The following is a 57,933-nucleotide window of genomic DNA, read 5'->3' on the forward strand; positions in this document are numbered from 1 at the left end:
TATTTTGACAGTGTTAAGAGTGTGAGTGGTGGCCAGCCCCTACCCTGCTTCCCCATCTTTGACTTTGGTGTTAGCCTTCACTCAGATAATTCTGCCCTCCTGTTGTTGCCTCCTTTTTCTTTTGTTCTTTTTGTTTTTTCGAGACAGGGTTTCTCTGTATTGTTTTGGAGGCTGTTCTGGAACTCGCTCTGTAGACCAGGCTGGCCTCGAACTCACAGAGATCCGCCCGCCTCTGCCTCCCAAGTGCTGGGATTAAAGGCATGCGCCACCAACGCCTGGCTGTTGCCTCCTTTTCCATCTGCCCAGGATCTTCTCAACAGGGAAGGAAGGCAGAGACCTGTACAGACCAGGACGAGTACCTCACTCCTACATGGGGTGTCTCCTTCAGGCCTTTTTCAGTCCCACACCTCAGCACGGGTGCCCTTTGGTAGCTAGAACATGGGAACTCCACTTTTTATTTGGAAGCAAGAGAGCGGCTACCCGGAGTGCCTCATAGTCTTGGTGGGCCTTGGCAAAGAAACTGAGAGAAAAGAGAACAAGATTGGGTTCAAACGGGGTGTTGGGGACACAGTGGAAACATCCAGAACTCGGAACAACGGGCTTGGTTTGGGTGGGCAGGTGCTTACGAGTGGGTTGATCTACAGACTCACCTTGCTGTCTCCGAAGTCCCAGAAACAACAGTGCGAGAAGGAAGAGGATGCTGGCACAGACAACTCCAAAGGCTGTTCTCTGCTCTGTGGGGTGAGGAGCACAGTACCACGTGCTGAGCCCTCCCCCTAGAGCACCCCTCCCCCTAGGGCACCCCTCCCCTAGAGCACCCCTCCCCTAGAGCACCCCTCTCCCTAGAGCACCCCTCCCCTAGAGCACCCCTCCCCCTAGAGCACCCTCCCCCTAGAGCACCCCTCCCCTAGAGCACCCTCCCCCTAGGGCACCCCTCCCCCTAGAGCACCCCTCCCCATAGGAGGTGAGTTCTGGTGTGGGTGCTTATGAAGCTTCAGGAGGCCCTGGGTCCCTGCACACAGCGGCACCTGCACTTGTTCAAGACTGTCGCATTTATGTGTTACTGTCTGGCTCTTCTCACATCAGGACTTCGTAGTTCTCAGGCAGGGTCTCCCTGGTCATCCCTGGCTTTGAACTTAGACCCTGCTGCAGCCTTCTAGTGCTTCGACTATGGGCACACACCACTATCCCTCCCCACTCTACCTTAGACATTTGAAAGTGTTTCACAGAAGAGACCGAGGCTACATAGCAAGTAACAGCTGGGAATAGTGTGAGTTAAAACAAAACTTTAGTTTTGGGGAAGCGCATAGCCTGGTGGGCAACTAAATGATGTCTTGGGCTCTTGGATATTTTCATTTTGAGGTTCATACCCTTTCCTGCGTAAAACTGCAATATTCTGTGGCCTTTGGAATGAAGCTTTAGTGTGTGGCCCATCTAGATTATAGGGTGTAAACTTGTAAGGGCATTCAGCTTGCCTGCTGGCTACATTTTCTCTTTCACTATTTACTGGTAGAGAACCTGGGGCAAACTGCTCAGTGTCTGAAAATACCAGCTTACTCATACATAAGATGAGTGCTAGACATGGTCATGGTATCTGTAGTCCCAGCTACTTAGGAGGCTGAGTAGGAGGATGGGTTGGACAGAGGAGTTTGAGGCTAGCCTGAATGACAACAATAAGACCCATTCCAAAAATAAATAGTTGTAATGTGTGACATCATACTTAAAAGTTAAGTATATCAGGGATGGAGAGTTGGCTAAGCAGTTAAGAGCTCTGTTGTTGATCTTGCAGAGGGCCTGGGGATCCATTCCCAGCAACCACATGGTGGCTGACAACCATCTGTAACTCCAGTCCCAGGGGGTCTGATGCCTGCTTCTGACCTCTGTGAGTGTTACATGCACATGGTGCACTTATATTCAGGTGAAACAGAGCCAGTGTGAGAGCGTCAGCAGAGGCCGACGATGACCTGGAAGCAGGAAGAGATGGGACACTCCCAGTACCTGTGTGGGGGAAAACCCTCAGGCTGACTCTAAGGGGCTCTTCCAGGGAGACGTGGGTAACTTGGCAGATATAAGTGGCGCCTGTGGGGCCAGGCTCAGCCGTCACAGTGGAGGAGATGCTGTAGGTTCCCATCATGCTTTGCCTGAGGCTGGAGAAGGAGGCACCAGAGACTTGGGCTGGAATTCCACCCTGCTCCTCTCGGACCCATGTCACCACCACATCCAGAGGATAATAGCCGGTGACACTGCAGATGAGGGAGGCTGGCAGGTCCTTGTTTGCCAAGTTCAGTTGCACTTTGGGGGGAGCTGGAGAGAGAATGAGGAGTAAGATTGTGGAGGCATCTGATTAGGGCCTGCAGAGGAGCCTGTGGCCTCTTGAGAGTGAGGGTAGGCTGTGGAGATGGAAACTTCTCAGTGTTCCAAGGGGTTGGGGTAAGGGTCTGTCTGGATGCAGGTCATAAAAGGATGCATTTTCTGGAATGATAAAGTCAGTGACAGACCAGCATACATCTTTACCTTTTTTATAGAGCTGGAAAATCAACCTAGGGTCTTACACGTACTAGCAAGTGCTACACTACTGAGCCATACTTCCCTGGCTTGATCCTTATTACCCCTGCAAGCCAGTGACTGCACGCTGTGCTCAGAACTGTTGCTTCTGCCTGCCCTTGATTGGCTGCTGCCCCCCTCAGGAAGTGTTGGGAACAGAGCATGGAAGTCCTTGCCCCCACAGATCTCCAGAGAAACCAGGAATGGTAAGCATACAGGATTGTCTTTCCAATAGGAAAGATGAGAAAACTGTTTTTCCACCCAGAAAGCTGAGAACTGGAAATGACAAACAGCCTTGTGACATGTGTCATGTGTTGGGCCAGGCCATATCAAGCTCTTACAACCAAGACCAGAGGTGGCTAGTAATCCAATGATCCCGATAGCCAGAGGCTCCCTCCAGCTCCCACAACCAGAACTAGATGTGACCAACAGTCTGGATGACCTCTACACTAACTGTGTAGTCTTAGGCCTTTAAGCTAATGCAGGTAGCCTATCTCTAGAATCTGGAAGAAATAACGAAGTTTTGATGTAATTATGGGGGATTGTATTACAGGGGACTCTTTCCCAATTATACTGTGTTTAAATTTGTTGGGAACAATCTGCCTGATATCAGACTCCCCAAGTCTGACCCAGGTTCACAAAGTCAGTGTGAACTGAGTTTTCATTCTCTTTTCTTCATGGTTTGCTTCCCAGCCTAGACACCTGCAGGTCCCCTCAAGGAAGTGCTCTAGGGAACTGAAATTACAGGTGACCAGTCAGCGCTGCAAGATTCTGGACTAGTTATTTCTTGGGGGAATTATCTTGGCACTCAATGGGACTCCTTATTTGGTGCCGTCTGTGCCTTCAGGATGAGATGGTGTTTAGGTTGTGGGAATGCCTTCTTTTTCTCAGGAAATTCCCTTTGGCTTTGGATTCTAGTCTGGAAAAGACTCCCAGTAGGCTTCCCTATCCCCACAGAAACCAAGGCCAGGCCTTACCTAGGATGTTAAGCGGGATGATTTGTTGAGCTTGGTACAGAGAGGTAGTGATCTGGCAGATGTAGTTCCCCTCGTCCTTCAGAGTGAGGTTGGGTAAGGTGAGAGAGGCGTCCCCGGCCGCGTGTAGCCGCTCAGGCTCCAGTGTGGCGCCCTTGCGCTTAGCCTGCCCCTGCCCTGTCTCCCAGCTGTACACCAGCTGGCCACTGCCTTTGTGCTGCAGCCGCCACTCCACTCCGACGAGGCCCAGGCCTGGTGCCAGGGAGAAACTGCAGTGCAGGGACACAGAGGACCCCAGCGGACGGCTCAGGGCTTGGGTGTCTGATGTCACCTGGAACTCCACTGTAGAGAGAAAACAGCGTGGCTTGTGGGCTGTTTCCCTCCTGGAGGTCACATGGCCTCTGAGCTGTGGACAGACAGCTTCTCCAGCCCCCTGCCTGGACAGTGGCGCTGATTGAGTTCATTTCCTGTCCGACGGAGCTGCTAATAAGCGGGGGCTCTGCAAGGGTGGCATGGCACAGGCTTCAGTCTCCAGGGCTAGGACCGTACATGCGCACAACCCCACCTAGCTGTCCCGTTTAATTCTCCTTCCGTGACTAAAATACTACGAAGTTCTACATGCCCGGACCCCTTGTCACTGTGAGTAGCTGACTCCCCAGCCATCATATGCCTCTGGGCTCACTGTCTGGTGATCGTGAAACCCAGTGGCCTTGACTTTCAGCTGTAAGTTATAACCGTACATGGGAAAGGGACATTTGGAGGTGAGGTGATATGTTACCTATGGTCTAGTCAGTTCAAGGGGAGACTAGGTCTCTGTTTTAGCAGAGGCAGAGAGGAAGTATGACAAGATGAATACCTGGTGAAATAGGTCAAGGCTGTGTGGATGTATGTTATCTCACTTAATTGTAGTTCCTTCCTTCCTCCTTCCTTCCTTCCTTCCTTCCTTCCTTCCTTCCTTCCTTCCTTCCGTTTTCCTCTGTGAAACAGTTCTGGTTGTCCTGGAATTTACTCTGTTGACCAGGCTGGCCTTGAAATCTCAGGGATCTATCTGCCCCTGTCTCCTGAGTGTTGGGATCAAAGTAATGCGCCACCACAAATGGCTTTATTTGTAGGTTTGAATAATCTCAAAATGGGAGAAGCTCTAAGCCACATAAGGCCTGTGGGAGATGCTGGACATCTTTTCTGATGTGTCAGGGTTCATTTAGAGAGGGCTGTAGGGGCAGTGAGAGTGGTAGTGCCTACCTGTACTCTTAGTGACTCAGGAGGCATGACAGGAACATAAGTTCAAGGCCTGCCTGGGCACCTTGGTGAGTTCCCCATTTCATAACAAAAGCTGAAAAAGGAGTTGCAGCTGTAGGTCAGTGGTAGAGTACTTGTTTAGCATGTGCAAAGCTCTAGGTTCAATCCTCAGTACAGGACAAGATAATAATAAAGGTTAATGTTTTAGGGGTTCCCCGGGATAGGAGAGGAACCCCTCCCCCATCTTCTGTGAACTTGGTTGTCTCCTTTTGTTTGTTTGTTGGTTTTTTTTTTGTTTTTGTTTTTTTTTGTTTTTTTGAGACAGGGTTTCTCTGTATTGTTTTGGAGCCTGTCCTGGAACTCACTCTGTAGACCAGGCTGGCCTCGAACTCACAGAGATCCGCCTGCCTCTGCCTCCTGAGAGTGCTGGGATTAAAGGCGTGCACCACTAACTCCCAGCTGCTCAGCTTTTTACGTGCTGGGTTGTCTCCTTTTGGAGGCAAAATGTGAACCTGGACTTCAGACACCTGTCATCATGTTTTCAATTTCTTTGTGCCTGGCAGATGGTGCTGAGTGGGAGAGAGCAAGGACTGGCTTTCTTTCTTTTTAATTAAATTTTTTCATTAATTTTACATCCCAACGAGTTTCCCCTCCCTCCTCTCCTCCTGTCCCTCCCCACTCTGCATCCCCCCCTTTTCATTTAGCAAGGGGCAGGTCTCCCATGGGTGTCAACAAAGCATGGCACATCAAGTTTAAGCAAGACCAAGTTCCTCCCCTAGGACTGGGGTTGATTAATAAGAGTACAGAAGGAATTCTGTCTCCCGTGTTCTGCTGTAATTACCGTGAAATACCAGACCACGCTCACTTTTTACTGGGAGAAAATAGGTGTTTGGCTAAATAAGAGAGCAGTGACAAAGTATGTGTCATTTTCACGTGAGGCCCAGTGAGATAAAAGTCATCTCTCCATTTTGAAGAAAATACCTGATGATTTTTATATTTTGACCCTTGATCAAGTAAGGATCTCCCAGCATCTTCTCCTCTGGACTCAGGATATTTAGAAAGAAAAGATGAAGGTCTATGGGTACCCAAGAGGACCTACGTGATAGACTACAGACTTTGTCCTGCCTTCTATCCCATTTCTCACAACTAAAAAGAAAGGAAGAAGCCGGGCGTTGGTGGCGCACGCCTTTAATCCCAGCACTCAGGAGGCGAAGGCAGGCGGATCTCTGTGAGTTCGAGGCTGGGCTAGACCGACAGCCTCCAAAACAATACAGAGAAACCCTGTCTCGTAAAGCCAAAAAAAAAAAGAAAGAAAGAAAGAAAAGAAAGGAAGGAAGGAGAAAAAAGAAAAGGAAGAAAGAAAGAGAGAAGGAAAAAAGAGAAAGGAAAAGAAGACTTGGGGCTATTGATATGGCACAGTGGGTAAAAGGGCTTGCAGCCAAGCCCAGTTCCTGAAGCCACACGGTAGAGAGAAGAACCCACTCCCACAGCGCGTCCTCTGATGTCCACCTGTGCTGTGATATGCGCGCGCGCATGCGCGCACACACACACACGCGCACACACACTAAGCAAACGTAACAGAATTTGTCTTCTTACCTGCAGTCCTTATAGTACCCTGGGGACTCAGAGGTAGGTTCAGTGTAGGGTGCCAGACAGCTCCAGTTTCAGCATCTCCTAGAGTCTTCATCACCATGGAGACACTGGGTCCCCCTCTAGATACCTGCATGTTGCTGATGAACCAAGCTGCACTCTCAGAAGTGGCCTCTTGTCTGGCCTGGAGGAAATACTGGGAGATCTCGCAGGTCACCGCCTTCCCGCTGCAGTCAGCATGGAGCAAGGCCTCTGCCTGGGGAATCTGTACGGAGTCCACTGGGGAGAAGGGTGACACACAGAACGGATGCTGGATGGACACCCGGCAGGTGGGAATCAGGTGTGGGTAGATATGACTGGGAACTGGGCTGACCCCATGGAGGACGCTAGGAAGGAAGGCTTTTTACCTGAGGCCTCGAAGATACTAGGTGTGTCATCTCTGGGCACTGTGCTCACTTGGAAATCGGTGATGCCTTCTAGGGAGCCATCATCTGGCACTGGCACCTGCTTCAGCACAAGCAAAGCGTTCTGCTTGTCCCCACTGCTGCCAAAGGCCCCTCGATGCCTGTCATCCGTCACCAAGGAGCAGTCTAAGACTATGTCGGTGGCTCGCCAGCGTCGGTCTGCTGTGGGGGGCTCTGCAGGGAAAGCGAGGAGGTCACCTTCCTCCTCTACACTTGCTTCCCAGCCCTTTCCCAAGCCACAGGCTGGTCAGCAGGTAAAGTCGCCCCTGGGTCCTGCGGTCTTGGTGTCATACCATCTAAAAACCCAACTTCCGGGGAGGCACCTGCTACTCAGGCAGCTACTCGGTGAACTGTTTTAAGTTCTGGATCTGTCCTGCTCAGAGTCAGAGGGATTTATACTTTAAAAATTTTATAGTCCAACTGTGGAATACAAGGAAAAATTTTGAAAGGAATTCCTAGTAAAAAATAAAGGAACAAATGCTGCCATGGAGGAGAGGAGCTGGGCACTTGCTGTTCCTAGGGACACTGACAGCCATTTTCTCATTTCCCAGTCTGCCCAGAGGTTCTGCATTCTGCCATTGCGGCCTCGCCTCTCCTACTCCAGGAGTCGCCTCCCAGGTGACTTCTTAGCCCCCAGAAGCCCCTTCTTCCTCTAAGGGGCAGTGCCCTTTCCCATGGAATGGTGGCACCCTGCCGCTTCCATACAGGAAGCCCCTTTTTACTGTGTGTGTGTGTGTGTGTGTGTGTGTGTGTGTGTGTGTGTGTGCTCGTGTTCTCAGACCGTAACCCTCTCATCCACTGGGCTTAGAAAGCAATCGGATGTGTCTGTCGCTGTTCTGGTCTGGGTAGGTGGCTCCCCGGGACTCCCTTAGCTCAAGGCTTCCTTTCCCCACCCCCTAACCGGATCGCGACACTCACCAGTCCCTGCTGCCCCAGAGAGAGCCAAACAGAGCAGCAGACACCAGCTGGGCTCCGAGCCCATGGAGGCTGCTCTCAGGCTCTTCCTCGGCGGCTGCCTTCTCCACAGTTCTGCAAGAGGTCGCGGGCTGAAGAGAGGGCTCCTTTGAGCCCCTCTCACTCGCTGGCCGCTGGTGCTCAGCGCGCTTCCTCTGAGTCCTCTTTCACTTTCACTTCGCCAGCCTAAGTCACCTGAAGCCGGCAGCGGGGGCCAGAACCCTCCTCACTCTTCTTCTGTTGGCCCCGCGCCCAAGAAACCCCAAATCCCGACATCTTCACCTCGTTTTGTTTCCCATCAGCCCCACGAGGAAGCCCGAGAAGGGATGGAGCCCGAAGAGAGATCCCCTGTGCTCTGGACCCTTCATCCTTTAGGTCCTTGTGAAATCTGTTGATCAGCCCTGGTGACAACTCCCCGTCCAGATCCAGACCCGTGATGGGATGGGGTGTGGCCTGACTGTGGGGTCGGGGTTTCAGGAAGCGGGAGAACTACCATGTGGGGTTTCACTTTAAATTGTGTTGTGTGTGGTGTGTACACTTGTGTGGGAGTGCTCTGCAGTCATCCTGCGAGTGGAGGTCAGTGAGGACACTTGGGTATCTTGCCGCCTTACTCACTCCACCTTATTTTGAGATAGGGTCTCTCTCTGAGCTTGGAATTATCTGGTGGCCAACAAGTGCCAGTGACCTATCCCTGCCCTCCTGGCACAGCTGCCCCTTGAATTACAAGCACACAGGGCCACATCCAGCTTTTTGTTTTTGTTTGTTTGTTTGTTTTCTTATGTTGTTATGTGAGTTCTGGGTTTTGTTTTTTCTGTTGAGGGGTGCTGGAACTCACCCTTCATGCCTTCTTCCCAGAACGCCCCCCCCCTTTTTTTTGTAGGACAGGAACTAGCTTGTAGAGCTTCCACAACTATTACTGGAGTCCCTGGACCATAAGGCCCGACTTTGGGTTCTGATGCTTGCCCACACTGAGAGAAAAGGACAGTGTATATAGAACTAGAAAAACGAGTTTATTTACAGTTTTAACTTAAGCCGAGAGAAAGCCACACTCTCTACTTTGCTCACAGCAGCGTCGACTTCTAGAGAAGATGAAACCAAAGCAGGAAGTACGTGTGTCTGTAGATAGTGTCTCTCTGGCAGGTGGAACCAGGGCTTCTGCAGGGCTTCCCCTGGTGGCCCATTCAATATGACAATACTGGTCCTCCAACAGAACAATGTGTGTTCTTCACTGCTGAGTGGCTGGCCATTTTCAGCTTGTAATTTTGCCAGCTGTAGGGCTTCATTTATAATAAGTGTGCTTTATATCCAGAGCCTGGGCTGCCCCAAGTTTGCTGGACCAAACACATTGGGGATCCTGCTGTTGTCGCTATCAGTCTCAGAAGTGCAGTTTGTCAAGTGTACACAGGAAAGGGCTCTGATGAGGGTGGTAGGGGAGATCCCCCGGGGCGGTGCCTCAGTGGAAAGCCCCACCCTGTGCTGGCTCAAGGGTAGGAAGCAGGCTCAGGTTTCCGGTAGTCTTCTTGGATGGGGATGGCACTGCCCTCCTCTTCCCTGGGGCAACTGTAAGGACAAGGCTCTTCAGGCTCTGCCTGGCTATCTTCATCTGTGGAAAGACAGTCTTGGTCAGCAGTGGAGAGCAGGGGTGGGGGTGGGGGGTAAGGAAGGTGAGAAGAGAAGAGAAAAGGGGGAGCGTGGGAAGGACAGTGAGGAGTGAGAGTAGGGTGAAGTTGGTTGGGACTTTAGGTGTGGCTAGCAGAGCTGAGACGGTGGGCTGGGGGAAGGAGGGGAGGCCTGTCTCTTACTTAGTCCACGATTTCTTCTTTGATGGAAGAACAAGATTCCACACAGGATGAAGACAAGAAACATGCCGGAGAAGGTCACAAAGATTCGGACACAGTCTGAACTGCACAGGGGTCTTTGGGCTGTGACAGGCAAGGGGGCTCAGAGGTTTTGCAGGAGGGTCTAACCTTGGAGTCCCTCAGCCCAAGCGGACCTTTCCCCCACCATCACCCTTCCCCTGCTGGACCAGTCCCCATCTCCTAATCTCTAACTAGATTGTGCTTTCCCCTCCTTTGCCTCCTGCTCTGTCTGTCTGTCTGTCTGTCCACCTCTTTCTCCACAAGTGAGTGCTTGTGTGTGCATTCAGAGTCAAGCATGCTCCCTTGAGACAGGGTTCCTCTCTGAACGGAAACTTGACTGTTTTAGCTAAGGTGGCTCTGTCTCTGCCTCTGAATGCTGGGGTTGCAGATGCATGACTCCAGTCCTCATTTCATGCTTCCATAGGCAGCATCCTTGTCCACTGAACGCTCTCCTCAGCTCTATACCCCTACCCCTCACCCCATGCTTAGGGGTTTCCCAGTGGCTGCCCTCTGCCCTCTGCCCTCTGCCCTCTGCCCTCTGCCCTCTGCCCTCTGCACTTTTCTCTGAGCGATGGGGATTAGGGAGACAACTCACATGGCCAGTGGTTATACAGAGTTGAGGCAGGAAACTGCCTGGTGTGTACAGGCCAGACCGTCCTGGCCTCTGCCATCTCTGGAAGAAACAGACAGAGTGAATAACAGCAGGACCCCCCTCCCCCAGGATGCACCGGGCTGAATATCTGTGATTTTGCAAGAGTGAGACAGAAGGGAGACCAGTTAGCTCAGAACCTAACTCAGGGTTAGTGCGGAGTGGGCAATGCGAGGTAGGCGGGCTTCCTCTCCCCAAAGGACCGGACCAGGGGCAGCCTGCTACATACCTTGGGCATAAGGTAAGTGGGTGGGTTGTGGGTGTGGGCCTGGGGCCACAGATGGCTGTGTGGTCAGTGCCGGGTTTAGGGGAGGATCACACTCCGTACACTCCTGGTCCCTGCACTGCCAGCCCTTGGAGCAGGCGCACTCAGCATTAGCAGCGATTGTGCAGTTGCGAATGAGTAGGCCTTGGGAGAAGGGAGGGCCAGGAGAAACGGTACAGCAGGCATTAGGGACCTGAGGTCTCTGCTTGTCCTGACCCTCGCCAGAGACCTACTCAAAGGACAACATGTTTTCCCATTCCCATCACCTCATCCTTGCCCACCCCTTCCCCTCCCTCTCTGTCACCTACTGTCTTGCTGTTGTTTCTGAAGAATGGTTGACAAAAAACTCATGGACTCAGAAACAGAAACTGCAAGTAGGAAATTGTATGATTTCCTTTCCTACTCATTGCTACTTTAAGCTTTTTATTAGTGTATCATGTACTTCTGTAGAGATATACACATCATAAGTTCCAAGTTTAAGATTCCGTACGAGAGGCAGAGCAATGGCTCAGCAGGTAAAAGCACCCAATGCCAAACCCGGGTTCAATCCTTGAGGCCCATGTATTGGAAGAAGAGAACTGACTCCTGCAAGCTGTCCCCTGACTCCTACCAACAAACTGTGGCTGGCATGCGCTCCTCCCACACAAGTAAATAAAGAAATGTAATTACAAGTTTAAAAAAATCGCCAGGTGTGGTGGTGCACACCGTTAATCCCAGCACTCAGGTGAGGCAGGAGTTTGGGGCCAGCTGGGTGTGAGCTCCAGGATAGCCAGGGCTACATAGTGATCTTTTGTCTCAAAAAATAAATAAAAATTAGACTCACAAATTAGTCTCACAGGTATTTCCAGCAGCACATTAAGAAACAGCAGATAACCAACACTATTTTCTTATGTCCTCTCCCATTAACAAAGCTCTCACAAAGTGGCTGTTGCCATGACTTCTGTCACCACAAAACAACCGTGCTCATATCTGTGCTGTGTGGATGGAATCATGCAGTGTGACCTGACTTCTGTCTGGCTTCTTTTATTCAACCCTTTGTGAATTTCACCTATGCTGTTGGCTCTAACTACAGATCATTCTTTCTCATGGCTACCTAGCATTCCGTTGTATGGGTACACCACCCAGCATGTGTCTGTCCCTTCTGCCGCCAGTGGACATTTGAGGAGCCTCTAGATTTTAGCCGTTAGGAATGGTGTCCCTATGATTCCTGGTATGTTTTTAACTTTACCAGAGACTAACTTGATTGTGGGTATCTGTTGCCCTTAAAATAGGAAGTTTAGTCTAGTATAGGACCAGTGCTGGGAACTGCAGTCAGTTATGTCTGGGGGCAGGGTGCTGTGCTGGAATTGTAGGTTGAAGGGGTTGTGGGGGTGACTCCCTGGAAGGCGACAGCATTTGTTTGTGGGACAACAATCTTGGGAGTCCTACAGGTAGAAGAGGGATGTAGAGAACAGCGGACAGCAAAGATCTGCGCCAACTCTTAACAGTTTTCTTTTGCTTAAGGCTTGTCAGGACAGAAGGAAGGACAGGACAATTCCTCTATGGTCCTAAGGCCGCTTTTCTGAATTCTGATCAAGTTGCTATGAGAACTTAGTTTCTTTGCGGCCTATCAGTAACTGTGAGCCAGCCTGGAGCAGGGTCTGCCCAGGCAGAGTGGGAGGAGCCTGGAGGACTACGGTGGGGGCTGGGCTGCTGATGGTGGGTGATGTGCTGTTGTCTTCAGTTGGGAATACTAGGACGTAGGGGTCCTTACTGGTCCTGAACTGAGCACAAACTTCCCCATCTTAAAGAAGTGATACGATAACACAGACTTCCTGAATCCCTAGCAGAGGTGGGGACATGACAGCAGAGTTTGAAAACAGATATATCCTACCTCTTCACTGGCAAACAGTGGACATTTATAAGTTAAGAGAAAGGACAGAGCTATTTGCTTTTTCCCACAAAATGGCTTTTGTGCAAAAAGGTTGTTACCCTGTGGCTTCCTGACTCCAAGTTCTGAACAGCTGGGCTGCAAATGTATACTGTGGGAACCCAGGACACAGGCGGCTCATTGACTATAAGTTGCTTTTCTGAGAACTGAGTTTCTGGAACTATCCCCCCTTAAATTACATTTTTCACCTTTTCTTTTCTCTTCTTTTCTTCTTCTCCTCTCTCCCCCTCCTCTCTCTTCCCTCTAGACCCTCTCTTCCCTCTCTCTTCTCCCCCCCCCCTCCAAGACAGGCTTTCTCTGTATAACAGCTCTGGCAGACCTGGAACCTGACCTGTAGACCAGGCTGGCCTTGAACTTATAGAGATCTGCCTGCCTCTGCCTCCTGAGTGCTGGGATTAAAGGTATGCACCACCACACTGAGAAAATGATACTTTTTCATTTTCGTGTGTACTTATGCACACATATGAGCTCAGAGGACAACTTACAAGTTGATTCTTTCCTTCTACCATGTGGCCCAGGGAATGAACTCAGGTCACCAGGCTTGGTGGCAAGTATCTTTGCTACTAAGCCATCTTGGTTTTGTTTTTGTTTTTTGAGACAAGGTCAGGCTGGCCTTGAACTCCTGCCATCAAGTGATCCTCCTGCCTCTGCCTGCCTTTAGCTGGGACTGTGGGCACGTGCCACTGCACGGGGAACATCGCCCTTTTTATCGTCTCAATCCTATCTACAGAGTCCTCACTGATCCTTCAAATCTGCACATCTTCCAGGAAGCACTAGGAATCTCCCCACATGTCCTGCCCAAGGCTCCACTTCCCGTGAGCCTTGAAGCTGCTGAAACTCCTCTGGCTCCTGCCCACTAGCTCCCCCAGCCTCGCAGCCCCGGACTTGCCCCGTGCCCCCTTTTGCACACCCTGCCCCTCTTACCAGAGTTACAGTGCCTGCAGCTTTCACAGTGGGGCCGGGTGTGGAAGTCTGGAGAGAAGGAGACGCCTGGTGTACACGGTTCACACAGGGCAGCTGTTCTGTTCTGGCTACAGTCACTTACAAAGAAAGTACCTGTGAGCAGAGGGTCCGGAATCAAGGTCCAGGCGAGGTGACTCCCCCAGGCTCTGCAGGCTGCCTGACTCTGCTTGAGCTCAACTTTACCCCGGGCCGCTCTCTTCATTTTAACCAGCCTCTCCCCAGCCTCCTGAGGCCTCCTCTTACCTGGCTTACACAGTTGGCAGCACAGTCCTCCCCGTGTCCAGTAATGTCTGACTGGACAGCTCTTGGAAGCTGGGGTGGCTGAGAGCCCTATCACGGTCCCCAGCAGGCAGAGCCAGTAGGGAGGTGGCCGAGCCATGGCTCCTGCCCAGGGAGATCTTTTCTGAGCCCGGGCTGTCGGTGCCTTGGCACTAGTGACTCCTTCGTGCTCTGGGCAGCAGCCACGGAGCCTCCACTTGGGTGGTAAGCCAATCTCTGACAGCAGTTGAGGCTGTCTTTTGTTTTTTTCCTCACCACAGCCTCCGCCCCCTTTTCTTTTCCGCACTCTGGAGACTGAAGGGGCAAACCCAGCGCTGCTGTTCTTTACAGACACGTGCCCTCCTTGGCTTCCACCACCCTCGCTCAAGAAGCCAGTAGCTAACCCCTCTGCATGTGCTTCCTTTACAGGGGAGGGTGCTGCGTGCTCACAGACCTGGACACTAGACGCCCTCATCTGTCCCTGGTCAGTGAGCCTCATCTGTCTCCTCTCACACATCCCTTCCAGAGAATGGAAGTAAAGGCGCCAGATTGCAGACTGCTTCTGAAGTTCATAGGGTCAGATTGTTTTTAGAATCACGACACTGCATAAGACTAGCGCCACAAAACACCCCATTAGAGGTGGGAAGACACAACTCAACACAACATAGCTTTGGGAGATGGTCTTGCCTATCCCAAGGCGGCCTCGCTGTGTAGCTGAGAATGGCTTTGGAATCTGACCTTTCTGCATCCATCTCCTGCGTGCTGCTGTTGTTACAAGGGTGTGCCCCCATGGCACCGCTGCTACTGATGGGGGTGCCACCATGCCGCCGCCGCTGTTATAGGGTGTGCCATCATGCCATTGCTGCTAATGTTGCAGGGGTGTGCTACCATACCAGGTGTATGTGGTGCTGAAGATTGAAGCTAAGACTTTTCGCACCCTTGGAAACACTGTCATCTGAGCTATATCCCCACCCCTCATACAACACACATGCAGCGAAACTATTGCATGTCCAGAGGGAGGAGCCATGACGGCAGCCAGGCTGGTGTAACCCAGGTTAGCTTTTATGACCACACAAACTCTTCCCAGCATTGCTTATAGTTAAGGGTCAAGAGTTAGCCCTGTGTCTTCTGCGTCCTTTTCTGAGCTGTAAAATCACCCTGTAATCCTTGTGTGTGTGCATGTATGTGTACAGGTACTCATGTGTATGAGGATACACATATATATGCATATGTGTAGAGGTCAGGAGAGAGCCTTGGTTTCATTCCTCAAGCTCACTGACCAGTAGAGGAGGCTGGCCGACCAGCAAACCAACAAACCTTGGCTCTTCCTTTACCCACTCCCCTGAGATGAGATAAATGCATGCCGCCATACACACCCTTTTTGAAAAACATGGGTTTTGGAGATCAAATTCAGGTCCTTGTGCTTTCCTGCTGAACTGTCCCTCCAGCCAGATTTCCTTTTCTCTTAATGCCAGCCCATGACACAGATATGACCCACTGCCTATGGGACCTTTGCCAACCCTCCTTGACCGAATCCCGTTTTTATCCTTCCAGCCTGTGACACAGATATGACCTACTGCCCGTCAAGACCCTTGCCAACTCTCCTGCTTGACTTAATTCCCCTAACCTTCCTCCCTGCTTCTGGATGGGTTGGTCACTGATGTGCTCAGGCACCTGAACCATCCGCCCTCATGGCCTAGTGTACTTGGGATTAAAGGTGGACTCCTTTGTGGGCTACCTTAAGCCTCTGGGAAGTCTGAGTTGAGGATCTTGGAGTCTGCACTTGAGAGGTATGGACCGTTGAACTCCCCCACGCTTTCCAGTGACTTATCTCAAGCGCACTTCTCATTTGGGGGCTTCACAGTTGTTTCCGCACTGCTGGTGAAATGTCACAACCCTGTGGTCACACCTGGGGGATGTTAGATCTGTTCTCTATCTTCTGCTTCAGTTTCCTGTCTCTTCATTTTTTCCACCCTCCTTCCTTCCCGCCACCCCCCTCCCTGCAGCCTTCAAGGGTCCACTCAAGCCAAGAGCCACAGGGGTTAGGATTTATAGAGTTGCTCAAGGGGAACTACCCTCCACCACGTGCCCTTCATGACAACTTTGGGACTGGAGGAATTCGGTTCCTCGTTCCCAGGCTCCAATATCTTCACCGTTAACCATAAATCTGAAGGCAGATGTGACAGGGGTGGTGGCTGATAGTTGGCCCTACGGGAATAGGTGTGACCTTGGCATTTAGGAACTTCAGAGAGAAAGTTGCTGCCAGGAGGCTTGGAGCGCACTGAGCACGTAACATCCTGTAAACTGCGTACACACCCAAGGCTTCCATTCCTAGAGTCTAGCTGCCTTCCTCCTCTACGTGCTCCTCCACAAGGGCCAGGAAAGGAGCAGGGTTTGCCCTGCTCTCCTGGAGTAACCCCAGTGTTAGTTATGCTTTGATGTGAATTATCCCCCAAGGGTCATGAATGAAAGGCTTTAGTCATGGGGAACCTGGTGGGGAGGGAGGGGGAAGAGGGGAGGGAGAGGGAGCTGGGATTGACATGTGAAACAAGATTGTTTCTAACCTAAATTTTTTTAAAAAAAGAAAGGCTTTAGCCAGAGCAGTGGTGCTATTGGGAGGTAAGCTAGCTTCATCTATGGGGTTCTTTGATGAGTTCATGACTAAATGAAAAGTAGGGCCAAGTCAAAGTTAGCTGGGGTCAAGTCTTTGAAGGGCATATCTCGTCCTCAGCCCCTCCTTCCTCTCTCTGTGTCTCTCTCTGTCTCCACTTTCTAGCTGCCATGAGTAGTTTTACTCTGCCACACCCTTTTCCATAAAGTGCTTCTTCAGCACGGGGCCGGAAACAATGGCATCACTAATCACAGGTTGACATCTCTGAGACTGTGAGCCAAACACAAGTCCTTCTCCTCTGAAGTTCTTTGTGCAAGTATTTTGCCACAGCCATGGAAATGAACATATCACCTTTCATCTCCATATTCTTTTTACCTTATAAAACTGGCACTCTGAAGCTGGATATGATCATGCATGTCTGTCTATAACTTCAGGTCCTCAGGAGACTAGGTGGGAGGATCATTTAGTTCAGGAGTTCTAGACCATTCTGGCCAAAATATTGAGACACTGTCTCTCTCTCTCACATACACATACGTACAAGATAAACCAAAACTCCATACCTACTAAACAATGTCCCAGTTTCCCCTCTCCTTAGCTCTTCATGTAGTTACTGACATTTGTGTTTCTTCTTCTTCTTTTTTTTTTTTTTTTTGGTTTTTCGAGGCAGGGTTTCTCTGAGGCTTTTGGAGGCTGTCCTGGAACTAGCTCTTGTAGACCAGGCTGGCCTCGAACTCACAGAGATCCGCCTGCCTCTGCCTCCCGAGTGCTGGGATTAAAGGCGTGCACCACCAACGCCCGGCTGTTGTGTTTCTTCTTTGGAGAAATGTTTATTAAGTCTTATGCTCATGCCGGGCGGTGGTGGTGCATGCCTTTAATCCCAGCACTCGGGAGGCAGAGGCAGGTGGATCTCTGTGAGTTTGAGGCCGGGCTGGACCGATAGCCCCCAAAACAATACAGAGAAACCCTGTCTCATAAAAACCAAAAAAAAAAAAAAGTCTTATGCTCATGTTTTAATCATTTTTATTTTCATTATTATTTTAGATACTAATCTTTTATTGGAACATGTTTTTGAAGGTATTTTTAATAATTTAAAAAATTTAAAATGAATAGCTTATTTAATGTGTATGGATGCTTTTTTTCTCCCTCCCCTGGCAAAGAATGGAGATATTATTTGTCTACAGAAATAATTGTAAAAATGGTGCTTAAGAAGCTGGAATTTGTGTTGGTGGCTCACGCCTTTATTCCCAGCGCTCGGGAGGCAGAGGCAGGCGGATCTCTGTGAGTTCGAGGCCAGCCTGGTCTACAAGCACTAGTTCCAGGACAGCCAGAAGTGTTACACAGAGAAACCCTGTCTCAAAAAACCAAAAATAAAAAATAAAAAAAAAAGAAGCTGAAATTTCCCCCAGGAATCTCATGTTGGAAGAAGGAAAAGGCCAGAGCTTATGCCTTGCCTCAAATAAGTTAGATGGAAAAGGTCAATTAAAATCACTGTTGAGTCAAAGTTGCAAATCACTTGTCCATGAGATGGGATGGTTATCTCGCATCATCAGGTGGACCCAATGTCATCATATGGTTCCCTCCTCCTCCCTCCCTCCCTCCCTCCCTCCCTCCCTCCCTCCCTTCCTTTCGTTTGTTTTGAGACAGGGTTTCTCTGTGTAGCCGTGTCTGTCCTTGAACTTACTCTGTAGACCAGGCTGGCCGGGAATCCAGAGATCCACTTGGCCTTCCGCTCGAGTACTGGCATTAAAGATGTGTGCAGTCATGCTGGGCGCACCTTAGTGGTTTCTACGTGGAAACAGAAGAGCAAAAGAAGTGACCGCATGAGGTCTCAGCCCAGCATTGCTGATTTGGAAGATGAAAGATGAGAGCTATGAGTCTCCGAGTATCCAGGAAGAACCAATTGCAGCCCAGTGACCCAGATTGGAACAGTCCAAGAGAGACCCATCCTGTCCTGTTTCGCTCTGCTGGGGGCTGTGGTCAGGGTCTCACACATGCTAGGCAAGGGTTCTACCATTGAGCGACTGGTTTAGACTCAGGGTTTATAGAACCTGAGGGCCGGAACTGAAGCAGAGATTATAGAGGAATACTGCTTACTGGTTTGCTCCTCATGACTTGCTCAGCCTGCTTATTTTTACAGCCTAGAACTAGTTACCTAGAACTTACTGCCCACAGTAAGCTGGTCCCTTCTATATTAATTAGCAATCAAGAAAATGCCCCACAGACAAATCTAATCTGATGGAGGCTCCCCCTTCGCAGACAAGTCAAGTTGAAAATCAGCATTATCCATCACAGTAGCAAAGTTCTTATCTAACATGCTCAAAACACTGGACTCTGTTCCGACCTCTGACCCCAGAAATTGAAAAGCAGTTAGACTTACACAGTTCAGCAAGGGTACTTTTTTTTTTCATCTAAGCTAGTCATTAAAACCAAGTACTTACACTTAGAGCCAAATCTATTAACCACAGTATAAAAAGTATTGTGGTAAGAGTCATAAAGTATAATGAAACCCTTTGGGCTGGGGAGATGGCTCAGCAGTTGTGAGCACTGGCTGTTCTTCCAGAGGACCCAGGTTCAATCCCCGGCACTCGCATGACATCTCACAACTGTCTGTAACTCCAGTTCCAGGGGATCTGACCCCTCACACAGACATACATGCAGGCAAAAAACAAAACAAAAAACACCAATGCGGGTTGGAGAGATGGCTCAGTGGTTAAGAACACTGACGGTTCTTCCAGAGGTCCTGAGTTCAATTCCCGGCAACCACATGGTGTCTCACAACCATCTATAATGAGATCTGGTGCCCTCTGCTGATATGCAGGCAGAAGGCTGTATACAAAATAAATAAATAAAATATTAAAAAAAACACCAATGCACATTAAATAAAAACAAATAAAAATAATGAAACTCACTGAATCTCATTACTGTTACTAAATATATTAGTATTAATGTTTTCTCAAATTATATAAGGTGTTGCTGCATATTAATATTTTAGTGACAACAAATAGATCTTTTATATTGCAAATAAGCAAACATTTTATCTTTATTGTTTTTCCCATAGTTACCGCATCCTTATGTTTCTCACTTTTTAATATCTCTATAGATTTATATAGAATTTGTATTTGAATATGCGAATGTGTGAGTATAGTTTGTGTAACTGGGGGTATTATAGTGAAAATGTTCAGAAAATCCAAGCTGGGACTAACCTGAAGACTTCCTCCCTGCTGGCTAGCTTTCACAGTGCCAGAAGGCACTATGCTGCCCCCGGGGGAGAAACATCACCAATGGTGTTGCCCAGAGGTGCCTGTTGAATGCTATGTTATTGACCTGCCTGGCAGGGTATTGTCCACTAGTGTATTAGTGGCATGGAAGCTATGGGGCTAACCAACAATTTCTGATTTGATTGGAAGCCTATTCCACAAGAGGCAATTCTTGCCTGGTACGGCATCTGGAGGTCAGAGGCCTTACGGGACAGCCTACTACTGTCCCACTAAATGGACGTGTTTTCAAACTGCCTTCTAATTGACACATTTATGTTTATACCCGTTAATTAGCACTTAGCTTGCTTTCTATTGCTTTGATAAAGATAATGACCAAAAGTGACATGAGAAGAAGTAATAAACCCTTGTTTTCCAGAGTAGTCTACATTTCTTTCAGATTTTAGTTGTAATTTTTCTTTCTTTTTGAGAGAAGATGATAGGCATGTACCACGACAGTCCATCTATGCAGTGCTGAATATCAAACCTAGCACTGGGTGCATTTTAGGGATCAATCTATTAACGGAGCTACATATCCACCCTTCTGTCCCTTTCTTCCTGAACCCCTGTGTGAAAGAATGTGGTGCAGCATTTCTGGGCGATTCTTGTGGGAGCTGAAGTCACATCTTTTGGTGCCTTCTTTGTGGTTTTCTCTCTCACTTTCTGTCTTAGGGCCATTGACACTCAGGATTTCATGCAGTGCTTGGTTTGGAGAGTAAATTCTGATGTGAAGTGAAGCTAGGTTATGAGATCAGACTTCCTGTAAATTGATGCATGTATGGCTTAAGCGTTGAGTAGTGAGGTCTCTATTCTCTCTGGGGAGAATAAGACCAGTAAAGCAAATCCTCAAAAATGCCAGGCAAGGGAGAAAACGATGGGCGGAAGATGTGGCTGTCGTGGGAGCAGTCTTGACCTGGAGCTGGGAGTGGCCTGGAGCCCTGGAGCCCCTGCGCCAGGAGATCATGGGGCTGGCAGCGAGGCTGACTTTCAGAACCAGATAGCTGAGTGCTGTAAATGCCTCTACATCGTTCACGACCTGAGTCATCTCTGCCATCCCAGAGCCTCTGAAGTGAGTCTTCGTCTGCCCGGGAGTGTCTGTGCCAGGTGGGTTGTGAGAACTGTCAAGGGCAACAGCACCCATGAAGTTCCTTGCTTGTTTGGGTGCTCAGTAGCTACTCCTGCTTTATTCCCCTTCCTCGGTGCTTGAGACTGCAAGTCCCAAGAGTGATGTTGAAGGAACAGCAGTTAACCTGGGAGCTGACCATGGTGTATGAAGGTGACAGAGGCGGCTCACTGAGTTGAACATGCTTCACGTAGGCAGCATTGTTGTGGAGTAGTATTTTAATTATATAAAGATGTGTTACATTTGTCTATGCTGTGGAATATTATCTTAACTGCGTGAACATGTGTTGCATGTGTCTATGCTGCACATGCTTAACTGTGTAAATGTGTGTTGCCGTTTCACCTTGCCTGCCTAAGGCACCTGATTGGTCTAATAAAGAGCTGAACAGCCAATAGCTAGGCAGGGAAAGGAAAGGCAGGTCTGGCAGGCAGACAGAATAAGCAGGATTAGTCAAGACTCAAGAGGAAAACAGGAGAGGAGGAGGACAGAAGGAGAGAGAAAGAGAGGGACATGCGGGGGGCCAGAAGCCAGGGCAGCCACCAGCCAGCCAGACATGGAGGCAGCAGAAAAGTAAGATAGATAGACAGATAGATAGATAGAAGAGAAAAAAAGAAATGAAAGTAAAAAGACTCAATACAAAACATACAAGAGAAAAAGATAATTTAATTTATAAGAGTTACTGGGATAAGCATAAGAGAAGGCTGGGCATTCATAACTGGTAAGGGGTCTTTGTGTCATGACTTGGGAGCTGGTTGGTGGCCCCAAAGAAAAAGCCTGATACACAGCACTCAGGCCGCATGTGTTGCTCTCTTCATTCCTCACAATGCAGAAAGGGCTTTGAAGGAGGTGTGTGGCTTCCCTGCTTGCTCCTGTGTCTGACTGTGTTCGAAATATGCATAAAGGTCACCATTTTTTTTCGTGGTTTTTTGAGACAGGGTTTCTCTGTAGCTTTGGAGACTGTCCTGGAACTCACTTTGTAGACCAGGCTGGCCTCGAACTCACAGAGATCCTCCTGCCTCTGCCTCCTGAGTGCTGGGATTAAAGGCGTGCGCCACCAACGCCCGGCTTAAAGGTCACCATTTTAACTATTTCTAAATGTATAGCTGTAAATATATTCACTTATTTATTTATTTAGGCAAGGTCTCACTATAGCCTTGGATGGCCTGGAATTCACCATGTAGACAGGGATGACCTTGAACTCACAGAGATCCACTTGCTTCTGCCTCCCAAGTGCTGGGACTAAAGGTGTGGGTCAATGATGCCAGACATCACATTGTATATTCAATTGAGACTGTCAGTTGAGACAAGGTTCTTGTCCAGCCCTCCTCCAAGAATGGAGTGGGAAAGTAAGAGTTACTTTATTGTCAGTCTCTATAGACAGTAAGGGCAGACAACGGTTTTTAAAAATGTGGTTTATGTGTATTGATGCTTTGCTTTAATGTATGTCTGTGTGAGCATGCCACATCCCCTGGAACTGGAGTTACAGACAGTTGTGAGCTGCCATCTGGGTGCTGGGACTTGAACCCAGGTCCTATGCAAAAGCATCGAGTGCTCTTAACCTCTGAGCTGTTTCTCCAGGGTGGACAACTTTAAATGGGGTAAAAACAACTTAAAGCAGATCTCAACATGGGCTACTTAAGTGATTCCAGGTTCCAGGCTAGCACCCCAGAAATATTACATGCAAAGCTCTTGAAGCTGGGTGGTGCCAGTCAAGAGCCACCCTTTCGGAGTAAGTCTGTGGCCAAACGTTTGTGACCGGATGCCAGTGGGCTGGAAACTGCTACGGGAATTCAGATCATCTGTGAGAGCCTGGAGTCTAGGAGGCAGAGGCAGGAATGAGTTCAGGAGGCTAGCTTGAGTGCTAAGGGCTTTCTCCTCTGAACTCTAACTCACTCTGTTCTGAAACTCAGATTATAGGGAGCCTTGATAGGTTGAATGTGGGCATGAAAATAGGGTGAAAAATAGAACCAATCATGGAAGAGGTGGTCAAATCTGATAGAGGAGGGAGAACCTGAGCCCCCCAAAAGTTGCTAGAAGGTCACAGTTAGGTGTGAGAACCTCTCTGCTGTCAGCGTCTGTCAGCTGGTCCCCACAGGCCTGCTTCCTCTAGCAGAGTGTACTTGGTGGCTGCCCCTCCCTCCTGCATTGTCAGCTACTGTCTCTCCTGGGATGTCAGGAAGCTCCGTACTCTTAGGGTCCCCCACGCCCCTAAGAAAACAGCAGATCAGTAAGTAAACATGTAGAAAAGAAGAAAGCCTAGAGATTCCGATGAAAGAACCAGCCAGGGCTAGTAAGATGGCTTCACTGGTAAGGGCGCTCGCCGGAAAAGCAATGACGACCTGAGTTCGATCCCCAGGCCCCGAGGAAGAAAAAGGCAGCCCACTTTCAAAAGTTGTGCTGTTGTATGCCTGTGCTCACACACACACACACACACACACACACACACACACACACACACACACGTATTCATTTTTCACGAATGCTGCACAGTATGTACTCTTCTTCTAGATTCCTTTTAGAAATTCAATTGTATGTCCTATAGTTCATTTCGCTTTATACCCAGAACTACTCATTTTGTCAGAAAATATTTGTAGACACTTCTTTCTCTTCCTTCCTTCCTCCCTTCCTCCCTTCCTTCCTCCCTCCCTCCCTCCCTCCCTTCCTTCCTTCCTTCCTTCCTCCTTCCTTCCTTCTCCTTCCCCTCCTCCTCCTTTTTCTCTTTCTTTCTTTTTTTTTTTTTTGAGATAGGCTCCCATGTAGCCTGGCTGGCTTCAAACTTGCTATGACCCTAGCTTTGAACTCTTACTCCTCGGCCTCCACTTCCCAAGTGCTGGATCCCAGTTGAGTGTCACCCGACCAGCTCTGGGTAGAAGCTTTTTAGGTGTTCACATATTCATGAACACTGAGGCTTCGCCCAACCTTTTACTGCAGTGTTCATAAACACACCGAGCCCCCGTACCTCGGGGTGTGTCTGCAATGCACACTAGGGGTGTGTCTGCAATGCACACTAGGGGTGTGTCTGCAATGCACACTAGGGGTGTGTCTGCAATGCACACTAGGGGGTGTGTCTGCAATGCACACTAGGCCCAGGACTTGCTGCATCACAGGCTGTGCACCTCTCCTGGACAGATACTGTCAAGTTGCCTCTCCAAGTGGTTGTACCAGTTCCCACTCCTGCCATCTGCACAGTGACAGCACTCAGTGTCCCGCAACTTTCCTATTAAAACCCTTTCTGGCAGCTTATCTGGAGGAGAATGCTGTCTTGTTTTGGTTCTCGTTCTTATGCTGGGAAGGCTCTTTGTGGCTCCTTTGTTGTGACTGATGTCTTTCTGTCCTTGGGTCACCTTGAGTATTCCAAGGTCCATTTCTGGGTTTTCCGCTACCAAAGTCCTGTCCTGATGCAGGGAGCAGGGCCTGTCAGTCATGTGGATGCCTTCCGGTGTCTGCCATCTGCCCTGGGTCTGCCATAAGCCTTTACTGGGCAATGGACTTTTCCTTTTTCTCTTTTAGCAACCACAAGAGGCTTCAACCCTGCCTGGCTGGTACATTCCCTGCCTCATTTTGTTAGGTGGCAGTGGGGACCTGAGTGGCTCCCAGATGCCTACTACTTCAGCTCTTGATACCTCCCTTAGGACCATACCAACTTCCAGTTCAGAGGGAAGGTCTCTTCTGTGCGTTTTGATTTTCTTATTGAGATAAAGTGTGTGTGTGTGTGTGGTGTGTGTGTGTGTGTTGTATGTATGGTGTGTGTATATGTGTGTGGTATATAGTGCACATATGTGTGGTGTATGTGTGTGTCTATGTGTATTTATGCGTGTGTGTTTGTGTGAATGTGTGGTGTGTGTGTGTGTTTGTATGTATGGTGTGTGTATATGTGTGTGGTATATAGTGCACATATGTGTGGTGTATGTGTGTGTGAATATGTGATGTGTGTGTGTAATGTGTGTGGTTTGCATGTATGTTTGTATGTATGGTGTGTGTATATATGTGTGGTGTATGTATGTCTATGTGTATGTGTTTGTGTGAATATATGGTGTGTGTGTGTGTGTGGTATTGCCAGAGAGCCTAGAGCCTTATATTTGCTAGGCAAATGGTCCAAGGATGTAGCTTGGGAGAACTTACCTTATGTGCTTTGGGCCCTGGGTTCAGTCTCAGAACTCATTCCTTTATATGCATGAATAATATTCCATTGTGTGGATACTTAATTTTGTTTACCCATAATACTACCAAAGGCCTAGGGCTTTGTGCCAGTGATTGAATGATTTCTTCATGTCCTCGTTTGTTTTCTGTGCTGTGATAAACACCGTGACAAAAAGCAGCGTGGGGTTGGAGAGGGAACCATGGGAGGAAGTTCAGGCAGGAACTGAAGCAAAGACCAGGGACAACACTGCTTGCTGGCTTGCTTCCCAGGGCTAGTTCAACTACCTTTCTCATACAGCCCAGGCCACCGGCACAGGCACACTGTCTTCTTCAGTGGGCTAGGCCCCTCTATATCAGTTAAGAAAATGTCCACACCCACAGGCCAAACTGATAGAAGCAATTCTTTAGTTGAATTTCCTTTTCCCATGTTTGTCTAAGTTTGTGTCAAGTTGACAGAAACTAACCATGATACCTAGCATATCTGAGGTCCCACGTTCAATCTCTGTACTGCCAAACAAAAATGCTTGAAAAAGGAAACCATAATGCTATGCACATTCATTCACGAACAAGTTTTTGTGTGAACTTGTTTTTAACTCTCTTGAGTCTATACCCACTAATGGAATTGCTGCCTCATAAAGTGTGTGAGTCACTTTTTTCATTGCCAACATCAAATACTTAACAATAGCAACTTAAGAGAAGAAGGGCTTATAGTTTAAGAGGATTCACGTATGGTGACAGAGACAATGGCTGGTCACACTGCATGTGCTGTCAGGAAACAAGGAGGTGCCCTCTTTTTTTTTTAAATTTTATTTTCCAGTTTAAATTTAGATAAGAATCAAGGTTGCTTCACAAGTCAGTTCCAGGTCCCTCTCCCATTCCCTCCCTTCCTCCCGTGCCTTCCTCTCCCCACCCCCCCCATTATCCTCTCATTTCTCCAGGGAGGGTGAGGCCCTCCATGGGGGTGTCCATAGTGTGTCATTTCATATAGGGCAGGGCCTAGACCCTTTCCCAAGAGTTCTAGGAGGTGCCCTCTTGTTAGTTCCAGGACCCCAGCCCATGGGATGTTACCACCTACATTTACAGATGGTCTCCCTATCTGTATTAATTGCTTTTCTATTGCTGTGATAAAACACCATGACCAAGGTAACTTATAGACAGAAGGATTTATTGGGGGTTATGGGTCCAGAGGGCCATAAGGGCAGAGACAGTATGGCAGCAGGCAGCAGACATGGCAGCCAGAGTTGGAAGGTGAGACCCAAGGACTTATGTCATGAACTGCAGTCAGGATATGGGGGCTACTGGAAATACCCTGCAGCTTTTAAACCTCAAAGCCTGCCCCCTCAACGGTGACATGCTTCCTTTAGCAAGGCCACACCTCTTAGCACTCCGGAAACAGCACCACCTACTGGAGATCAAGTATTCCAACACCTAAGCCTATGGGGGACATTCTCAAACCACCACACTACCTCAGTTAATCCGATCTAAAAACTCTCTCGATAACATGTGCAGAGATTTTCCTCTTCAGGGAGTTCTAGACCTTATCAAGTAAATATTGACCATTGCAAGTCCATCCCTTGAGACAAAATGACCCCCAGATATATCACTTTTAAGCCATAACCTTTCATCTTTGTCCCCATAACCACAAAACCATTTATAAGGTAAATTTCAATGCATCACTAAATGTCTCATAGTCTGTAAGAATCCCAAAACTTTTCAAAAGTCCAAAATCTTTGAACTGTGAACTCCTGTATAATAATAATAATAATAATAATAATAATAATACAGTTACAAACTCCAGCATACGTAGCACATAATGAATATTCCACTTCAAAAAGGGGAATGGGGACTTAGCAAGAAATGATCAGACCAAAGCAAGACGAAGCTCAGCATGCAGACACCTACTCTTGCATCTCTATACCTGGCAACAGGAGTTCATGAGCCTCCAAATGGCTTGCATAGCCTCCTCCTACCTCCAGTGCTTGTAGCACTCATGGCCTCTTGATCCAGCCCCTCCTCATGTCTGTGCAGCCTTCTTGATATGAGCGAACATATTCTAAAGAAGAGACTAACACTTTGCCTCTCGTTTTGATGATTGAACTATTAACAATGGCCCCCCAAGTAGTTGGAATTTCCCATGAATTTCATGCCTGAGAAGGAAGACTGAATCCTGGTGTTATCCAGAGCAGGAATGTTTTTCTGGGAAAGAGATCTCACACAATTCTGACAACCCATCAGACTGCCTTGCAGGGGAGATGGAGACGATGATTTGTCAGGGATGGATGGGACATCTTGAGTAGGACCTTGCTTCTATACATCAGGACCACAAAATAGTCTTGGGTGTCCCCGGAAACCTTTGCTCTTCTCCCTAATGTGTTTTGCTGTCACCTGTCTCTTTCATTGGCATTTTGGGGATAGGTGGCCAAACCTAGGTTATTAGGGCTGTCATGGCTTAGGCTCTGATTAGCCATAACCAGGAGAAAAGATATTTTGGGCATTTGCCACTTGACACCAGACAGAGAAGAAGCACAAACTAGTCCCACACAGCTTCTGGAACTATCTTATTTCAGGGATTTTTCTCACATTCCCACTTCATTTGCTATCAGCTTCTTTCCCCTCTATTTGGTAAAGCAGAGAAACAGGTGTCCGGATTTTCTTCTGGATGCCCAAGAAACCTTGACCTTTGGTAAGCTTCTCCCCAGTAGGGTGTCTTCTTGTAGTTTGGGGTCCCCTTTGAGTTTTTTTTTCTGTACCATTTCAGTAACTGGTTTTTGGTGACTGGCTTTGTCTTTGGGAGTTCTGTATCACTGAGGTTTTGCTGAGCTATTTGGGCTACTGTGCTCTGTGTATGACTGTCCTGGTTATTTTGGCAGCCCTTTTGAGTAACTCAGGAGTCCTCTTGAGATATTTGGGCACCTACCATATTACAGGAAGGTTGAGATGTGTTGGTGAAGTGACCAGCGCCCCGTTTTAGCAGCCATGACAGACGAGCATGTGCTTACATGACCTTGCCACAGATGCCCTCCTCATGGCAAGGAACCAATCAGAAGTTAGCTGGTGGGGCTGTGCTTTCTGGCTCTGGGTGTGCACAGCAGTGACGTTCAGAGCATAGCAACTGTCCTGGGAGGGCCTATGAGCCATAACAACCAGTTGACCACTCAACACAGGGCAGATTGTCCAAACCTGGAAGCGCACCAATCCTGAGACTGTTTCATACCCCTAGACACTCCCCTTATGCTTCCCTTTAAGATCTCCGCCTTGCAGGTTCTCAGGGTCTTTTCTCCAGCCATCTGCCAAGGTGAATGGGTGCAGGGCCCGAGCTAATGTGTTAGCTCGTTAAACAACTACTATAAAAGACTCTGCTTTTGCATCGAAATGGGCCTCTTGGTGATTTTGAGGTTCAGAATTTGGGCACAATATTGGTTTTCTGGGGCTGTGCTCTGTTGAGCCCTTGGAGTTCTGTTGAGCCATTTGAGACAGAGAAAGAAGGGTGTTGCGATCTCTGTTGTGATTTTCGTAACCATGTAAACAATACATTTGTACCATCCTGATGCTCCCTAGGGAGAACTCTAGTTGACTTACCTTTTGTAAACTTAGGATAGTTAATTAATTTGCATGGGGCAAAAAAACTAATTTGTTCCTAGAATTTCTGAAAACAACTGAGCTGCAAACCTCTGGTCACTTCAGTTTTTAAAAATAATTATTTTTATTTACGTGTGTGTGTGTGTGTGTGTGTGTGTGTTCACATGCACACATGCACTCATGGCATGGGTGTATGGGTGCCCATGGAGGTCAGAAGAGGGCATTGGATCCCCTGGAACTGAAGACAGAGGTTTGTGGTGCCCTGTATGGGTGCTGAGTGCAGAACTTGGGTCCTCTAAGAGCAGCAAACATTGTTAACCAACCAGCCATCTCTCCAGCCTCTTGGATATGTTTAAACTCATTGAATACTAAAATTTCTATTCTTGGCATGCTCAGTTTGAAATGTGTGTATGTGTATTCATGATTTTTTTTACAGACAAGTTTATGAATGATTTGGAGGCTCTATTAATACATACAGTGAGAAGTCTTGGGTTTGGGGCTCAAGGGAACACAGAGACGTCTTTTGGGTAAGGGGTTTGTCAGGAGATATGTGAATGCCACAGGGGAAACATGGCAAGGGTTCTGAGGAGAATTCAAGCCCCAGTGCCAGGCAGATAGCATGGGGGCGGGGGATGGGGCGCTCTGAGGAATACTCAGGCCCAGGTAGAAGAATGGAGGTTTCTTTCAGTTTTCTTGGGGAGAGAGGAGGTGTATCACATGGTTGGCGAGTCATCCATAGTACGGGCCTGCAAAAAGGCTGTCTCTGCTTCCTGGGCAGCCAAGGGGAAGGGATGGAGTTTTGCATTTGAAAAAGGAATGTAGGACTTCCAAAGAAAGTAGGAAAAGAGGAGGCCCTGTTAGTTAATGTGTGGTCACCGTGTGGGGTGCCACAGATAACCCCTGACAGCTTGGAGCCTGGCAGCCTGTGGCTAGTGGGCAGAGTCAGCTCTGTGGGAGACACAGCTGCAAAGGGGTACGCGCTCTGAGTGCTGATGGAGAACTCCGCTTCTAGCTCATTTTTCTTTCACTCTTCCTTTGGGAAAAGAAAAAAAAAAGGTTAATTAAAATACAAAAGTTTAATAGTCAACTGTAAAATTTGAGACTGAAAAGAACCAAAACCCAAACCTGGCTAGCTGGGACGTTACCTCAGCCAGGCTTCTGGAACTGTGTCTGTTGGAAAAGAGTAAGTGACGCATGCGCAAACCAAAGTAACACGGCAAGGCAACTTTATAAAGTTTTTCAAAAGATGTGCAGTACCTCAACCTAACAGGCAAGCTCACCAGGGTGGGAAGTTCCATGAACTTTTATCCCAGAGCTGGCGGTAACTGTGTCTCCTTCCACTGGTGGGAGTTCCGCCTCAGTCTGATGTGATCAGCTTATTCGTAACCACCCAAGTGGGGAAGGGTGTGACAGTCTGATGCTCTCCAATGGTAATTCTGGAAACTGAGCCTGAGAAAATCTTGTTACTGGATTTGCATGAAGGATAACTAACATCTTACTTAAACACATTATTTTAAGTTCCAGAGCAGTTTTATTAAGAGTTTAAAATAAAACACCCAGAGCAAGAGAGGTGTAAATCTTGGTAACAGCCTAGAGAAGGGACATAGGAAACAGAGAGTCGTTCGGTCTCAGTTACGCTGATGTAGAGGTTGACCACATGGCAGACAGGCAGCCAGCCACATGGCACATGTGTTTCCACAGGGCAGGGAGGGGCCTTTAGCGGAAGAGTAAGGGGCCCAAAGCACCAGAAAAAGCTACTGAGACAGCATCTGAAAGCAGAGACAGGAAAAAGGGAACATTGCCGGAAGGAAGACAGACCCGTCAGAGCCTCGTGGGCACGGAGGAACTGCCTATCGCTCATACTCAGTCATGAGCAGATTGTCCAAAAATGCTTGCCAGGCAAGTTCAAGACAAGCATTTAAAAGTTGATTAACCTGTGTGTTGAGATACTTTTGGATGATTTCTGGGCCTTGTCCTCGTATGAAATATCCACATATTTTGTTAATGTTCAGATGGACTAACTTTGCTACTTGGATAACTAACAGGTTTTTGCTTTTTTTTTTTTTTTTGTAACTAGTGTTATGAGACTTACATTCTAACATCTTATTTTTTTTAGATTGTATATGAGATTTATTACTTAACAGGGGACAGGAGAGCACTGTTGAAGCCCTCAAGAATGTGGGGCCTGCCACTTGTCCAGGGAACTGAGTGGGGATATATTTGGCCCCACAGCCATCAGGAATGAACCGCTTCTCAGCGGCTACATGGTCACATTCATCTGCATTAAATGGTGAAGTCCTGCTTCTTTGAGATGTGGTCATTTGGAGGCCAGGGAACTTGAACGTGTCTCTCTGAAGAGCCTCAATCGTGTCCTTATTCTGCAGTCTGGTGCGGATGGACATGATGACCTGGCCAGTGTGAACCCTGGCCACTGTGCCCTGGGGCTTCCCAAAGGCACCATGAACACTTGTCTGGAGCTTAGACTGGGGACAGCATTGAGATCAGAGACTCAATGACCACCAGAAAATTGTCTCTAAGGCCTCTTAGGGCAGCCCGTATAGACAACAGTCTGCATACACTACCAAGGAGGCTGCCGTTTGCAACCACTGGGCAGCAGACTCCCAGGGGAAAGTGTACACACGTCTCTGTGTTTTACTAAGATAATTGCTTGTGCTTCCTGCTCTTTTCTCTTTAAGACATTAGCTACTTAGAAAATTAGGTCAATGTTTGTTTCTGTATCTGTGTGTGTGTTCAAGTTTTTTAAATGGCTACTTTAGGACTGGGGAGATGGCTCATTGTTGAGAGCACTTCCTGTGGTGAGATTGCTCAGTGGGTAAAGGTGCTTGCCACCAAGTGTGACAATTTGAGATGGATACTGGGGACCCACAAAGTAGAAGGAGAAAACCTGTAAGATGTCCTCTGACCTCCACATGCATTCTGCCGCACATGCGCATGCACTCGTGTGTGTGTGTGTGTGTGTGTGTGTGTGTGTGTGTGTGTGTGTGTGTGACAAACAAATGCAATGTAAAAAGAAATAAGCCTACGTCTCCTCTCAGGAAGATGGAGTCTGGAGTCACTGGACCTCTTTGAGTAAACCTGATTTTCTGCTTCTCAATACAACTTATCTGTTTAATTGTCCTACTGAGCAGGTGCCCTGATCCAGATCGTTAAGGTTACCGAAGCTCAGGCTCTGACGCCAAGACTCTGGTCACATCATGGCTTTCATCAGCAGGTGTCTCATAGTGTTGGCATGCTCAACATCCTGGGGTCTCAACTGCAGTGTGGGCTTCAGCCTCACAGCTTCACCTGATGGCCTCTCAGAGCCTCCTAGTTGGGACTCTAACCCTGACACACATTGCTTGTCCTCAGTGGCTCTCTGGAGCCCTGGTGCAAGCCTCTCCAGTCCCTTCACTCTGGCACGTTCCATGCCAGGCATGGATGTGGATGACACTGCCAAGTTGTGCTGCTGCCAGCTCAAGGTATAGCCTGGTCTCATTGGACCACTGTGCCCACCAGCGTCTGTGTGTAAACCTGGGGAGACATTTCCCTAACGGGTCTCTTGGGGACAGGGAACCCCTTCAGGTGCATTGGACCACTGTGCCCACAAGCATCTGTGTGTAAACCTGGGGAGACATTTCCCTAACGGTTCTTGGGGACAGGGAGCCCCTTCAGCTGCATTGGACCACTGTGCCCACCAGTGTCTGTGTGTAAACCTGGGGAGACATTTCCCTAACGGGTCTCTTGGGGACAGGGAGCCCTTCAGCTGCATTGGACCACTGTGCCCACGAGCGTCTGTGTGTAAACCTGGGGAGACATTTCCCTAACGGGTCTCTTGGGGACAGGGAGCCCCTTCAGCTGCATTGGACCACTGTGCCCACCAGTGTCTGTGTGTAAACCTGGGGAGACATTTCCCTAACGGGTCTTTGGGGACAGGGAGCCCCTTCAGCTGCATTCTTAGTTTAGGCTTTCACTGCTCCAGTGAATTTTCGCAGGGTGGAGCCTTAGATGAGTGACACCTAATCTTCTATGCTCCACGGTACAAGGGTTGTCCCTCTCCCTCCTCCCCTTTACTAGGTAAGGTCAGTAAGCAATAACCATGACACAGTTTGAACGGTACCCTGTTTTGACATTTCCTCTGTCAAACAGATTAGTCCACTACTTTTCAATTCAGCCTCACTCACGTTCTCAAGTCATGGGTAGACTATAGCCAGATTCTTTGCCACAATGCAGTCTAAGTAGACTCCAGCCTCCGTTTCTGAAAAAGCCTTTGCTCACCTCTGGAACCTCAGGAGTGTGGCCTCCCTCCATTGTCTGGATTTCTTTGGGCATTCTGGTCTCCTAAACTCCCACCAGGATGGCACACTGAAATCTGTTTCCAATAGTTAGGGTTTGGCTTGTTAGAGCGCAGACACTTCCATGTTTCAAAGGCGGTCGGGTTTATAACAATGGTGGTACACCCCCCACCCCTCACTCCCCCTGCTCTGAGACAGGGTTTCTCTGTGTAGTCCTGCTTTGTAGACCAAGCTGGTCTCGAACTCACAGGGATTCACCTGCCTCTGTCTCCAGAGTGCTAGGATTAAAGGTGTGTGCCACCATGCCAATTTTTGTTTTGTTTTTCTTGGATCGGTTCACTTCATGATATTTTCTTATTGCTTTGATCAAATGCTTTTCAAAATTAGCTTAAGGAAGGAACAGTTTATTTTGGCTCGTCCCAGAGGGTGCAGTCCGTCTCGGAGGAGAAGCTGGGGGAGCTGAGAGCTGTCGTTCCTCTTGCTTTGTTTGTTTGCCTTTCTGTTCCAGTAACCTAGAGCATGACATGATGTCACCCGCAGTTAGGATTGGTCTTCCTACCCCAGCTAACCCAATCTAGAAACCCATTCGGGATCATACTTAAAGGGCTTGTTCATGGGTGATTTCGCATCCTGTCAAGTTGACGTTTTTAAATATCACACATATGTAACTGTGTTTTCCACAGCAGCCGAGACGTTTTACACCCTCACTATCGGTACACAAGAGCTCCATTTTTCTCTGTGTGTTTGCGAACATGTTAATCTGTGTCACTCAAAACGTCTAGGGGGTGGGGCTGGGGAGACGGTTGAAGTGCTTGCATACAAGGGTGTGGACGTGAGTTTGCATCCCCAGCACCCATGTCAATACCAGGTATAATCCCAGCCTTAGAAGGCGGAGACACGGATCCCTGGAGCAAGCTGGCTAGCAAGACTAGCTCTCTTGCTGAGTTCTGGGTTTGAGTCAGACACCCTGACTACAAGCTACGTGGAAGAATAATTGAGGGTGATTCTAGACATTAACCTCAGGCTGCCACACGCATGTGAACCCCATCCACCACACAAGCAGGTTTACATACACATCACTCACACAAAAGTAAAACAACAAAACAAGCAAAAAACTATAGCTTTCCTACTTAGCATATGTGGAATGTCAGTTTGGGTTTGATTTGCTTTTCTGGGAGACTAATAATGTGCATATTTCTAAGTACTTACTGGCTGTTTACATATATTTCTGAAAAAAGTTTCTTGAATTTTTTTATTTAAATTTGATTATTTGTCCTTTTCATTACTGAGTGACAAGGAGATTTTTCCCCCCTTAATGTATTCTAGGTCCTAAATCCTTATTGGCTATTCAACTTAGAAGTATCTTTTTCTGTGGCTGGAGAAATGGCTTAGGACAAACCTGATAAGCAGCAGACCTCAAGCCCTGGAGCCCATGGGGAGATGCCTGATCTCTGTGCACAGCTGTAACCCCAGCACTCCTGTGGGTGAGAGGGCAGAAGAGACAAGAATTCCCAGGATGCTCACAGCCAGCGGCCCGGAGCACACAGAGTAGCAGAAACAGTGAGAGATCGACTGTGCAAGGCAGAGAGGACTGACTCTCTAAAGTTGTTCTGTGGGGGCTGGAGGGAGGGACTCAGCAGTCAGGGTTTGCCACTCTTGCAGAGGGCCTTGGCTCAGTTCTCAGCACCCACAAGAGATGGCTCCCAACCACTGTCACTCCAGTTCCAAGGGATCTGGCGTCTCTATGGGCACTGCATGTATGTGGGGCACATATAAACAAGTAGGCACACACTGACACACATAAATAAAAATAAAATTTAAAGCTAGGTGGTGGTGGTGCATACCTGTAATGCCAGTACTTGGGAGGCAGAGGCAGGAGGATCTCTCTGAGTTCGAGGTCACCCTGGTCTACAGAGTGAGTTTCAGGACAACCTCCAGAGAAACTCTGCCTCAGAGGGAAAAAATGCAAAAGTTGGGCTGGAGAGATGGCTCAGTGGTTAAGAGCACTGGCTGCTCTTCTAGAGGTCCTGAGTTCAGTTCCCAGCACTCACATGGCAGCTCACAACTGTCTGTGACTCCAGTTCCAGGGAATCTAATACCTTTACACAGACATAGATGCAGGAAAAACATGAATGCATGTTAAATAAAAACAAATGAATTAATAACAACAACAATAACAACACACCCCTAATTAATATTTCCTACCATTCAGTTCTCTCTGTCCCCTTCCTGTCCTCTTTCTCATGTGATGCCTGAAGGTTTTAAATCTTGAATTTCTATTTTTTCTTTTGTTGCTTATGCTTTTGGTGATGCACTTAAGAAACCCTCACCCAATCCAAGGCCACTGAGGTTGTCATCTGTCTCCTTCTAATGGTTTTATGGCTTTAATTCTTGTATTTCACTATTGGATCTATTTTGAGTTAATTTCCTCTTACTTAAATGCTGGGGATTGAACCTGTGGTTTCATACATGTTAGGCAAGTGCTCTACTTCTGTGACACCCTCAAGTGAGGTTTTTAAGAAGTTTTTAAAAATAACATCTTAGGTAGAAGTCTACCTTCATTCCATTGCTCAGTGCCTCAAGTCAGAAAAAACTATTCTTTTCACACAGAGTAGTCTTGGTACCCTCACAGAAATCAGTTGATACGGTTCGACTTCTGGACTCTCGGTTTTATTCCATTAATCTATGTATATCTTTCTGTCGGTCCTACAGTTCTGGTTACCATAGTTTTACAGTAAGTTTTGATATCATGAAGTAGAAACTGGGTGGTAGTGCATGCCTATATAATCCTGGCAGTTAGGAGGCTGAGGCAGGAGGATTACTGTAATCTGAGGTTCGGCCTGGGCTATAGCGAGATCTTTCTCAAAAGAAAAAAGAAACTAGAAAGTATGAGTCATCTGCTTTTGTCCTTCTCTGAAATACTGTTTTCACGTTGTTGTGTTGGTTCGTTTGGGTGTGGGTGTATCGTGGACACCTGTGGAGGCCACAGCACACCGTGCACAGGCTGGTGCTCTCTTTCCACTGCTGTGGGTTCCAGGGACCAAACTCAGGTTGTCAGGCTTGGGGACTAATGCTTTTATCTGCTGAGCCACCTTTTTTGGGCTCTCCAAAAATATTTTTGGCTATTTTGTGCCTTTTGAATTGCCATGTGAATTTTAGGATCAGCTTAATTTCTGCAAAAAGGGGCGACTGGAATTTTCATAGGCATTGTCTTGGATACACAGGTGGAACTTGGCGGTATCACCATTATAACACTATCAGGTCTTTCAATCCATGGACACCCAAATCTTCTGACTTGTTTAGCCCTGACTAATGCCTTTAAATGCTTTGTGATTTTCACTGTATAAGTCTTACAGTTTGCTTTCTTAGTTTCTTGGTAAGGTTTTAATCTTTCTAATGCTATCGTAACTGGAATTTTCTCCCTAGTTTTATTTTGGTTTGATTTTTGGAGATAGAGTTGCTCTGTGTAACAGATCCCTGGCTGTCCTTTGTAGATCAGGTTGTCCTTGAACTCACAGGGATCCCCCTTTTTCTGCCTCCCGAGTACTAGGATTCAAGTCGTGCACCACTGTGTTGTTGGATCCCTGGTTCTATTTCACTCATCCATCCATCCATCCATCCATCCATCCATCCATCCATCCATCCATTCATTCATTCATTCGTTTTAAAGACAGTGTCTTATGTAGTCCAGGATGTCTTCAGATTGATAAGAATAACCTTGAACACCCGATTCTCCCACCTCTATGTTCTACATACTAAGACTATAAATATGACACTGTATCCAGCTAATTTTGTTTTTGCTATCTTTTGCTTATGTTGCTTATTTATTTATTTACTTGGGGTCTCCTGCAGTCTCAGCTAGCCCCAGGCTGGCAGTATGACCTTTAATTCCTCGCCTCTCCCTCCCAAGTGCTGAGATGGCAGGTGAATGCCATGGGGCTTGGCTGCATGTGGCCTTTGAAGAAGCAAATGTTTTCTCTGTAGCGCAGGATGACAGCGAGGGGTGTAGGTGTGTTGCCATGACAGCCTGGGTGCTGTTGCTGGGGTGTGTCATGTAACTTATCTGAAGTCACAGGTGGAGAATTAGATCCTGTGACATGAAGGGGAACGTGGCTGACTAATTGTTCCCACACTGCCATCACTTCTGGTGTTCTGGTGGCTCCTTGGGCGGAAGTGTGAGCTTGTGGTCTGCCTCCCCTGACTCTTCATTCCTGCAGGATTTTGGCTAGCTCCTCTGAAGGGACAAGTACTCCCATAGGGGGCAAGGGTCGTGGTGATTTTTCTTTAATCTTTTTTCTTATTTTTTTTGTTTTGAGATAGGAACTTACATAAGGTAGGCTGACCTCAAACTTAATGTGTAGAGCTGAGGATGGTCCAAGTGCTGACGTAGAGGTGTGTGCCACCATACCTGGCTACTGTCACCTTTTGTGTTACCAGCCTTTGGTTGTACTGACTGGAGGTATGCTCATTCAAGCCCTTGCTGATGTCAACACTGATACCTAACTCTTCTCTTTTACATAAAAGTAAGGTCAGGGTTGGCGCTTTCATGAGCATATTGCCTAGAGAGGAATGTTGAGAATGATAGACACTGGCAAGGGGAGGCCAGAGGAGGCTGAAGAGGGAGTCCTGGGGAGACCCAAGGATCAGTGAGACGGCAAAGATCTGAATGAGTACTGGACCATTTGAGGTAAATGTTTGCCCTACCCTGAGACCATCCCGTGGCTCCATCACTTGTTCGTGGGACTTACTGCTTAAGATCTGTGAATGAGTCTGTCTCTGCTGTACCGGGTAGGGTTAGGTTGGGAAGGATGAGTGGGTGGGTGGACTGGAGGATGGGTGGATGGGTGCTGACGCTTGCCTCGTAGGGCAATGTGAGCAAGTGTCAGGTAATGAGCAGTACAGGGTGCAGTGCTGGCAAATGTGCACTGGAACGTTAGTCACCAGCTCCTGCCTTCTTCACCGGGGCCGAGAGCAGTGTGAGACCTCAGGGTTCCTGAGGTAGAGCACTTGGAATGGAAGGGAATAGTAAACAATGAAGGAGGACAAGGTAGACAGTAGGCAGATGGGACAGACTATCACCTTTCCTAGAGTTCGGAGTAGTAAAGAGGTAACTTCAGGATCAGCTGTGTGGAGATCCCAGGATCAGCAGTGTGGAGACCCCAGGGTCAGCAGTGTGGAGACCCCAGGATCAGCAGTGTGGAGACCCCAGGGTCAGCTGTGTGGAGACCCCAGGATCAGCAGTGTGGAGACCCCAGGATCAGCAGTGTGGAGACCCCAGGATCAGCAGTGTGGAGACCCCAGGATCAGCAGTGTGGAGACCCCAGGATCAGCAGTGTGGAGACCCCAGGGTCAGCTGTGTGGAGACCCCAGGGTCAGCAGTGTGGAGACCCCAGGGTCAGCTGTGTGGAGACCCCAGGGTCAGCTGTGTGGAGACCCCAGGAGACCTCAGGATAGTCAGTGTGAAGACTACCAGGGCTGAGAAACCATAAGCACATCCATGCCAAAGAATGTGAAAGACTGTCAAGGGGCTGGAATAAGAGGTAGGGTGGTATGAGTGTGTACTGATTTTTAAAAATAAATATAATTTATTTAATTTTATTTTTGTGCATTGGGGTGAGGGTGTCAGATCCCCTGGAACTGGAGTTACAGTTATGACCTCCACATAGGTGCTGGGAACTGAACTCAGATCCTCTGGAAGAGTCCCAGTGCTCTTAACTGCTGAGCCATCTCTCCAGCCCAATTATTTTATTTTTATTTTTAAGACAAGGTCTGTAGCACAAATAATAAAAACCCAGAGACAGATGTTAGGGGGAAAGCTGAAGATCAGAGAAGCAATGAAGCCACTGGAGAGTTCTCACCTCTACCACTGCTAAGACGGAAAGGGTTGATCCCGTCCTCATGGAGACTGCCCTGCCCTCCTGCCCCACCTGCCTTCTCTTCCTCTCTAGTGCCACCACTGCCATAACTTCTATGGTTAACTGTGTGGTTGCCGGGATTAAAGGCGTGCGCCACCACTGCCTGGCCTCTATGGCTGCCTAATGTGGTTAACTTGGCTTCTCTGATCTTCAGGAAAGCTTTATTTGTTAGATCATAAGCAAAGTATCACCACAAAGGTCTCCGTGCCGTCTGGTGCCGCAGGTCTTACTGCGTCCTTCCAGCTGGCCTTCCAGTGCTTCTCTTCCTGCCTCCACCTCCAACGCACTGGTTCACGCCACCATGCCCAGGTGACTGTGTGCTTTGACGTTAGAACGTACAGAAAATGGTCTGTGGATAATTACTGACATTGTAAGCCAATATTGGCTTATTAATCAATTAAAGGGTCCAGTGTTCCTTATACCTATTAAGTTCAAATTACATATCTTGCTATTCTACCTATGTGTGTGCTGGGGATTCAGGTTGCTTAGTTACCTACCCACTGAGCCTCCTCTCCAGACCCGTCGTTCTTTTTCTTTCTTTTTTTGAGACAGGGTCTCACTAGGTAGCCCTGAGTGGCGCCATAACTTGCCACTACTCTTAGCTCCCATTTATCCTTTTTAAAAATTGTATTTATTTATTTTATGCACTGTCTGCATGAACAACTTCATGCTAGAAGGGGGCACTAGATCTCATTATAGATGGTTGTGAGCCACCATGTGGTTGCTGGGAATTGAACTCAGGACCTCTGGAAGAGAAGTCAGTGCTCTTAACCTCTGAGCCATCTCTCCAGCCCCCATTTATCCTTTTTAAGATTAAAATTTTATTAACTCAACTTGAACAATCTAAACTCCATTATAAAATATAGTCCATTGGATTCTCTTAAATATTTTAAATTGCTTATCTAAATTTAACATCAAATATATTTGGTTTTGTTTTTAAGCATTTAGATGCATGACAGGGCAGATACCTTTTTAGACAGAGTCTTGCAATATAGCCAAAGTTAGCCTCAACTTACTTATAGCCTAGGATGTCCTTGAACTCTTGACCTTCCTGTCTCAGCCCCCTCAGTGCTGGGATTATAAATGCATATTACCTCTAGTCTAGGAATCTAACTCTAATGAGAAAAAGCCCTAACTACTTAAATGCTTCTTGTAAGTCTAACAAGTGTTTACATTTAGCAATCATAATTCCTTGAAATATTATAATTGTTTACAGTCAGCATGTAAACATCTCCAACTTAGGATCAAAGTCTTAGTTAGAGTTTCCTTTCTTTCTTTCTTTCTTTCTTTCTTTCTTTCTTTCTTTCTTTCCTTCCTTCCTTCCTTTCTTTTTTGTTTTGTTTTTTCAAGACAGGGTTTCTCTGTGGCTTTGGAGGCTGTCCTGGAACTCGCTCTGTAGACCAGGCTGGCCTTGAACTCACAGAGATCCGCCTGCCTCTGCCTCCCGAGTGCTGGGATTAAAGGCATGCGCCACCAACGCCCGGCTCCTTCCTTTCTTTTTAGTTGTGAGAAATGGGATAGAAGGGAGGAACAAAGTCTATAGTTTATCATGTAGGTCCTCTTGGCAAGGAAGGAAGGAAGAATGGAAGGAAGAAAGAAAGGAAGAAAGAAAGAAAGAATGTGAATGGAAGCAGAGACCATGTCCCCATTGCCTGGGCTTTGGGTGCCCCCTTGTGGCAGAATTCTGATTCCAGGTTTTCACAGTGCCTTGAGCCCTCTCTGAAATCCTACTCTGCCTTCAAGGTCACTGCTGTTAAAACAAAAGGGCAAGGGACTTGGGGGACCTAATTCAATGGAAGAGAGTGTTTTTAGTCTGAGTGTGGCTCTGGTTCAATCTCTAGAACCAAACTGGCAGAGATGCTGGGTCCCCAGAGTTGTCTCAGGGCTTAGCGTTGTCTGCAGAACAGACTGGTCAAAGTCTGAGAGGAAGGGAAGGCCACTCATTGGGGCAGTGATTGGTCTCAAAGACACTGTCTGTGACTGTCTGTAATACATGCAAAAGGGCTCACCGGGGCCTTATTTGATCTTATTTCTGTTTTTTTTTCTCACCTAGACTCTAGGCTGGTGGTTCTTAGGGTAGTTTTCTCTGGGAAGTGGGTTTCAGTCGTCCCTTTGAGCAGCTCAAGACAGATGTTGGGGTTTTATGTAGAAAATGACATAATTTGAATACTGCAACTAGGATTTGGGGGAGCTAGTGATTTCTGGTAGACCGGAACCCATACAGTTTACATCTCTCCATTCTAGGTCTCTGCAGTAGAGATAACAGTTTGAATATAGGCTCCTCAGAAAGCAGAGGTAGGTTAGCAGGAAAAAAACAAGCAAACAGATGAAATCACAAGCCAACTAACCAAGCAACCCCCCCCCCACATACAAGGGTATATATATGTAGTCTCAGGGTCTGATGCTCTCAGACAGATGGGCTACCCCCTGAGGAGCTGGACAAGACATCTTTCAGCACTGGTTCCCTCGAGAGGGAGCAAGGACACAGGGTGAATTTTGTCTCATCAGATAAGTGGTATTCACTGCAGAGACGTGTAAAGAGGACCTGTATTTGGAAAGAGATGTTCCTTTTATGAAAATGCCTGAGGAAATCAGACAGGTGCTATTTGCAGTCTTAAGCCAGAGATTGCCTCCGTGTTGTTGGTTTGAGGGATCTGACTGAGACGAAAGGCAGGCCACACACTGACAGGATTTCCAGAACCAATGCCTTTTTTTTTTTTTTTTTTTTTTTGAGACAGGGTTTCTCTGTGTTGTTTTGGAAGCTGTCCTGGAACTCGCTCTGTAGACCAGGCTGGCCTCGAACTCACAGAGATCCGCCTGCCTCTGCCTCCCGAGTGCTGGGATTAAAGGTGTGTGCCACCAACGCCTGGCCCAATGCCTCTTAAACTCCATTTTGGATAGATCTCAGGTGGTTTGAAATGTCTGTGGCGGTTTAAACAGCCAAAGCAATGCATCTGAGACACTCTCACCACTCAGGCTGACTTACGTCTGGAAGAAAACAAGCCACAGTTGTCCTGTGTCCCTTCAACACACTTTTAAAGGGATTTATTTCCTTTTGGTGGGGTACTATTCAAGAACTCAGCGCCGTGCCGTTGTATTTGAAGGTGACCTCCCACAGGTGGTGGCCATGAGTCATGACTTGGTGGATGAGTCCGGCTTACTAGGTTCGCCAGCTATTGTTTTAGGCCGTGTAAGTGGCACGCGGGCCGGGCAATGCATGCGGATGGTGCTGGGGCAAAGGTAGGGATGATATCAGATTTTACACCGGAAATCCCAGCACTGGGGAGGCCGAGGCAGGAAGATTCCTGCAAGTTTGAGATCAGCCTAGGTTATATATGGAGTTCCAGGACGCAGAATGCGACCACATCTCAAAAACAAAAACAGGATGGGGAGGGGAGGCAGGGGAAGGAAGCCTGTCCGGCAGGAGGTGCACATCTTTTCCTGGCCTGCCAGTCCTGAGATGTGAGAAAATGCACCGGAATAAAGAAAACAAGAAGTGTTTGGACAGGTAGGTGAGTCCTGGTCCTTCAGGGATTTTTTAAAAAACAACTGTAGCCTTGTTAAGAATAAAATCTGGGGCCGGGCGTTGGTGGTGCTCGTCTTTAGTCCCAGCACTTGGGAGGCAGAGGCAGGTGGGTCTCTGTGAGTTCGAGGCCAGCCTGGTCTACAGAGTGAGTACCAGGACAGCAGGACAGCCTCCAAAACAATACAGAGAAACCCTGTCTTGAAAAATCAAAAAAAAAAAAAAAAAAAAAAAGAAACCTGGGTCCCTCTCTCCAGGCTGCCTCTAGCTAGAGCTCAGTGCTGGAAGGGCATCGTGGGGCATATGCACCGTCCTCCCGCTGGGTTATTTATTTATTTATTTTTAATGTTAATTTTATGTGCACATTTGTCTGTGTGAGGTGTCAGATCTTTGAGTTACAGACAGTTGTAAGCTGTCATGTGGGTGCTGGGAATTGAACCCGAGTCCTCTGGAAGGGCAGCCAGTGCTCTTACCCACTGAGCCATCTCTCCAGCCCGCCCCTGAGCTTTTTGAGAGGGGTACAGTAGAGATGTGGGCAGACCACATTGACCACTTGTGGGTCTGTGTTAATCACCATCTACAGCAAACAGAAGCCTCTCAGATGAGAGCTGGGGGATGAATTGGCCTGTGGGTGTAGTTGGATTTTCTTTTGGGCCACCAACTCATAAATAACAACACAGAGACTTATTATTAACTATGAAAGCTTGTTCTTAGCTTAGGTTTTATATCCCAACTAGCTCTTATAACTAAAATTAACCTGTTTCTGTTACTCTATGTTCTGCCATGTGGCTCGGTTACTTCTGTGAACTGTACGTCTGACTTCAGTGTCTTGCTGGTGTCTCTTGTGCAACTAGATTAAACCAAATTGTTCTCTTTGCCCTGAAGCCCTGCCTATTCTCTCCTGCCTAGCTACTGGCCATTAAGTTCTTTATTAATCACAGTGACACATCTTCATACAGTGTAACAAGTATTCCACAGCATATGGGTATATGACAAGTCATTAGGAGTCAGTTTAGTAGTATGTCCATTTAGCAGAGTAATAGTAGGAGACTTTCTCTGAGAGCCCATGACCTGTCTAGCCATAAATTCTTAGCGCAACAAATGATACCAGGTATGGATTTATCTTATGCAGCAGGGCTTAAATCCAATTAAAAAGGGGAGTGGTTACTTCCACATTCATGCCACTATTACTTGGGCCTGTCTTGGCAGGCCCATCATTAATGCAGCTTGCAGGCTTCCCAGCTGGGCAGGACTAACGAGTCCACTTCTCTTCTGGTAGCATGCATAGCTCCTTCCAACACCAGGAAAGCTACCGGTAGGGATGAAGCTTCCAGGTCAGTACAGCTTAATGGCTTCATGTTCTGTGACTTGTGTACGTAGTATCTTCAGCAATAGGGTCTTTTTTTTTTTTTTTTTTTTTTTTTTTTTTGGTTTTTTGAGACAGGGTTTCTCTGTGGCTTTGGAGACTGTCCTGGAACTCACTCTGTAGACCAGGCTGGCCTTGAACTCACAGAGATCCGCCTGCCTCTGCCTCCCGAGTGCTGGGATTAAAGGCGTGTGCCACCAACGCCCGGCGCAATAGGGTCTTAGCGTCAAGCTCTGGGGGTAATGGCTGGAGGTCTATAGGCTCTCTCTGTACAGTGACTCCTCTCTCATTCTTATTTTTGCCTTATTCCTTTAAACCTTTCCAAATATATTCAATGGTTTTTGGATATGGTCTCTAGTCCAGGCTGGCCTCAGGCTTCCTATGAAGCTGAGGATGACTGATCTTTCTGTCTCTACCTCCCGGGTTCTGGGATCACAGGTGTGCACCGCCACACTGGTATATGTGGTGCTGGTGCTGGGGACCATATCCAGGGCCTCACTCACATGTGTCAGACAGGCACTCCACCAACTGAACCACATCCCACCCCTTGCAAACAGCCTTTACTATTCTCTTAAATGACATGTAGCTAAATTTCTATTAAATGACGTTAATAGATTTACCCTTTTTTTGTAAAACATGAAGTCTTATGGAAATGCAGTATAAAAATACAAGTATTCAGGGTGGAGAGATGGCTCAGAGGTTAAGAGCACTGGCTGCTCTTCCAGAGGTCCTGAGTTCAATTCCCAGCAATCACATGGTGGCTCAGAGTCATCTATAGTGAGATCGGATGCCCTCTTCTGGCATACAGGTGTACATGCAGATAGAGCACTCATATGCATAAAATAAATACATTTAAAAAACATAAGTATTTATGAATTAAAGAACCCTGGTTTTTCTTTATATTACAATCATTTTTAAAGATTTACTTAATGTTGCCAGGTATGGTAGCACACATTTTTTTTATTGAGCTATACATTTTCCTCCCACTCCCATTTCCTCTTCCCCTCTCCTGGCAGCACACACTTCTAATCCCAGCATTTGGGAGGCAGAGGCAGCAGATCTCTGTGAATCTGAGGACTGCCTGGTCTACAGAGTGAGTTCCAGGACAGTTAGAGCTACATAGAGAGACCCTGCCTCAAAAAGTTATTTAATATTTCTGTGTATTTTGCCTACATAGACAGATGTGCTTCGTGTGTCTGAGGAGGGCAGAAGGCAGCATTTGATCCCCTGGAGCTGGGGTGCCCCTGAGTCACCATGTAGGTACCAAGAATTGAGTCTGGGTTCTCTGTAAGAGTAACAAGGGCTTTCAACTACAGAGGCAACTCTCCAGCTCTCTAGAATGTATTCATAATGGGGACTGCCCGATAAAGATGGCTAGCTAAATTAAGGACAGTATCAACAATAATCACATTCTGGAGTGATGTTCTTTTTGCCTCTGAACGTCCAGGTGTGTGCTTTCGTTGCTGTTACAAGAAAGAATCACATTGATTCAAACCATGAGAGGTGAGCAGGCACCAAGGTGTAAGATTGCTGAAGGCACCTGTAGCCAAGGAAACTAATGAAAATGACCTCCCATTCTCTAGGATGCTGAGCGTGGGTGTCAATGGTCTTGTGGTGAGAATCACCTAGAAGCAGGTATCTGGGCATATCTGTGAGGGCTATCTAGATGGTTTAGGTGAAGTATGTCTTAGGGTTTAATTGTTATGAAGAGACTCCATGACCATGCAACACTTGCAAAGGAAAATTTTACTGGGGCTGACTTACCGTTTCAGATGGTCGGTTCGTTATCTGAGGGGCATGGGGGCGTGCACGCAGACATGGTGCCGGAGGAGGAGCTGAGGGATCTACATCTTGACCCGCAGGCAGCAGCAGGAGACTGCCACACTAGACCCCAAAGCCCACCTCCACAGTGACACACTTCCTCCAAGAAGGCCACACCCACTGAGAGTCCCACCCGCTATGAGCCAAGCATTCAAACCTGTGAGTCTACAGGGCCATACCTATTCAAGCCAATCCAGGGTGGAAAGCTCACCTTAAATGGGAACAGTATCATTATGGGCTGGGGTCCCTTAGTGCAATAGAGACAGTGAGGGGCTGGGAAGATGGCTCCGTGGTTAGAGTGCATGCTGCTCTTACAGCAGACCTGGGTTTTCCCACGCCAAGCAGCTTACACCCATAGTAACTTGAACTCAGTGGGCTCTCATGTCTTCTGGCCTCCTTGGGCACCCACATATATGCATGTACCCACAAAGCAACACACACACATATGATTCAATTTATCTTTAAAAACAAAATTTTTAGAAAGAAAATGGGCTGAGCACAAGCACCCGTCCTCTCTGCTCTTTGGCTGTGGATGTAGTGAGACCACACCTCCTGCTGCTGTCACCCAGAAGTCTGCAGCTCAGTGGGCTGTGCCTGGAGCTGTGAGCCTGCCATGATGTCTCTAGCGCCGTGGACTGTGTGGGCTGGAGCTGTGAGTCTGCCGCCAAGGAGTCTCCAGCCTGGTGGACGGTGCCTGAGCTGTGAGTCTGCCACCAGAGTCTCCAGCCTGGTGGACGGTGCCTGAGCTGTGAGTCTGCCACCAGAGTCTCCAGCCTGGTGGACGGTGCCTGAGCTGTGAGTCTGCCATCAGAGTCTCCAGCCTGATGGACGGTGCCTGAGCTGTGATCCCATAGTTTTTCTACTTTTAGCCTCTTCCTAAGACAGTGGCTGCCTCAATGTTTATAATCATTTTTCAGTGGTTTTTGAACTAGGTTGTAGTTGGTCACTTTTTAAAGCTCTTTACTCTTTTGGTCTTTGCTGGGGAGGGGCACCACCCAGCTCCCAAATAAACCACACAGAGACTTATCTTATTACTTACGAATGCCCGGCCTTAGCCTGGCTTGTTGTTCTCTGGAAGAGCAGTCAGTGCACTTAACCTCTGAGCCATCTCTCCAGCCCTGGGATCTTTTTCTTTTTTTAGTCTTCAAAACTATCACTGTTAAGTAAAATTTAGGAAACAGGTTGAGGATAGTTAAAATAGATTATCTAACTCAAACTTATTTTTGAAAAATAAAAACCTCATCATTTTCATTACATAAGGTAAAAAAATAAATGGAGGGGGGCGAGAGGGGAGGGCGGGGCACATAACCTGGGGGTCAGGGCCCCTTGTTTGGATGACTTGGCTAAGGCAGCCCCATGGTCTCAGTTCCGCAGCAAAGCGATGTTGTGGGCCAGGGAAGAGGCGGAATGGGCGTCTGCTCAGCACACCTGGCCCTTAAAGAGCTCCCTGCTGGGTGGGGAGAGGGGATGTTTATTCGTTCTTCCTGGGTCATACACTCAATGAGGAAGCCATGTTTGCCCCGACGATAGACTATCTGAGTGGAGTATGAGCAGAGCAGGGCACAGCTGGGCCTTCGCCGGGAGCTGCCAAACCAGAGGTGGAAAACAGCATTCTGTGTGCGTGCGATGTTGAGCAGCTGGAGTGAGAGCCAGAGACATAGAAGAGGCTGGCAAGGCCCAGACGACTCGTGATGTGAGGAAGGATGAACCACAAAGCTTGTGTTTGTTAGAAGCGTCGGGTTTAGAATGGGCAGGCTGGCTCACTCCTGCAATCCCAGCACTTGGAAGAAGCAGGGCCTAGATAAGGCCAGGCTCGGCAGACCATCCAGGTCCTTGTCATACTTTCTTCCTTTTCTTTTCTTTTTTTTTTTAAAGATTTATTTATTAATACAACATCCTTCCTCCATGTATGTCTGCACATACCAGAAGATGGCACCAGATCTCATTACAGATGGTTGTGAGCCACCATGTGGTTGCTGGGAATTGAACTCAGGACCTCTGAGTGAGACCTCTGCAAGACCAGTCAGTGCTCTTAACCTCTGAGCATCTCTCCAGCCCACTTTCTTCCTAGACCCAGATGCCAAGCTTCAGATCTGGGCTACTTTTTACCTGAAGCCAGCCTTACACAGTTCTGGCTCAGAGAACTGGTGCCGGATACCTTGCCTGCCTCACTAAGAGTCTTTCTCAGGCAGTGAGCTTTCCTGTCACCCGGGAAACACAGTCAGCACCCTGGGCTCTTATGACAGCCTGTGGTCACACTGGGTGCTCCAGGGCTTCCTCACCAGGATAGTGCTGCCATCCTGTTTGCGTGCCCGCCTATTTCAAGCAATTCTCAAGGTGCTGACGAGCACAGGCATTTAGACGCCAGGCCCCGGCCTCCCGCAGTTAGGCAGCCTAGAGCACACCTTGTCCTGGGAGTCGAGACACAGACCTGTGCTGGTGAAGAGGGAAGGCAGACTTCCTGAAGTCCTTTCAGATAGGCACCGCCTGCCAGAGAAAGGGGAAACAGGCCTGGAGAAAGAAAAGCAGTTTGCTCAGCATCAGCCAAACCTGGAAACGTAGGGTCTTCTGCTGTCCTCGATCCTACCTAGACCCTCTCACAGAATATGATCCATAGAAGGCACCAGTCATTCTGGAAGATTTCATGCCATCATCTATGTGGCTCATTTGTGCATCTAAGTGTAACTACTGATTGACTAGGATGGAGCAACTGTGTGTGGGTCTATGTGGTGTGGAACAAGAACCTTCTATGCTGACATATGATCATGGAAAGCCCTTGACTGAAAAAGGGCCATCACCAAGAAAACTCTTGATTCTTATATAAAAGAACCTACCAAGACCAGTGCTCAACACTTAATTCCATACCAGGAATAAGGGACTGACAGAGGGTGACCCAAATACAGCCGGGCGGTGGTGGCGCACACCTCTAATCCCAGCACTCGGGAGGCAGAGACAGGCGGATCTCTGGGAGCTCAAGGCCAGCCTGGTTCCAGGACAGTCTCCAAAGCAATACAGAGAAACCCTGTCTCGAAAAACAACAAGACAAAACAAAACATACAACACAGACCATGTGATGGTGGCTGGCTCTGGGTCACCTTCAGCAGCCGGGTGACACCAGGGAAAGAAAGCTAATTATGTAGCTAATTATGTGGGTGCAAACGAAGCGTCGGGCGCTGAGCTCCCACTGTCCCAGGACACAAAGCTGAGTCCAGAGAGAACCCTCTCAGCAACCCAAGACAGGGTCAGTTCTGTGTCTCCGAAGCAGCACTTGAAAGCGCCTTGTCCCGATGTACTTAGTTTGAACTTAAGACTGGAACAGATAGACACATTTATCATTTCTTAGGGGAAACAGGTGTGTTTTCCCCAGAGAAGTTTACTTGGGAAAGGCAAGCACCTAGAAAGGAATTTTGTTACAAAGTACAGCACACAGGGAAGGCAATGCTATAAAACTTTTAATAAGTAAATGGCGGGGAAGATGTAAATGGATGGCCGCCAGCCAGACCCACATCTTCAGTATTCCTCTCCTTCCTCTGCCTCTGCTTCCACGGAATCCACGCCCACCTCTTCATAATCCTTCTCCAGGGCAGCCAGGTCCTCCCGAGCTTCTGAGAACTCCCCCTCCTCCATGCCTTCTCCCACGTACCAGTGCACAAAGGCCCGCTTGGCATACATGAGGTCAAACTTGTGGTCCAGGCGGGCCCAGGCCTCTGCGATGGCTGTGGTGTTGCTCAGCATGCACACGGCCCTCTGCACTTTGGCCAGGTCTCCCCCAGGGACCACAGTGGGGGGCTGGTAGTTAATACCCACCTGCCAGAGAAGAGAAAAATGCAGTGAAGTTCATAATAACCTCAGAAATATGACAGCTCACTAGAAATCGGGAACTCATACCACACTTTGGGGAATGAATAAATCACCTACACAAAGTAACATGTATAAAAGAATTTTTTTTGAGACAGGGTTTCTATGTATTGTTTTGGAGGCTCTTTCTGTAGACCAGGCTGACCTTGAACTCACAGAGATCCGCTTGCCTCTGCCTCCCGAGTGCTGGGATTAAAGGTGTGTGCCACCAACGCCAGCTGTATAAAAGACTTTCAAGTACTTACTTGAACCACTAATGGCCAAAGTGGAAACAAGACAACACAACAAAGGCAAAGAATGAGAACCCTACCAAGGTATACTGTATGCTTAGTTAAAAGGAGACTAACTGAATATTTGTATTCATGTATAGAAAACCCCTATGTAGCAGTGAACTCTAGCAAACAGACTCTTTGGAGCTTTGGAAGGATGATAAACCCTAGGAATGTGCTAGAGTGGTAACCTTTTTACACCCTGATGCACAGATGGCTGTTAGCATCTAGGGACACAGCCAGACTGGGGAACAGAGACACAGGGGTCCTCCTCTGATCAACAGGTACATTCTCTTTAAAAAGGAACGTGTATCCTTTGCTGCCCTCTGCTGGCCTGTCAGCCAACATCACCCATATAAGAGGTAGAACATATCTTGACTATGCAGACTGCCTCCAGTTTTATAGGGACAAAAAGCTTTGGGGACAGGGAGTCCAGTTTTCAGTCTACTAATTAATTAATATTTTAATATTATTAAAATTATTATTAAATACTATTTAAAACATAAGTTAACAATACTTCAGCCATCCTTTTAAATGTTTTGTTACATTTTTATAGTTTAAAGGTTCTAAAAATTATTTGAAAATCCCAAGCTGGCCGCAAACTATTTGGGCAAGGATGATTTTGAACTCACTCTAGTGCTGGGATTACAGGCATGTGCCACCGTGGATGTCCAGCTAAAAACACTATTTTTAAATATGGAAACGTGTAGTCCCAGTAATGACTGTTAGAAAAATTCCTCATCTTCTTAGTGTCTCACTGGCTGAGAAAAGCTCATCTGCTTAAGGTTTGGTAATTGATGGTTTAAGAAATAAAGATTGGGGCCATGTGGTGGTGGCTCATGCCTTTAACCCCAGAACTTGGAAAGTAGAGGCAGGCAGATCTCTGTGAGTTTGAGGTCAGCCTGGTCCAGAGTGAGTTACAGGACAGCCAGGGTTGCACAGAGAAACCCTGCTTCGGAAAACCAATCCACCAACCAACCTACCCACCCAAATAAAAACCGAACAAAAAAATATAAAATCAGTAATTGGTGATTGTAAGAAAAAGGGTTCCCAATATCATTTGGAAAAGTGTTAAGTCACTCAGCAACTTAACTACTTATTAGACATGCTTTTGGAGCCTGACATGACAAGAGGAATTCTTGCCCAAAGCTATGGCCTTGAGAGAGTTGTTGCTTGCTGACAGATTTAACTGGCACAGCATCTAATCCTACCTTAAATCCAGTTGGGCACCAATCCACAAACTGGATAGTGCGCTTGGTCTTGATGGTAGCAATGGCCGCGTTGACGTCTTTCGGGACCACATCCCCCCTGTACAACATGCAGCAGGCCATGTACTTGCCGTGGCGAGGGTCACACTTGACCATCTGATTGGCTGGCTCGAAGCAAGCATTGGTGATCTCTGCCACTGACAGCTGCTCATGGTACGCCTTCTCAGCCGAGATGACCGGGGCGTAGGTGACCAGGGGGAAGTGGATACGAGGGTAGGGCACCAGGTTGGTCTGGAATTCCGTTAAGTCCACATTCAGGGCCCCATCAAACCTCAGGGAGGCAGTGATGGATGACACAATCTGCCCGATCAGACGATTGAGGTTGGTGTAGGTGGGACGCTCAATATCCAGGTTGCGCCGACAGATGTCATAGATGGCTTCGTTATCCACCATGAACGCACAGTCAGAGTGTTCCAGCGTCGTGTGCGTGGTCAGGATGGAGTTGTAGGGCTCCACAACAGCTGTGGAAACCTGGGGGGCTGGGTAGATGGCAAATTCCAGCTTGGATTTCTTGCCATAGTCCACTGAAAGTCGTTCCATCAGCAGAGATGCGAACCCAGAGCCTGTGCCCCCTCCAAAGCTGTGGAAGATGAGGAAGCCCTGCAGTCCCGTGCACAGATCTGCCTGTGGTGAACCAGAGTACGTAAGCCAGTGCCTACAAAGCCACACCCACCTCAAGCCCCACACTCATGACCGCCACTTCTGCAAACCGAATCAAATTCGATGGTCTACAGTGTACACACTGCACTTTGAACACAGTGAAGATCTACGGATGCCTCTCAGCAGAGGCTCTGTAGTAAGGTATTGGATAAACTCATGAGAGATTCCCGATTCTAACAGATTTGTCAAAAATTACCGGGCTTGATAGTTTATGTCAACTTGACACAAGCTAAAGTCATCTGAGAGGGAGCCTCAAATAAGAAAATACCTTCATAAGACCAGGCTGCAGGCAAGCCTGCAGGGCATTTTCTTAATTAGTGATTGATTAGGGAGGGCCCAGACCACTGCGGGTGTTGTCATCCCTGGCTGGTGGTTCTGGGGTTTATAAAAACGCAGGCTGAGCAAGCCAGTAAGCAGCTCCCCTCCACAGACTCTGAATCAGTTCCTGCCTCCGAGTTCCTGACCCGGCTTCCTTTGATGAACAGTGTAAGTCAAATAAAACTTTTCTTTCCCAAGATGCACTGGTCATGGTGTTTTATCACAGCAATAGTAACCCTAACTAAGACAATGACACGACCACCATCAATGCTGACTCTCTGGACCAGGGCAACCACAATAAGAAGCCTCTTACTAGTTTTCGGATTCGGTCCAGGACCAGGTCGACAATCTCCTTGCCAATGGTATAATGACCTCTGGCGTAATTATTGGCTGCATCTTCCTTCCCGGTGATCAGCTGCTCTGGGTGGAAAAGTTGCCTGTAGGTTCCAGTGCGTACTTCATCTAGAGAGACCATACATACCGTGAGTCTTTTGGGCAAGGGACATTCTATTCACTGTGGTGTAGGCCAAGAGCACCTCCTAAGAACTGTCTGTATACACACAAACCACCATGGGTACAGATACACCACACACGACCCTTTCCGTGCCTCACCCAACAAAGTCACAAGCACACATCTGTATAGCCTGTCTACTCTGCAGAGACGTCAGCGGGCTTTTCCTCAGACACTCCCACTCTCCCAGGAAAGCCTCCACCCAGGGCCCAGGCACCTACCGACCACGGTGGGCTCCAGGTCCACAAACACTGCTCTGGGCACATGCTTGCCAGCTCCAGTTTCACTGAAGAATGTGTTGAACGAGTCGTCACCGCCTCCAATGGTTTTGTCACTTGGCATCTGACCGTCAGGCTGAATACCATGTTCAAGGCAGTACAGTTCCCAGCAGGCATTGCCAATCTGGACACCTGCCTGCCCCACGTGGATAGAGATACACTCACGCTGGAATCCAGAACAGACACATGACAATCATTCAACTGAAACTGTACAACATACCAATTTTGTGTAGTGCCATAGTATTTATTTTCAAACTTTATTCACAACAAAGCTCTGGCATTCCTTTTATCTCTCTTAGAACTCACTGCTGGGGACTGGAGAAATGGCTTAGCAGATAAGAGTACTGACTGCTCTACCAGAGGACCTGTGTTCAATTCTGAGCACCCACATGACAGCTAACAAGTGTCTGACTGTAACTCCAAGATCTGACACCCTCATATAGACATACATGTAGGCACAACACCAATGCAAATAAAATAAAAATAAACTACAAAAAAATCACCTTTAAAAACTGACTTCCACGAAGTAAAACAGGCCCATAATCCCAGTACCCAGAAAGATTAAGTAGAGTCAAGTCCAGCTCTATCCCAAGACATGCACGTACGCACAGATCAAACAGGTTGGTCTGCTCTAAACTTGCCCTATTTTGACATATAGTTTCACTGATCCTGCCTGGTCTCAAACTAGTGGCCATCCTCTTGCCTCAGCCTCTCAAGTGCTAGGATTACAGATGAAAGCCCTTACTCCAGGCTAGCCATACCATTAAGTAGCAGTTAATGTTGAAATGTTTGCCACTCTTCAACAATACGTTAGTTTAAGATTTGCAAACCATGCAATGTCAACAACTCATTAGGGATAGTCACAGTAATTCTCTGAAAATCTTATCAGTTTTAACTGTGGCCCAACTAAAAGATAAGATATAGTCCACCAAGGAAAAACATAAAGGTCTCAGGTCACCCAGTCCAAACCTGGGTCACCATGTCTTCTATCTGCTCATCTAGATCAACCCTTTTAATCACTCTCCATCCTAATCCGTGCACCAGGAAGCTGGCTCATGTCCACACGCCCGAGCACTGCCACCCCCATGGCCTCACTGCCATCCCTGTGGCCGCACAACTTCTGAGTTACTATTCTTCACAAAGATGCCATCACTCTCCCTTTCAGGTCTAGGAATGTAACACTTCCAGACATTGTGAAGTATTAAGATACTGTATTGTCCTCATTTTTTTCTTTATTTAAAACTTGAAGGCCAGGGCTGGCTATATAGCCCGGGCTGGCCTGGGAACTGCAATCTTTCTGCCTCAGCAAACAGATGCTAGGATTATAAGATGTGCCACCATATCCAATTTATGGTTTCTTTCTTTTTTTAGTTTTTTGAGACAGGGTTTCTCTGTGTAGCTCTTGCAGACCAGGCTAGCCTTGAACTCAGAGATTCGCCTGCCTATGCCTCCAAGTGCTGGAATTAAAGGCATGTACCACCACCGGCCGGCCTCAATTTATAGTTTCTTTATATGTATAAATTGTACATTTGGTTCTACTCAACTCATCAGTTATAAGTGGAATACCCTTTTCATGCCAGGACCTAAGTACGATTAGCAACCACTTGTTCAATTTCATCCCCACAATTATCTAGAGATCAAATGAAATTTGCAGGATGTCACATAACATATTCCACATCAGAAGCACCCTAGCTGTGGCCTGTGGACCAAACATGACCCAGAATAGCTATAAAAGTAGATATAAACCTATTGAGAAATAATTTTTCTGTAAATCATGGGTTCTTGAGCATAATTTCACTGATAACACTGTGTTTCAATGTCACGCAGAATGCATGTGTATTCTTGATGTTTGTGCTCATGTACGGCTGATGGTACACAACATCTGGTGTGCTATCTTCCAAGCACAGTTGAATTAGTAGCATCAGCAATAAGTAACATGTACTGTGGTCGAAACATAGCAACTGTTTTACCCTACCACTGGAAACAGCTGTTAATTGCGATTCAGAAGACAGGAAGGTTGCCTACGAGTATTTCTACACTTAGACAGGAGCTCTCCAGTTAGCTGCTTTGTGGTGTAGTCAGAGTTGGAAAGATGCAAGCCCGTGCTTTCTATTTGCCTGCCAGTTCCCTTTTCCTTCCTTTCCTGTTTTGAGACAGAGCATCACCATGCAACTCTGGCGGACTCAAACTCACAAAGGTTCACTGTCTCCGAGCGCTGCAATTAAAGGCACGCAGCACTGTGCTTGCTCACCAGTTTTTGTAACGAGCAAATGCAAGGCTGGTGAGATAACTCAGTGATCAAAGGCGCTCACTGCCAAACTATTTCTGGGGCCCATTTAGTGGAAGAGAATCAGCTCCTGCAAGTTGTCATCTGATCTCCACTGGCAGCCGTGTAAACATTTATACAATAATGCAAATGAAAAGTAAAGTGGGTATAGTCCCTTATCTAATTTTTTAAACCCCAGAAAGACTTCTTATAATGTCTCAAAAATAAACAGAACCCCCCCAAATAAAAAATTACAAAGATTCTTAAATGAAACATAGACAGATGGATTTTTGAGGCAAATAGTGAGACTCTGCTTAATCTGAAGATAAATTAAGTTTTCAAAAGTTAATTTGAAAAGGTGTATGCAAAAACTGGTTCGTTTGGTTAACTTGACACAAACTAGAGTCACCTGGGAAGAGAGAACGTGAACATGTCTGTTGTAGGAGTGAACCCCACAAAGCTATCCGCCCGTGAGGGCGGGGACAAGTAAATTAGCACAGGTAGAGATAAAAGGAAGCAAAAGGAAATAGGACCTCCTCTTTTGGAAGCCAGCCACGCTTTTGACTCCCAGCTTGGGTGATTCTCTCTTTCTCTCTGGTAAACAAATATATTGTATTCCCTATAGCATTGATTATCATCATTAGTCTGTGGGGCATTTTCTTGGTTAATGGTTGATGTGGTGCTGTGGGATAATCCTTCTGTACACTGTGAATATGTTTTACTCTCATTGGTTAATAAAAAGGCTGATTTGGCCTATACCAAGGCAGACTAAGGCTAAGCGGGAAAGCCCAACTGAAAATACAGAGAGGAAGAAGGGTGGAGTTAGAAAGATGAGAGCCAGTCGCCAGAGGACACAAGCCATGTGGCAAAATATAGATTAACAGGAATGGGTTAATTCAAGTTGTAAGAGCCAGTTAGTAACAAGCCTGAGCTATAGGTCAAGCATTCTATAATATAAACTTTAGTATGTTTGAGACCAGGCAGTTGAGACAGAAAAGCTCTGCTTCCATTTACAATGTGGGAGGACCCAAATCTAAATGGGCACTATAAGAAAGCAGGCTGAGCAAGCCAGGGAACAGTTTCCTCCATCTCCTTCAGTTCCTGCCTAGGTTTCCCGATGACAGACTATATACACCCTGTAAGCCAAATAAATTCTTCACCAAGTTGGTTTGGTCCGTGTTTTATTACGGCAACAAACAGCAAAGGAGAACATGTAGCTAAATTCCATGCCCATCAAAGATTGTGTCATAAGAACAAAATGATGGGATTAAGGTGTCTTCTCAACAAGAAAACTTTTTTTTTAATGAAAAACATAACGATCAAGTCATACATGACAGTAAGCAGCGTAATTAGGAGGCTAAGGCAAGAAGTTTGCGGCTAGCATGGATGATGAGGTCCTGTCACAGAAACAAAGATAAATTCTGTTTAGACCTAGATTTTATGTTATTTGTTAGCGTGTGTTCCTTTTAAGCGAATACAAATATTTAATATTTCTGCTTGGGGCTGGAGAGATGGTTCGATTGTTAGGAGAACAGACTTCTGTATTTCCCAAACGCACACATGCCCCAGCTGGTCTTTCCTCTTGCGGAGGACCAGAGTCTGGTTCCCAGACCCACAACTGTCTATGACTCCAGCTCCTGTGTCCTCAGCGCCCTCTTCTGGCCTCTCTGGGAAATTGCACTCATGAACACATACCTCAAACAGGCTTACATGTGCTACCATTCAGACAAAGAAAAAACTCAAAACAGGTTTTTTTCTTAAGACAAGTTCTTGTAGCCTATGTCAGCCTCAAATTTGCACAGACTAGTCTTGAAATCTGCTTGGGGGGAAGCTCTACCTTACCCCCTCCTCTCTCTCACCAAACCCTGGCCCCCTTCACCCTCCCAAGATGCTCAAGACCACACCTGCTGGGCATTGAAGACTCTGATCCTAGACCTGCCACATGATTTCTCTCCTGCCTGTCTAGGAGTTGCTTTGTTCTGTTTGTTAACACCTGGTCTTGTTAATCCGGCTGGATTTGGCTTATTGTATCAGCAGAGAACCCCCTCCCCCCAACCAGGGATTCAAAAATACTTAGTAACTTTCACTTTCCTATGGTGAATATTAGACCAGAAAGCTTGGTAGCTTCTAGAATATTCTGGAACCAACGCCATTGTTGTTCTCTCAATCAAGGACACTGGTTTTGGAAAACAAAATCCCTCTCCAAAAACCAATCTGCTACCCTCTTTTGTTGTATTTTCTTGAGACCGGAGTGCTACGAGGTTGGGGCTGGCCTCGAACTCTTGTGTTCATCAACCTCTGTAGGGCTGGGACTCCAGACGGGAACTACATCCCACCATCCTGGATCTTCACAGCGAGCTAAGACACATAGTGCTTCGCGCTGGAACTCGCGTTGTGAGGATCAGGAGGAAACTGCGGCCTCCCGGGCTGCTATGCCTTCGCTCGCCCTCGCAGGAGCCTGGGCCGAGGAGACGGTGGTCTCCCTCCCGTGGGGCCCACCCTGAGCCCGCCACCCCTGCTTGGGCCTGCTCTCACCATCCTGAACTCCGCAGACTCGGCTCAACCACGCCTCAGTCCTCGCTCAGCACCGACCACAACCACCTCTCAATGGTCCCGCTCGCCCCGGATGCGGATGAGGATGCGCGGGGCTCACTGGCTCAGAGCACCCGCCTCAGGGGCGGGCCTAGGCCCCACATTCCGCTTATGATTGGATGTGGCTCAATTTGCCATGCTGGTGCTTTCTGATTGGACGTGGCTTTGGCGGGAAGGCTCTGGAGTGGCTGGAGGGGACGAGCATCTGGAGATTGGGGTTGTCTGCGCATTCCCCAATGCGCAGGACAAGTGGGTGGAGCCGTGCACACTCAGCATGCCCTCGCCTTTCCTTGGCTATCCTCACCTTACCTCACCTGGTGCAGAAAAGCTGTTCAGCCGCTCCCGGGGGGCCTCCAGATCGCACTTCTTCAGAGAGACATGAGTTTCTGGGCACTTGTAGAGTCCTGCGTTAGGACCCAGCGCTCCTTTGGAAATCTGTATGCACAATCATCTGTTCCGACATCATCATCATCATCATTATTGTTTTTATTAGTTTGGTTTTTTCGAGACAGGGTTTCTCTGTGTAACAGCTCTGGCTGTCCTGGAACTAGTGCTTGTAGACCAGGCTGGTCTCAAACTCACAGAGATCCACCTGCCTCT

General features: G+C 47.6%; 3 protein-coding genes and 1 non-coding gene across 5 annotated transcripts in view; all 4 read right to left on the bottom strand.

Annotated features, from left to right (window-relative positions):
- Tapbpl (TAP binding protein like) overlaps positions 1-8,178 on the bottom strand; it is an 8,196-nt gene extending 18 nt beyond the window's left edge. Inside the window, exons 1-7 of the mRNA XM_040737618.1 lie at positions 7,730-8,178; positions 6,755-6,985; positions 6,354-6,626; positions 3,522-3,860; positions 1,999-2,304; positions 651-734; positions 1-520 (exon numbers count right to left, since the gene is read on the bottom strand). The exon at positions 1-520 is cut by the window's left edge and continues 18 nt beyond it. Coding sequence (XP_040593552.1) covers positions 477-520; positions 651-734; positions 1,999-2,304; positions 3,522-3,860; positions 6,354-6,626; positions 6,755-6,985; positions 7,730-7,793 — 1,341 coding nt within the window. The 5' untranslated portion in view covers positions 7,794-8,178 and the 3' untranslated portion in view covers positions 1-476. The remainder of the gene's footprint in view (positions 521-650; positions 735-1,998; positions 2,305-3,521; positions 3,861-6,353; positions 6,627-6,754; positions 6,986-7,729) is intronic.
- A 578-nt stretch (positions 8,179-8,756) lies between these two features.
- Cd27 (CD27 molecule) lies at positions 8,757-13,935 on the bottom strand. Of its 2 annotated transcripts, XM_021235264.2 has the most exons (6): positions 13,675-13,934; positions 13,393-13,524; positions 10,503-10,682; positions 10,220-10,297; positions 9,568-9,687; positions 8,757-9,368 (listed from the first exon to the last, which is right to left on the bottom strand). In XM_021235264.2, the coding sequence occupies exons 1-6, from the start codon at positions 13,808-13,810 to the stop codon at positions 9,247-9,249; spliced, it is 768 nt and encodes a 255-aa protein (XP_021090923.1). In that variant the 5' UTR covers positions 13,811-13,934; the 3' UTR covers positions 8,757-9,246. The 2 variants fall into 2 exon arrangements, with proteins under 2 accessions (XP_021090923.1, XP_040593553.1); XM_040737619.1 differs by lacking the exon at positions 10,503-10,682 and having other exon boundaries at positions 13,675-13,935.
- A 16,986-nt stretch (positions 13,936-30,921) lies between these two features.
- On the bottom strand, positions 30,922-31,054 carry LOC121137339. Its single transcript, XR_005874593.1, has one exon. It is a non-coding gene; the product is annotated as a small nucleolar RNA SNORA70 (small nucleolar RNA).
- Positions 31,055-48,747: 17,693 nt separating this feature from the next.
- Positions 48,748-57,385, bottom strand: LOC101831620 (tubulin alpha-3 chain). The gene is made up of 5 exons (XM_013123621.3): positions 57,277-57,385; positions 52,419-52,641; positions 52,000-52,148; positions 50,652-51,332; positions 48,748-49,120 (listed from the first exon to the last, which is right to left on the bottom strand). The coding sequence occupies exons 1-5, from the start codon at positions 57,277-57,279 to the stop codon at positions 48,824-48,826; spliced, it is 1,353 nt and encodes a 450-aa protein (XP_012979075.2). The 5' UTR covers positions 57,280-57,385; the 3' UTR covers positions 48,748-48,823.
- Positions 57,386-57,933: the final 548 nt, after the last annotated feature.

Source organism: Mesocricetus auratus, unplaced genomic scaffold (genome assembly GCF_017639785.1).
Source record: "Mesocricetus auratus isolate SY011 unplaced genomic scaffold, BCM_Maur_2.0 Super-Scaffold_100676, whole genome shotgun sequence".
Lineage (NCBI taxonomy): Eukaryota > Metazoa > Chordata > Mammalia > Rodentia > Cricetidae > Mesocricetus > Mesocricetus auratus.

Bases quoted from the DNA above. Each gene is read 5' to 3' on its own strand.
- Cd27 (XM_021235264.2), bottom strand. From the start codon at position 13,810: ATGGCTCGGCCACCTCCCTACTGGCTCTGCCTGCTGGGGACCGTGATA. The intron at 10,683-13,392 runs GTAAGAGGGGCA...CCTTCTCCCAAG, and splicing joins CTGCAGGCACTGTAACTCTG to GCCTACTCATTCGCAACTGC. The intron at 10,298-10,502 runs GTATGTAGCAGG...TGTTTCTTCCAG, and splicing joins CCACTTACCTTATGCCCAAG to AGATGGCAGAGGCCAGGACG.
- LOC101831620 (XM_013123621.3), bottom strand. The intron at 52,149-52,418 runs GTAGGTGCCTGG...TGGTCTCTCTAG, and splicing joins CCTGGAGCCCACCGTGGTCG to ATGAAGTACGCACTGGAACC. The intron at 49,121-50,651 runs GTAGGATTAGAT...CTTCTCTGGCAG, and splicing joins GGTGCCCAACTGGATTTAAG to GTGGGTATTAACTACCAGCC.